Here is a 71,482-nt window from a genome sequence, read left to right on the forward strand (position 1 = left end):
TGGAAAAAAAAAACATGTCAGTATTGCACTTTTTGTTGCTGCTGTATATATTAGGCATTGTATAGGCATGTGTATTTGTATAGGCCCATATTGAGCGTGTACTTCTTGTGCTCCAAGCCATTGGCTCTATATAATGAAAGGTTACCCCCCGATTAGGGTGTGTGGTGTTTGCCCAACTCTCTACCTCTCTACATGGTATCACGAGATTAGGGATCCGATCCTATCTCCTGCTTCCGCGCCCCTCTCCCCTCTCTACGCGCTAGGGTTTTCTGCCCCTGCGCGCCGGCTGCTGCCTGCCCTAGGTGCCGCCAACCCTGCGCCGAGACTCCCCTCTGCGCATCCCCTTACCTCCGTGCCGCCGGTCCCCGGCTATGCGCCACCACACCTAGCAGATCAATCTGATCCTGCGCCCCCCCCCAATCGCCATGTCGTCTTCTGCTGCGACCAGCTCGACCACGTCGAGTTCCTCCAGGTCCTCTTCTGGATCTGGCGACATGGCGCCAGGGATCTTCATCCACCCGGCGGCTGCTGTGTGCGTGAAGTCGCATGTCCCCTTCAAGTTGGAGATGTCCTCCAACTACCTCAAGTGGGCGTCCTACTTCAAGGTTCTGTGCAGCAAATTCGGCCTCCGTCTGCACATCGATGCTCCCGGCACCGCCATCCCCAATGATCCTCACTGGGTCATCGCCGACTCTTGTGTCAAGAGTTGGCTCTTCGGCTCCGTCGGCGACTCCGTCCTCGACCTCGCCATGACCGGCGACGATCAGACTGCTCGTCAGCTCTGGTCGGCCATCGAGGAGCTCTTCACCGCCAACCAGGAGCCATGCGCCGTCCTCCTCCTCGAGCAGTTCCACACGCTCTCCCAAGGAGACTCCACCATCTCGGAGTACTGTCAGCGCATCAAGTTGAAGGCTGCAGAACTCCGCACCGTCGGCCATCCCATCGAGGGCTGCCAGCTCGTCCTCGCCATGCTTCGTGGGCTCCAACCTCGCTTCGCCAGCACCGTGGACGACATCACCAACTCCACCGTCCTCCTGTCGTTCTCCCGCGCCCACGACATGCTGGTCCTCAAGGAGATGCGGCTGTCCAGCGATGAGAAGACCATCGCCAGCACCGCTCTCATCGCCTCCGCGGGTTCAGGCTGCACTAGCCCGGGCGGGTGCCGCTCCACCTCCTCCGGCGCATCTTCCAGTGGCAATGATGGCGGCCAGTCCACCCCTCCCAAGCCTGCTGGGAATTATGGCAACAAGAGAAAGGGCGGCGGCGGCTACAGGAAGGGTGACGGTGGCAACAGCAACGGTGCCGGTAGCGGCCGTGCACCACAGCCCAGCAACAGCGCCACCGCCTCCAACCCCTACCGCCCCATGGGCCCTTGGATCTACTACAATCCCTGGGCGCCACAGGGGCTGTTCCCCACCGGCGGCGCGACACAGGGAGCTGCAGCCGGCGCCCCAGCATCCTCGGCGCCTCACCACAGGCCCACACCGCCTTTGCACCAGTGCAGGTGTCTCCTGCAGCACCTACTTGGGACCAGGCGGGCCTGGTTGCCGCCCTCAACCAGATGGCTCTACAGAACCAGACCTCCTGGGTCATGGACTCCGGTGCTTCATCTCATATGAGCACCACGGATGGTATTCTCCTCTCCCACCTCCCTTCTTCTCATTCTTTCATCACTGTTGGCAATGGTCACACTATTCCTATCACCTGTCGTGGCGAGTCCATCCTTCCTACAGCAGCCTCCAATTTTGTTCTTAGCAATGTTCTAGTTGTTCCATCCCTAGTTCGCAATCTTCTATCCATTCGCCAGTTTACTAGGGATAACAACTGTTCCATTGAATTTAACGCTTTGGGTTTTTCTGTGAAGGATATCCTGACCAATCGCGTGATGCTTCGCTGCAATAGTGCTGGCGACCTCTACACCCTTCCCGCCGCCCCACCAGCACAGCAAGCCCACCTCGCCATCTCCACCGACCTATGGCATCACCGTCTCGATCATCCCGGCTCCTCCGCCATCGACGTCCTTAGGAATAATAATTTTATTCATTGTAATAAGGCACCAAACACTATCTGTCATTCGTGCCAGCTTGGGAAACATGTGCGTCTCCCATTTTCAGATTCTTGTTCTTCTACCTCTAGGCCTTTTGAACTCATACATTGTGATGTTTGGACGTCCCCAGTTGCTAGTGTTGCTGGCACCCAGTATTACCTCGTTCTGCTTGATGATTTTACTCATTTTTGTTGGACTTTTCCTCTAGTCCGCAAGTCCGAGGTAGCTACCCACATCGCCTCCTTCTGCAACCTAGCACAGAACCAATTCAACCTTGCTGTTAAAACCTTCCAGGCTGATAACGGAAAAGAATTCGTAAATACTGCCCTCGCCACCCTTTTCACCTCTCACGGCATCCTTTTACGTCTTTCCTGCCCCTACACCTCCCGACAAAATGGCAATGCTGAGCGTGTTCTTCGGACGTTAAACAACATCATACGCACACTGCTTATCCATGCGCACATGCCTCCTCCTTATTGGGCTGAGGCCCTCAGTATGGCCACCTATCTCCTGAATAGGCACCCAAGCTCTGCCATCCAGAATGACATTCCCTTCTCACTGTTGTACGGCTCGCCACCAGACTACTCCCTCCTTCGTGTCTTTGGGTGCCTCTGTTACCCGAACATGACCGCCACAGCTCGCCACAAGTTGGCGCCTCGCTCTACCGCCTGCGTGCTCCTTGGATATCTCTCTTCCCATAAGGGTTATCGTTGTCTCGACCTCTCCACGCGTCGCATAATCATCTCTAGACATGTCGTCTTCGATGAGACTTGCTTCCCCTTCAGTTTATACTCACCCAAGTCGTCTCCAAGCGACTTGGATTTTCTTCTTGCAGGCTCTGCTGTGCTGGTGCGTTGCACTGCTGCCACGGCCTCCCTCGCGGCTGCTCCATCACTTGTTGACGTTGAGCGACCGCTCCCTCGCTGTGCTCACCTCGAGGAGCTCCCCGACAACCCCGCCATCCTGTGGCGAGGTCCCCTCGTCGTCCCGAGACCTCGGAGTCCTGCTGCGGCCGCCCCGGCACCTCCACCTGCTGCGGCCAGGGTTAACCTAACCGGTGGGAACCGGTCCGGTTTGACCGGTTACCGGTCAAACCGGTCCGGTCCGGTTCCGGTTCCGGCCGGTACCCAACCGGCCAAAATTCAAATTTTAAATTTGAATTCAAAAAATGAAAAATTCCCAAAAAATTCCTAAAAATACTTCAAGGTGTGATGAATCTAATGGTGTCAATTTTTCTCAAAAATTCATTCATTTAGTATAGTTTGTGGGAATTTAAAGTTAAATCAAAAAAGAAAAAGAAAAAAAATGGGCCGGCCCATGAAGGCCCACCGATCAAACCGGTCAAACCGGCCGGTAAACCGGTCAAACCGGTCGGTAAACCGGTAAAACCGGCCGGTAAACCGTTTGCACGGGAGCTTTTGAATTTCAAACCGGTCAAACCGACCGGTAAACCGGTAAAACCGGCCGGTAAACCGGTCAAACCGGCCGGTAAACCGGTCGGAACCGGTTGCACGGGAAAATTTGAATTTATTTGAATTTGAATTTGAATTTAACCGGTTTCCACCGGTTACCGGCCTAACCGGTCCGGTAAACCGGTACCGGAGGGCGGCGGTAACCGGTTTCCGGTTGGGAAATAACACCCTGGCTGCGGCTGCTCCTGCAGCACCTGCTGCGGCTTCCGTCCTGGCCACCAGCTGCCTTCAGCTGGGTCTACAACCGGCATGCACGGGACGACCTCCCTGGGCTAGCCACGCTGCCGGTCCAGCCTCCCCCGTCCTCTAGCTGGCCAATCACTCGGCAGCAGACAGGCTCGCTCAAGCCTGTCCGCCGGTTCGGCTTCCCTCCGCCTCCTCCGCCACCGGCGCCCACGGCACAGGTCGCCCTCGTCTCCATGGCTGTTTCTCCGATCCCGGGGAACTACAGGAGCGCACTCGCCGACCCTCAGTGGCGCGCTGCCATGGCGGACGAGTACCAGGCCCTCATTGACAATGACACCTGGCGTCTCGTCCCGCGACCACCTGGCGCGAACGTTGTGACTGGCAAGTGGATTTATAAGCATAAATTCCACTCCGATAGTTCCCTTGCCCGTCACAAGGCTCACTGGGTAGTTCGTGGCTTCACTCAGCGCCACGGCATCGACTACGATGAGACCTTCAGCCCTGTCGTCAAGCCGGCGACAATTCACGTCGTCCTCAGCATCGCCACCTCTTGTCGCTGGCCGATCCACCAGCTAGATGTGAAGAACGTCTTTCTTCACGGCCACCTGGAGGAGACCGTCTACTGTCAGCAGCCTCCGAGCTTTGTTGACCCCGCTCGCCCCGATCATGTGTGTATTCTGCAGCGATCCCTTACGGCCTCAAGCAGGCTCCTTGGGCGTGGTACCAGTGGTTCGCCACGTACCTTCGACAGCTCGGCTTTTCTGCCTCGGTGTCCGACACCTCCCTCTTTGTGCTCCAAGAGGGGGGGGCGCTACGGCGTACCTGCTTCTCTACGTCGACGACATCGTCCTGACGGCCTCGACTCCGACTCTTCTGCAGCGCATCACCGAGCGTCTGCACTCAGAGTTTGCCATGACGGACCTTGGTAATCTACACCACTTCTTGGGGATCTCCGTCACGCGCTCCTCTGACGGACTCTTCCTCTCTCAGCGCCAGTACGCGTTGGATCATCTCCAGCGTGCAGGCATGGCTGAGTGTCACTCTACTTCAACACCAGTTGACGCTCGAGCCAAGCTCTTTGCCACAGAGGGCTCTCCAGTCGCCGACCCCACCGAGTACCGGAGTCTTGCCGGTGCCCTTCAGTACTCACGCTGACTCGGCCTGATCTCGCATATGCAGTGCAGCAAGTCTGCCTGTTCATGCACGATCTGCGCGAGCCCCACCTTGCGCTTGTCAAGCGCATCCTCCGGTACGTGAAGGGCACTCTCTTTGCCGGTCTCCATATCGGCACTGGACCGGTCGACAGACTAGTCGCCTACTCTGACGCTAACTGGGCGGGCTGCCCAGACTCCTGTCGTTCTACATTAGGTTTCTGTGTCTTCTTGGGAAACAACCTGGTGTCCTGGTCGTCCAAACGGCAAGCCACGGTATCCCGGTCCAGTGCGGAGGCCGAGTACCGAGCGGTTGCTCACGTTGTCGCCGAGTGCTGCTGGTTGCGGCAACTTCTTTAGGAGCTCCACATTCCGCTGAAGGTTGCCACAGTTGTCTACTGCGACAATGTTAGCGCTGTCTACATGATAGCCAACCCGGTCCACCACCGTCGTACCAAGCACATCGAGATCGACATCCACTTCGTCCGCGAGAAGGTGGCTCTTGGTGAAGTTCGTGTTCTTCATGTGCCGTCACAGTATCAGTTCGCGGATATTATGATGAAGGGGTTACCTGTCCAGCTGTTTCAGGATTTCAGGTCCAGTCTTTGCGTCCGACTGCCTGACGCTTCGACTGCGGGCGGGTATTAGGCATTCTATAGGCCTGTGTATTTGTATAGGCCCATATTGGGCGTGTACTTCTTGTACTCCAAGCCATTGGCTCTATATAATGAAAGGTCACCCCCCCCCCCCCCCCCGATTAGGGTGTGTGGTGTTTGCCCACCTCTCTACAGTATAGTAAGAAATTAAGTGAAGGATGCACAACGATAAAATGGTGATAGAGTATCCCATCCTTTTACTACCTAAAAAGAGGTGTATGACTCATCTCCAACCTGAAAAAGGAGGCTTGTTATGGTGTATAAATAATACAGATACTGACCTTTGGTGGGTTCAGACTAGACCCACGAGGATCTGCCCAGATATGCTGGAGTATGAATGCATGATCTTGGGTATGCAATTTTGTACACTTGTTTCTATATTTCAGAATTGAAGTTGGTGATTTCCATGTAACCACCCGTTCTCCCACGTTCACCATAATATCCCGAAGGCAAGGATGAAGATGTTCATATCCAAATTCCAGATGTATTTCAAATCGTAGTGTATGATGCCATCATCCAAGAGTTCATACTACAGGGAACAAATCATTTACATAAAAGGCATATCTGGATATGAGACGGGAGAACAGTAGGATTCCTTATGGTGGAACCTATTCACCTAAGTTCAACAAAGTTCAAGTTCTTATCTCGACACGCACTATATCAGAAACCCTAATCGCAGACGCAGATAAAAGAGTATTGGAGATGAATTTTTTTTCTGTCTGCAAATTTTTGTCACTGATGTGTGGTCATTAGAGACGCGCTTTTACGCATCTCCAATAACAGCTATTGGAGACACGGGTTTACTTAGATGCGACTCCGATGACTTACATCTGAGACACTTTTCATTATACATGCGTCTCCTTTAGCTTAATATCACAGACGGGGGTTCTTGATCCGCGTCTCCTTCAACGTAAATATCACAGACGGGTACTTGAACCACGTCTCCTATCACTGGTGAAATCACAGGCGCTCACAGGTTAGCAGTAGCACAGGTACATCATCTTGCATAATAATACATGTATTAAGTTGTACATAGGAATAAGTGCTGGCAACTGTTAGTCTTGATATTCTTCCATGAACCTTTCATGAAAAGCCCTAAAGCGGGAGATGAACAGTGGTATCTTCTCTTCTTTTGGCAGTATTGTGCATCTGAAATGCCATGTACCGGGTACCTTGAGAATTTAACAGAGGGGCAAAAATATAAGAATATGAAAACAAAAGAGATGAAAATTCTATTTTATTCTTAAACAAAATAATTTTGTGCCTTTATTGCTTGATATATCACAACTGTTATGATATTTTTATAAAATAAGTACATAGACATGTATGCATTTTACTCACTTGTCCAAAAACAGAACCTGGCACAACAACAATCCCGGCGTTTTCAAGAAGACGAAGGGCATAGAATACATCTGGTTCTGTGTTCTGTTCCTCAGCAGCTGCAATTGCCTTTTCTGGCAGACGCACTGAAGGGAACACAAACATTGCTCCTTCAGCTTTGCAGCAAGTCACTCCTTCCAGGCGGTTCAATGCACACACCATGGCCTAAAATCCGTGCGAAACACAATAAGCAGAAGTTTTGCTCTTTAATTGATATTCTATGGTAAAGTCGGAGGTGAAGCTACTGAACTGAAAATATACTAAAACAACCTCAGCACACCGAGAAAAAGTTGATAGTATTCCATTTCTTTCTGCCTGATAAGAGGTGTATGACTCATCCTCAACCTGAAAAGGATGGTACATTATTGTATATAAATGTACAAACCAAATATGATACACGAAAAAATTTTATCCAGAACAATGCAAGGAGATGCATTCACGGACCGTTGGTGGGTTCATTACTAGGCTCATGAGGATCTGACCGGAGATATTAGAGCATGAACTAAGGGATGCAACTTTGTACACTTGTTTCTTTACTTCAGAATTAAAGCCGGTGACTTCCATATAACCTCCCCTGCTCCCACATTCACCGTAATATCCTGACAGCAAAGACATGTTAGATGTATATGTATATCTTGTATTTCCCATTGTATAAAGGGTTTTGTGCATATTTCCTAATACTTGTACATGTATGTATATGTGTGTGTGTGTATATATATATATATATATATATATATATATATATATATATATATATATATATATATATATATATATATATATATATATATATATTCGGGCCTAGAGCCCTCATGATGAATACAAGTGATATTCATAACATGGTATACAGAGCCAAAATTTAGGGTTAGGGTTCTTTTTTCTCTCTCCCGGCTTTCCTCTCCGCACGTCGCACTTGCGTGCAATTCTTCTGCTGCTCGTTGCGCAGCTTCCCCAAGGATCGATTGTTTCTACCATAGCTGGGATCCTCTGCCCGCTCGCTCGGCTGATTCGTCGATTCCCTGTTCACCCGCGCCTGGATTCGCCCACGTTCGGCGCCTCCTGCCGTCACCAGCCAGGACGCGCCGCCGCATCTGGCCGCGTTGCCTCGCCGCTGGACGCCGTCTCACCGTCGCGCCTGGATCCGCCGTCTCTGCGGGACACGTCCTCGTCAGGCTGCTGTCGCGCCGCCGCATTTGGCCGCGACCCCTCGCCGCTGGATGCCGAGATCTGCCCGCGCGACGCCCTCCGAGATCCGCCCTTTGAGCCGCCGCCCGCCGAGATCCCTTCGCACGGACGGCCGCCGGTTCCTCTGCCGCCGGTCCTCTATTTTCTGCTTGCGGCCGGCTCACTGTTGTGTTCGGTTGAGTTCAACTGAACCTAAGCGTCCTTCTCCTTCGTAAAAAAAAGAAAAAAAAAGAAAAAAAGAGAGGACTACTTTTATTCTGGAGGTTTCTTGCGGCTTTATTTGTCGCTTTATTCTGCCCCGGATTTATCAGTAGGGTACTAAAAAAATGTTGCTGCTGCCGCCGCTTATTTTGCGCTCTAGCCGTTGACCGCCGCTTTTCCTTTGCGCTCTTGCCGACGACCGTTGTTGTTTGGGATGGCGTCTCCTTCCGTTCCGTCATCCGGTGGTATGCAGATTACGCGATGTCCAGTGCTTTTCAATGGCACCAACTATCGCGATTGGGTTCCTCATTTCCGATGGCACATGTGTGGTCTTCATCTTTGGAAGTTCATTACTGGTGATATACCCTGCCCATCTCCTCCTGTTGTTGCTGTCAAGCCTACTATTCCTGATAAGGCTACTGATGACGTGAAGACAAAGATGCTTGATGATTATGATGCCAGTATGGAGTCCTATGTGTCTCAGTTTGCTACATACAGGGCATGGTTGGATGAGGTTGCTCGTGCTGGTGCTGTTCTTGCTGCTAGTATGGAGGAGCAGATTTCTGCAGATATAGTTGGTTTTGAGCATGCACATCAGATGTGGGTTTTTCTTCGTGAGCGTTATGAGCCTACTGGTCAGTCTACCTATATTGCTGCTTTACGTCAGGAGTAGCTATTGCGCCAGGGTGATTCTACAGTTGATGATTTCTATGCTCAGATGTCTACAGTGTGGCGTCAGTTTGATTCTATTGGTCCTCCACTATCACCCATCACTTGTGACTCGTGTAAGGCTCAGAAGGTTGCTCTGGAGACTAGGCACACTTATAACTTTTTGAGTCGTCTTCGTGACGAGTTTGAGCAGCTTCAAGCTCAGTTGGTCACTCATGTGCCTTGTGTTTCTCTGATGGAGGCTCTTGCTGCTGTTCGTAATGAGCTTCGTCTTCGTAGTGCTGGTCTATTGCAGTCTTCGTCTTCTTCAGTATTGGCTGCTCGGTCTTCTTCATCTACAGCTGTCACCCTCCACCTAAGGCGTCTCTTTCAGCAGCGTCTTCTTCTGAGGGAGGAGGGGGTGGTCGTCTTCACTGTGACTATTGTGGTAAGAAAACTCATGTGGAGGCATTTTGCTTCAAGAAGAAGAAAGATCAGTCTCGCCGAGGTGGTAGTGGTCGTGCTTCACAGGGTACAGGTAGTGCTGGTGGTTCTGATACTGGAGGCTCTCAACGGAGTTCTGCTGGTTCTGAGACACAGGAGATGCTCATGTTGCTTCGTCGCCTCGCTGCCTCTACGCCTCCGGGAGCTGCTGGTTCTGTTATTCAGTCATCTGCACAGTCAGATGCTGCTACTGCTTCTCAGTCTTCTTCAGGTACTTTTCCATGGATTTTAGATTCTGGTGCTTCTTTTCATATGACTCCTGATCACACCAGTCTTTCTTCCATTAGTACACCATCTATTCCTATCATTGTTCAAACTGCAGATGGATCGTCTCTCTCTGTTGAGGGGTAGGGAACTCTTTTGTCTCCCTCTTTTCATGTTCCTGTTGTTTCTTATATTCCCAAACTAACCATGCAGCTTATCTCGGCTGGCCAGCTCACTGATCATGGTTGTCGTGTGATCCTTGATTCTGACTCTTGTTGTATTCAGGACCCCACAGGTCTCCTAGTTGGTACTGGCCCTCGTCGGCGTGATTCTCAGCGTCTTTGGGAGCTTGACTGACTTCATCTTCCTTCGCTGCCTCTGCCAATCTTGTTGGGTCTGCTGCATCTACATCATCCACATCATCTTTTGCTTAGCGGCATAATCGCTTAGGACATCTCTGTGGCTCGCATCTGTCTACGCTCGTTCGTCGTGGTCTTTTAGGGTCAAGTCTCTAGTGATGTATCTCTAGAACAGTGTCAGGGTTGTCGTCTAGGAAAACCGCTCCAGCTTCCTTACTATTCTAGTGATTCGGTGTCGAAACATCCATTTGATCTTGTTCATTCTGATGTATGGGGTCCGGCTCCCTTCGTTTTGAAAGGAGGCCATAGATATTATATCATTTTTATAGATGATTTTTCTCGCCACACATGAGTTTACTTTATGAAAAATCGTAGTGAGGCTTTGTCTATCTATAAAAATTTTGCAACCATGATCCGTATTGAGTTTGATACTCCTATTAGGGTCTTTCGTGCTGATTCTGCTGGGGAGTATTTATCTGGAGCACTTCATCAGTTTCTTTTTGAGCAAGGCACTCTTGCTCAATTCTCTTGTCCTGGTGCTCATGCTCAGAATGGTGTCACTGAGCGTAAGCATCGTCATTTGCTTGAGACTGCTCGTGCTCTTATAATTGCTTCTTCTATTCCACCTCATTTTTGGGCTGAAGCTATTTCCACTGCCACTTAGCTGAAGCCCTCATCCTCTCTTCATGGTGGGATTCCGTATGAGCATCTTTGTGGCAAGCTTCCTGACTATTCTTGTCTTCGCCTTTTTGGATGTGTGTGCTATGTGCTTCTTGCACCTCGTGAGCGCACTAAGCTGACCGCTCAATCTGTTGAGTATGTTTTCTTGGGATATAGTGCTGAGCATAAGGGGTATCGTTGTTGCGATCCTGTTGGCCGTCGGATAAGGGTTTCACGGGATGTTACTTTTGACGAGTCTCGTCCTTTTTATCATCGTCCTTCTCCTGATGCTTCTCATGCATCTGTCATTGAGCCACTCTCTTTCCTACTGTTTCTTGATACTCCTATTGCCTCTCCACACCTAGTGCCTTCCTCTGAGGTTTCTGTTGAGTCTCCTGTAGTTCCTTCACCGGTGGAGCCTTCTTCTATGGTTCCTTCATCTGTGGTCCCTTCTTTTTCGGAGGATATTCCACCGGTTCATGTGGGCACTGCTTATGACAGTAAACCACCTGTCACACATGTTTACACACGTACTCGACGGGTTGCGAAACCATCTTCTGATGCGTCATCTCCTTCTGATGAGCCATCTACCTCTGTTGCACCTTATCCTCTTGATGATTCATCTTCTTCTGTTGTATCATCTCTTCCTGATGAGACATCTTCTGCTGTGGGTTCTACACGGTATGCTCTTCGTGATCGGCAGTAGATTCGGCCTCCAGATAGGCTTTGATTTGCTGGTACTATTCTTTCTGAGCCTACTTCTTATCGTGATGCCATTCATCATCAGGAATGGTAGCATGCTATGGCAGAGGAGATTGCTGCTCTTGAGCACACTGGCACATGGGATCTTGTTCCTATTCCCGCACATGTCCGTCCTATCACTTGTAAGTGGGTTTACAAGGCTAAGACCCGCTCTGATGGTTCTCTTGAGCGCTACAAAGCTCGTCTTGTAGCGCGTGGTTTTCAGCAAGAGCATGGTCGGGACTATGATGAGACTTTTGCACCTGTGGCTCATATGACCACGGTTCGCACTCTCCTTGCTGTGGCTTCTGTTCGTGAGTGGTCTATATCTCAGCTTGATGTGAAGAATGCCTTTCTTAATGGTGAACTCCGTGAGGAAGTGTATATGCAGCCACCACCTGGGTATTCTATTCCTGAGGGTATGGTCTGTCGTCTTCGCCGCTCGCTTTATGGCCTCAAGCAAGCACCTCGTGCTTGGTTCCAGCATTTTGCCTCTGTGGTCACTGCTGCTGGCTTTTCTGCCACTACTCATGATCCTACGCTATTCGTTCACACTTTCTCTCGTGGTCGGACTCTTCTCCTTCTTTATGTTGATGACATGATCATCATAGGAGATGATCCTCAGTTGCCTTTGTGAAGGTACGTCTCAGTGAGCAGTTTCTTATGTCTGATCTAGGTCCTCTTCGTTACTTTCTTGGGATCGAGGTTTCTTCCACACCTCAGGGTTTTTATCTGTCTCAAGAAAAGTACATTCATGATCTTTTTGATCGTGCTTCTCTCACTGACCATCGTATTGTAGAAACTCCCATGGAACTTAATGTTCATCTTCGTGCCACTGATGGGGAGCTTCTTGCAGATCCCACTCGTTATCGTCATATTGTTGGGAGTCTTTGTCTATCTTGGTGTTACTCGTCCTGATATCTCATATGCTGTACATATCCTGAGTCAGTTTGTGTCTGCTCCCACTCAGTTTCACTATAGTCATCTTCTTCGTGTTCTACGTTATCTTCGTGGGACCATATCTCGTCGCTTGTTTTTTCCACGCTCCAGCTCTTTACAGCTTCAGGCATATTTTGATGCTATTTGGGCTAGTGATTCCTCCGATCGTCGATCTCTTTCTGCTTACTGTATTTTTCTTGGTGGTTCTCTCATTGCTTGGAAGACTAAGAAGCAAGTAGCAGTTTCTCGTTCGAGTGCAGATGCTGAGTTGCGAGCTATGGCTCTTGTGACAGCAGAGGTTACTTGGCTGCGGTGGTTGCTTGAGGATTTTAGTGTTTCTGTTTCTGGGCCGACTCCTCTTTTGTCTGACAGTACAGGTGCCATCAGTATTGCTCGTGATCCGGTGAAGCATGAGCTTACGAAACACATTGGTGTTGATGCTTCTTATACACGAGCACAGGTACAGGATGATGTTATTACTCTTCAGTATGTGCCTTTAGAGGTTCAGTTGGCAGATTTCTTTACGAAGGCACAGACCAGAGTTTAGCACAGGTTCTATCTCTCCAAACTCAGTGTCGTTGATCCACCTTGAGTTTGAGGGGGGGTGTTAGATGTATATGTATATCTTGTATTTCCCCATTGTATAAGGGGTTTTGTGCATATTTCCTAATACCTGTATATGTATATATTCGGGCCTAGAGCCCTTATGATGAATACAAGTGCTATTCATAACAAGACAAAGATTTAAATGACACCACTAATTGTCATTAGGTTCATTTAACAGCGCAATTTTTTTGTTTGCTCAAACTTTCCATGTCAAAATTTTGCCAACATTTAAATGTTAAAAAAGTTGCTGATGAGGCCAAGTAAATATATAAGACATTTCATTTTATTTAAGCTTATTTTGTATTTATTTTGCTTCCATCTTCACAGATGATGGAAGAAAGTAGCATATAAGTAGAACAGGAATATGTATGAAAGGAATTAATTGAGCAACCAAGACATGTACCATTAGAAACAGAATGAAAGGATACTAAAGATATGTCTCCTTCGTCAACCTCCATGGACCGTGCTATCTTCTTGAAAGATTTAAATTTCCTACCAGCTATGTAAATGTTTTCTTGGTAAACCTAACAAACAAAGGTTCAGAAAGACATTGAGCTGTACTTGCAAATAAATGAGAAAATTTGTTTGACCTAAAATTAGGAAGATAAGTACAACAACCTTACCTCATCTGCTAGAAGAACAAGGCCTTCCTCCCTACAGAATTCCACAATTTCACGCTGATTTTCCTCCACAAGAACCTATGATAAACATAATTGCTTTAGGATTCTTAAGATATTTCAAATCAAGATGACCGTGACAAATATATTTAAAAATAACCAGTCAGTGAACAGTAACCTACATGTCCAGTAGGGTTGCCTGGATTTATCACCACAAGTCCCCTAACATTAACACCCTTTGATCGGGCACCATCCAGCTGCTTCTTCAGATCTGACATGCTCACTCCCCAACCTCTAGATTCCTCAAGGTAATATGGCACCTGAGAAAGCAGATATGTTTTGCTCGCAACAAATTGGTAAATCATAGTAAATTAGTAACTGCTATGTTTTTTTTTCTTCCTGGTAATGCAGTACATACAAGAGTCGCGCCTTGGAGAACCATAGAATTTGTGTACAAAGAATGTGATGGAATTGGGCAAAGGATACCATCTTTTTCATCCCGTATCAGTAGGTGCATCATCATCCGAATCTGTTGGAAAATGTGCAACACAAAATGATCTTCATTGTGAAGAAGACAAGTTGACGTCGAGACAAGAAAGATATCAAGCATCTGTGTCTTGAACATTTTTAGGCGGTTAGCCCTACATAAAGTCATTATATCCTGCACAATGGCCTCTATTGTGAATGATCTCACTCTTGATTAACTTGGTGTTTAATTTGAAAAACAAAACTATTTTTATCAGTATTGTTTTAGTGCCAAATACTAAGCTGTAAAATGGAAAAAAAATATTAACATAGGAAAAGGATAAGTTTAGATTCGTTTTTATGTTATTGAGCCAAATCATTCTTTTCCTTGTTGTCTGACAACCATATTTTGTTTTCTCAATAGAGTATATAGGCTTCAAGATTTTCGACACTACTTATTTTCCTCGCCAAAGTACCAAAGATTCTTGTGGCGTAACGGCTAGCGTTGAGCTCTTGGAGGTCGAGAAACCCTGTTGCCAGCCCAGGTTCGGATCTTGGCAACAACTTCTTTAAGACAAAATCAGAGACATTTCTCCCTTTGGTCAAGGGGATTTTCTTAATCAAAGCCACATGCATTGTGAATCATTACGTGCAAATATTATATCTGGATGTCCAAAAGCTAGTAGAGAAACAATGTTATCCAATTATTACTCAATGCTCTCTACACTCTGCATCATGAAATGAAAAGGTACCGGTGGAGCTGATCCATCTGTCAGGAAAATGTCTTCTGCATTGCAAGGGAAACCATCTCGAGATGTTATTCCAGCAGCTATTACATCACGCAGTCCTTCAGTACCCTGTTGAGCCAAAATAGCTTAGTTTAATAAAATGTCATTCTGTGTTCTGGAAAAGAAAAACAGGAGGTCATTTCTGCATTTGTCTGAAGACGTTTAATAACCATGATCTTGCCTGACAGTGGCTATACCCTCCTGTTGTTCTCCAAGGAAAGAGGTCTAGAATCTTCCGTGCCCTTGCTATTGCATCAGAGCTGCAAAATCAGGAATAAGATAGGAATCCCATACAACTCCTGGTGCATCATAACTCATAAGTATTATCATGATTAGCATATATACTTAGCTGTGTTCATATATTACCTGAATAAAGAATTAGTTTCACTCCGTTCTAGAAGATGGGGATAATCGCACAAGGCAAGAACCTGGAAAAGGAGAGGATCCGTTAGAGGGAGAGGAAATGAGGAATAACCAGTACAATTAATTCTTGGGAACAATCGGCCACCTCTCGGAAAAACGTGTTTGGCTGTTGCCCCATGGACTGTGGATTGCTGAGGTTGCAATACATTATCTACCAGAAGACACAGAAAGTTTAACCGTGGTTAAATGAAGAAGCATTAAACAGAATGTAGTAGTTAGGAAAAGTTTTGAAAGCCAGAGAACGCCTGGCAGATGAATGAGATTCCAATCAGCATACCTCGTCGAAAGGGTGCAACCCGCGTTTTGCTTCTATCTCATTGTGGATGCACTGGAAAATCGAGAATGAAGACAATATTTGTTAATTGCATTGTGGAGAAAGTCTTAGTTAATTATCTCTCTGGAGTTGCACTATATTTTTGTTTCTGTCCCTTGCCGTCTCTATAAAACAAAGATATGTGTGAACAGTCATGGTGAACAAAGAATTATCGAACTCTAGAACGAATGCACGATCGTGTTAAGAAAAGTATAATGAATGGATGTATGATCTTGGTCTGAGAAGATGTTTTTCATGTTGTGTTTAGTTGGTGAAATTTTTTTGCGAAGAGAATCTTACCATTTAGGAGTACTAAATGTAGACTAATTATAAAACTAAGTACATATCTTGCCTAGAAATCGGAGACGAATCTAATGAGGGTAATTAGAGAGGAACTAATCCATGATTAGCAAATGATTATTATAGTATCACTATTGCAAATCATAGATTAAGTAGCCTCATTAAATTTATCTCGCAATTTACAGCTCATCCGTGTAATAAGTTATTTTTTCCGTCTACATTTAATACTTCATGCATATAAGATTCTCTTTGATATGATGGGTGAAAAATTTTGGGTGGCGGAATCACGAGACCCAGATTTTAAGCCTTTTTATGGCGTGATGTTTCTATCATATATGCATATATGGCTGCAGGATCCAGGAGGAAGGACTTGCTCTGGAACCAATTAATGAAACCTGACATGCTGATGTTGACACTGAAAGGGATATACAGTGGCATGCGAAGGCTACATCTCATCTAGATGAAATGATCCGAACCCTAAAGCACGAGCCGTGGAACCATGGTGTCCGGCCGGCTTACCTGGGCACGGCGGGCAATGGCGGCGTTGCCGAGGTGATCCGCGAGCGCCAGCACCTGCGGGGAAGGAGGGCGTGCCGATCAGCAAAGCGCGGCGCGCTCCCGAAGAACCGAAACTGACAGACGGGAGCGGCATTTGCGGCCATAAACAAGAGATGGCACCAGCTGCAACCAACCTTTGGGTTGAGGGAGTCGACGGTGAGGGCGCAAGGAGCCATCTTGCCGGCTCCCTCGGCCGCCGGACGAATGGAACCGGAAGTGGTGGTGGTGGATTGGAAACAAGAAGACAAGGAAAAGCACGGCACGGACGGCGCAGCCAATTCAGTTCAGTTCGACTGAGCTCAGTGCGGTAGGTGAGAAACGTACAAATAATAATCCTTTTTTCTTGTCGATTCTCCTGGCCAGGCCTAGCCGCAGTGGGGGACAGGACAAGATTCTCCCGTAGTAGGGATCTTTTCTTTTTTATCTCCCGCGTCCAAGGGAACGGTGCTCGTTCAAAGCGTAGGAATTGTACTCTATACAGACCGTGCCACAATTCCTCTCGCGTCACAAACAGTTTCCAAACTTTGCTTCAAAAAAACAACAAACAGTTTCCAAACTTTGCTTCAAAAAAACAACAAACAGTTTCCAAACCACATCTTCAAATTCTGCCAGTCTCAGGAGACTGCAAAATAGACAATTCAGCAGTACTTCAGCATCACAAGGGGGCATCGGTTCTCTTGTCTGCTTCAACAACACGCAGACCTCGGTCATACTCAGGCACAGGGCGATAAAAGATTTTGAAATTTAATTTAGATAATCTAAGAGTCAGATCCTAAAAAAATTGAATTTTAATTTTATATAATTTTAATCGAAAAATATATAAGAACCAAGTTGGATGTAAAAAGACCACTAGAGTCATGATCCATTACCATTCCTAGACACATGCTATAAAAAGCTTCGCATTTCAGTCCACACCAGAAATTTAATCAAAACTTCACTCGATTGCCATCGAAGGCGCTAGCAGACTAATCTGTTCCTCCATCCAGAGATCAGCTTACATAGAAAGTATGTGCGGTCTGCTTTTATTTTGTTCGGTATACATGATGGCGGCATGGCACTACTAGGGGGTGAAAAAGAAGGCGCCTCTATATGGACCCATCTTTTTTTTTGAAAAGTTTGCAGGAGCACTGCGCTTTCATATAAGGGAAGAAGCAGGAGAGTTCGAGTTCAAATTACAGACTGATATTACAAAAAAATAAATTACATGACCCCATGTTCATTCACATGGTGTAACAGCTTAGTCGCGGTACTCGGCCATGAACGCCTCATGGAACGCCTTGAAGCGGGTGATCACGGCGGGGATCTTGTCTTCCTGCGGCAGGATCGTGCACCTGATATGCCATGTTCCGGGAACCTGTACAGTACAACATAGGAACAGATCATCAGTAGGACGATTAACATGAAACCAAAAAGTTGATAGCTATGATTTATACGAAAAAATGTAGGAGGTACATTACTGGTTTGTTCAAATACATTACAACAGAATATATTATTATACACCATGTGAACACAATTGCTTTAGTATGTCTTGTTCTGAAGTTCACCCTACTCTAAAATTAATAAAAAATATAAAACACAATTTCAATTAGTTGCATTGTGAAATCAATAACATAGGGAACCAGTACTGGACCAAATAGTCAACAATCTGATCAGATGTCCCAGGAAAACCTATCAACAGATAATCCAGTAAAATAACATTGGACGAAAATCCTAGTGCTGTTACTGCTAATTTCCATATGTTTCAACAACCAGATTAGCAACTATAGGCACAAAAGTATATTACAGTATGTAAAAATTGAGTTGACTCACTTGGCCAAACCCGGATCCAGGGACCACAACAATTCCAGTTGCTTCAAGGAGACGAAGCGCATAGAATGCATCAGGTGCTTTCTTAGCTGCTTTAGCAGCCTCAATTGCCTTCTGTGGCAGATGAATCTGAGGGAAAAGGTACATTGCTCCTTCAGCCTTGTTACACGAAATTCCCTCAAGATTGTTGAATGCATCCTCCAATGCCTGGAAGACAAATGAACGATTTCCTTGAATATTTTTAAGAGGTTACTCAAAAGTATAGTAGAAATGCAAAGCAAACCTTTGCACGACGAGCTAGAGATTGAAGGATTCCATCTTTCTCTGCCTTGTAGGCAGCATATGATTCATCCCCTTCCTGCAGAATAAAGCACTAATTTTTAACTGGACAGTTTGGCATTTCCTATCAGGGCATAATTTAAAGAATGCCATGTAATTGACCTTTGGTGGATTCATGATAAGGCTGGCAAGGATTTGACCAGTGATATTGGAGCATAAGTTCACCGAAGCTATCTTGTAGACCTGCTCTCTTACGGAAGCACTGAAGCCAGTAATCTCCATGTAGCCTCCTCTTTTACCACACTCACCATAATATCCTGGTTGTAGCAGAAAAAATATTTTGGATAAGCCAGTTACTTGATCAAATGAAAGATAAAGCAGCTGATTATTTATCTACCTTTAGAAACAGACTGAAATGATACTAGAGGGAGATCATCCTCGCCATATCCAATGGATCTTGCTATCTTCTTGAAAGAGTTAAATTTCTTGTCATCAACATAGATGTTCTCTTGATATACCTATCAATGTAAATGGTAGTGGTGTTACACAAGAAGCAAAGAAATATAATTAAGCAGCTCAAAATTTTCTTTAGTGTTCTGACAGTGGCCACAGCTCACCTCATCAGCTAGAAGAACAAGGCCCTCATTTTTGCAGAATCTCACTATGTCACATTGGTTGTCCTCAGCAAGAACCTACAAATAAATAAACCACTTGAACACAAGTTGTGTTTTTGTCCCAAGCATCAATAACAAAAAACATTTGTTCAAATTGCAGAGCAACTAAACTCATTCTTTTTCGCAAAGCAAAGGTTTTGAATAGACTAAATATAAAAGAAATACACTATCATATAATTATGTAATCATCGGAATATGGTGTTGACAGAAAATAGAAATTCAAGCAAGCAGCTATGTTATTTAAATTTTAGCAGCTGTACAAACCTGCCCAGTTGGATTTCCAGGATTGATAACCACCAAGGCCCTAACGTCAATGCCTTTTGACCGAGCATCTTCGAGTTGCTTCTTAAGTTCAGAGATCTCCAAACCCCACCCGGTTTTTTCATCAAGGTAATAGGGGATCTGAAAGAAAATGCCCTCGATTTAGGTGTTGCTGATACAAAATATGGTGCTATATTGAGATTCTACAGCCCAGCAAATCAAACTACATACAAGAGTTCCACCATGAAGAGCTATGGAGGCTGAGTACAGAGGGTACTGAGGAATTGGGCACAGAATGCCATCTTTCTCATCCCTTAACAGTAATTGCATCATCATGTGCACCTTAAGAAGGAAGAAGAACATCATGATCAGACTTTGTTTATTCAAAAAATGTCCAGGACAATCAAAATAGAAGTTAAGTGTGCACCCCAGGACTTGCGCCGTCAGTTACGAAAATGTCATCTGCATTTGCAGGGAATCCATCACGTAACGCAATCCCAGCAGCAATTGCATCACGAAGTCCTTTGATACCCTTGGAAAAATAAACAAATCAAATGAAGCCAAGATTCCTTTCTCATTGTGTTCAGGAAATGTGTCATGGTGAGATGCTTACCTGGCTGTGACTGTATGCACCTGTTGCTCTTCCTGGAATAGTAGAAAGAATCCGCTTTGCTCGAGAAATAGCATCAGCACTGCGGTGACATGAGCCATCATGTAGACATAAGAATTTCAAGTTTTAATGAGACACTGAAGTACTTTTGGAAGCTTCTGACTAAGAAAAATATTAAGCAGTAGAATCATGGTAAACAAGACAAAACAAATAAATAGAAAAGCTCATCCTTTCAAGAGGTATCTTAGAAAGAATTTAAATTGGGAGGATATGCACAATTCTAATGGAGATGAATATAAAGATGACAATATTCACCTGAACAATGACTTAGTCTCCTCTTTTTCCAACAAGGATGGATGATCACAAAGAGCAAGAACCTGTAAGGTATCATGTAAGTACTGGCGAAACAAAGGTGAAATCTGCAGGTAAATAAACACATACCTCCCTGAAGAATGTCACTGGTTGCTGACCAAGAGATTGAGGATTCCCAATGTTGCAGTAGAGGATCTGCAAGGGTAAAAATAGAAACGGTGACCTACATAATTGTCGGGGGAAAAAGGATAAAGCTACTTATTTGGTGAACTTCAAATCAACAGTAAGGTACCTCATCAAAAGGAAGAGACCCTGGTTGAGTTTGTAGCTGTTGCTGCAAGCGCTGTCAACAGAAAAAGGGCGAGTATATTAAGTCAATTTCCAAGCAGGTTTATTGTTAGAATGCCAGTCTACATGGAGTGGGGACAAGATTCTTAAAGACATTCACAGGGATTCATTAAATATGGTGAAATAGATTTATCTTCAAGAATAAGGATAAAGTTTATCGAAGAACTACAGCAAATTAAATTACCAGAGTAATATGGTGATTAAAACAAAAGGTTGTTACCCGTCAAATAGACTTATATGCTTAATTCCTTATCTGAACCCAATGTAGAATTCAAATGTATCAAGTAAGGTCTAAAGCACAAACACACACTTCTGAATCCAGGTATTCTAATGTGTTGTTCTTTGTCAATTCATTTGAAACAGTGAGCAGTGTCAATGCTTTGTGAGGTGATGAAACTGATTACGTGGGAACAAGAACAGAGGGATACAATACTAAAGAGAATCCAAGCATTGCTGAACATTAGTAATCACCCAAGATACCTGAGCATGAATGACAATCTCCCCACGTACTGCATATTCACATTTTAAGACCTGCAGTAGTTATCAGTGTATTAGCTAGGCATTAAAAGCCACATTCTCTGTACCCATACAAGCAAAGCGCCAAAACTGATGGCTACAAAAAGGTGGAAATCATTATCACAGGACATCAAGAGAAGACTTGCAGCTATTCATACCCCATTATCTAGCACCTAAAACAGAACATTCAGCAGGTTGACAAACTTCAATAAGTTCAGTAACAATGCACAAATTGTTAGCTAAGGAGCACCTCTGATCTCACAAAACAATGATACGATCCTACAGCATCAACATGTCGTCATTTTGCACAAGCAGTCCAAGCAAATTAGCATTAAAATATAAGATGACATTAAAATATGCAGTGGCCCCAAAAGAAAAGGCACGCCAGCAGGTCAAATCGCGCTGAGATCTACCTTTGGGTTGAGAGGTACTAGCAACTAGAGATCTGGTTAAAAGGAACAACACTTACTGTTAACACCTAAACGGTTAAACTTTGCGCCCGTACAGTTGCTACGAATATTCCAAAAAATCATTTCTAAAGTTTGAATCGAAATCAAATCATTTGAACACGAAAGACTAAGCACGCAGGTACCACTCCACCAAATCAAGGATGAAATTTTCACCCAAAATTCACAACCGAACGAGAATTCACCCCGCGGGGGCGCCGAATCAGGAACTCGCAAGAACTCAATCCGTACAGCACATCCACATCACCACCTCCAAATCATCAGGAACTCGCAAGACCGTACAGCACATCCACAGAACTTCCTCCAAATCGTCAAAATCCGACCTTTCCTCAGAAGAATCCCTCAAAATGGGACCTTCAAGGGACAGAACCGGCAGACATGGGGAGGGAACGCGCGGCGTTTCTCACCTTGGGGTTGAGGTTCTCCACGGCGACGCTGGGGGCCATGGCGGCAGTGGGCTGGATCGCGTCTCAGCGGGGACAACAGGACCCTGCGGTTTCGTGGCGACTCGGGGCGGCAAGGCCACACGGTTGGTGCTTATAAAGAAGAGCGGCAGGCGGAACTGCGGACGGAAGCAAAAGCAAAAGAGGCGCAGGCCAGTCGCCCGCCGGAAAGCGAGTCGAACTGCGGGAGGAGAACGGACGGCCGCCGCCCACAGCTGCGGTTTTGCGTTAATAAAGTCGCTCTTTTCCCAGTCCTTTAAAAAAAAGTCTCAGATCAAACCTGTGGTCTTGCTTGCCTGGATTACATTATGCTATGTGCTTTATTACTGCAGCAGGAGGATTGCGATTTGGGCACTTTTTGCGTTCTTGTTGGTCAAATGGATCTTCAACCTTCAAGATATAATAAAATTCTATAAATAAGCTGGTTTTCCTTCGCGCACGATTCAACTCATATGGAAATGGCCCTCCATTTCTTATTTGTGACACAAGATGATTTTCTTACAATGTCATTTTTAATAAAAAATATCCCTCAATTGTCTATTTTAAAAAAATTATCTTAAATTGTACCCCCAACAATAGTCGTCTAGGCATAGGGGTGAAATGGTACGGGAAATTCCTGTCCCGACCCATACGTTTTTCGTATTATGTTACCATTTCCGACCGTTTTCGTTTTTAAACAAATATAAAAGTTATCACTTATAGTTAATTTTATAGTTATTTTCCACTGTATTTGATTTTGTTAATTTTATAAATACGGAAAAAATCCCGACCCGACCACCACTGTTTTCCGTATTGTAATACCGATTCCGACCGTTTTCATCTCTAGCTAGGCATCCTCCTGCTAGTGACACGGCTCCATTGTACATCCGTCAATATGACCGAGAGATATGACAATGTATTAATTTTTGTGTAATGCATGAAAGCATTTAGAATTAGTCCAAAACATGTGGTTGGTGATAACTTGAACATATTCATAAAGGAAAACTATTCCACCTCCTTTTGTTTTCTTGCATTCTCTATCTTCTACTTTCAAGTTTCATCTTCTTCGGTAAAAAGCCAAAATTGATGACGGATGAGAGCTTTGATCAACACATAGACAGTCTAGGAATCTGCTGCTACCAGCACCACGTACTCCTATGGCCTCTCAAATGCCAATGCCCCTCCCATCCCATATGTTACATTTAGGCATCACAGCCCATGTTCCATGTCACCCCTACCCTATATATTGTCCTCTCCCACTACTTCACAGGGAGGAAGCCCTTACCAAGCCTCATTGATGCCTTGGTAGAGAGGAGCGAGGGTGGATCTTTGTCGTTGAGGAGTGAACGTCCCTAGATTTGCATCTCCACCACAGCTTTTTCGTGGCCGATGGCAATTTCAATGCTAGAGCCCCATATCCACCCCGTACCAGCCTATCTTTTGTGTCCATTCGATGTCGTCGTCGCCGCTACCATCACCACACCTTCAATGAGGGGCGCTCCTGGCTCGAGATCAATTTTGTTCGAGCTTCTTCATGCCATCCTATCTTCATTGGATGGTCTCGTGACTCATCTAGACGCTTAGACATCACAACCAAACGAAATAGTTTGCTTGGCCCGGGCGTAATGGTACATGAAAGGCGGGCGTGTCTTCTACGGGGGGCCATGGCAATGATGGAAGAGCATGTGTAGCTGCCCACTACACAAGTAATTCTAAAAGCATGCTTGTTTGAGCTTGAGGATAGCTTTTCAGCATAAAAAGCTAGAAACTCAAACAAAGAGTGAACTTCTCGTGTAGCTTCCAACAAACCAAAAACTCAAAGCTGAGTTTATACAGAGAGCTGAAAAGTTCAATATTTTTTAGCTTTTTGAGCCCAGAAAGTTAAAAACACATTGTCTAAAAGCTATTATGACTTTTTAGAAGCAAAACCCACCAGCAGCTTCTCAAAAAGCTTCAAAGCTCCAGATCCAACAAACATACTCTAAAAATGCAAACCCACTCTGAAAACTCGGCCGGGTGGGGAAAGACCCCCCCACCGGTATTAAGTTAAGAAGAAGCATCGGCTTCCCCGACCGAGAAAATCCCCGAACCCCAGCCCCGCCCTGACACTGGGAACCGTAACCCCTGGGAATTGCCTGGGCCATACACGGTCCTCAGGCCGACCTGGGCCGGCTCTTAACCAGTGCTTTGGCACACGGGACCGGCGAGAGAATTTTTTTAACCACAACCTGAAATTCGCTCCCACGGGGATTCGAACTCAGGACCTGTGGAGTACCGCTCGAGTGTCTTAACCGCTAGGCTAAGCACCGTTTGGCAATGCAAACCCACTCTGGTTACATGTCATCGTCCATGGCCAGGGGCGTATATGATCTAGCATTGGGTCAGTCAGAGCTCGAGTCCCTCCTACACGTGCTAGAAGCATGTAGTCTCTCTTAAGCTTCCCTATAAATTTGTAGCCATTGAAACTTAAAAAGTGTAACTATCTATGTGTTTTAGACCCACCACTGTACATGGCCACTAGATCTCCCAACAGCTACCACTACTACAAAAAATGATTTACCACAACCTTTTTAAAACACCTCTGAGGTGGGCAAGAGCTTTAACCGTCTTAGTTAATGGTATCGATTAACCGAGACGGTCATTCTTTATTAATTGAGGCGGATTAACCACCTCTCAAAATGGATTAATCGAGGCGGGCACCCTTAAGGCCATAAATCATCTCGGTTAATATAGATTAACCGAGATGGTTGTTCTAACCCAAACACCTCGGTTAATTGATTAACCGAGGCAGCCACCTTATAGGGTCCCCCTCGGAAAATATCGAGGTCCTAAGAAGCCCAGAAGACCCTTTACTAGGGTTCCATATATAAATCCTAGTTAGGGTTTGGAACTCATCTCCTCTCCCTCCCTCACTCTGACAGCCACCGCTGCACGGGACTCCTCCCTCCCCAACCTCCTGCAAGGGGCTCCTCCCTCCCCAACCTGGCTCCCGGCGGCGGACCCTTCCCCAACCTCTCTCCCGGCGGCCCCTCCGTACAGGACTCCCCATGCGCATCCGCCCTCCATAGATCTGTTGCTCCCCATGCGGCGCGAGCGAGACGCGACGAGCGATGGGGTGGGACGGCGGCGCCTTCTCATCCCTCCGGGCACTACCTGGAGGCGGCGGACGACGCCCTCTCCTCCCTTCCGATGGCGCTCTCTCCTCAACCTCCCTCTCGGAGACGCTTGGAGGCGGCGGGCGGCGCTTGGCGGCAACGGGTAGGCAGAGGGCAGCACCGTCCGACACGGCCTCCATGAGCTATGTCGCCGCGCCCGTCGCGAGCTCCGCGGCGCCCACGGCCGCGCTCAACCGATGAGCGGCGCGAGGCGGCGACAGCGGCGGGGCCGGATCCGGCGGTGGCGGTGCCGGATCTGGCGGCAGCGCGGGTGGCGAGGCAGGATCCGTGGCGTTGGGACGCGGCAGCAGAGGCGGCGCCCGATGGGCTTAGCGGATTTTTTAGAAAAATTTTTTATTTGATTTACCGAGACGAGTATCAAATTGTCTCGAAAAATAGGTCATTTACTGTGACTTTAGATTCGAGACAGTTAAGGTTGCCCACCTTGGGAAATCTTTTCTTACCACCTCGGTTCAATTTGTTGTAGTAGTGTACTACTATACCACATCATGTCACGATTCCTCTTCACCCAATCCTTTGCCTAATTAAACCCTTGGTACGGACAGGTATTAGCGTTTTCTTTTGTGTCTATATATGTCGCACAACGTCAGCAAATAGACATTAGCTTTTCCTTTTGTAAATCACTCTGTTCGGTTGGCTGTGGCTGGTGGTTGGTTACTAATTTGTGAGAGACAATTACTGATGTGTGGCTGGTGGCTGATACTAATTTGGTATGAGAGAAAAATACTACTGGATGATCGGCCGACAAACCAGCTGAACAAGTGTTATGCTATTTAATAATTATAACGGCGTGGAGATGCTCTCCGAGGATCACCCGGCCCCATGGACGCTCGACTGGTGAATGTAGCATTTTTCTAGTTGCTAGCTACTATGTCATCATGTGACTCTGCACGCACGCATGGCTTTGGCCACATAGATGCTGAAAAGGACCACGATATTATTTCTATTCGACCATGCATTCTTGCGATCGAAACAAGTCTTTTTGATAAGATTCTTGCGAAACTAGTTGAACGGCAAATCCAAGCCTCAAGATGTAGATTGCTCAAGATGGACCAAGGGGCCACGGCCGCCGCGAAGGTCAACATCGTTAGGATATACGCCAGGAACGGGAACCAAATTTGGTCCAAACAATTCATCAGCCAATAAAGAAAAGGATAAAGTTCTTTACTTCCTTTTTCTATGAAAGTTTTTGCGCCATTATTTTCTCTTCAGACGAAAACTTTTGGCCACTTGATACAAGATACCAGTATTGTTGTTTGGCACTTTATATATTACCAGACTTGTGATTCTAGCGAACATGTCGTTATATATATTAGTGGTGGATCGGAGCTTCTCTTAATCCAATTAGAAAGATTAGCCAGCCTTCTTAAAACCGTGTGTGGGAAAATTTGACTGTTACATGGAGGAGGATTTCCATTTTGGCACTTGATGTCTCCTTTTATTACCGGTTCAACTCCTCACCTGAGGGTTTTTCTTTCTATTGCCTGTGTCACTCGATCAATGTTTGAATGGTGCCGAGGGACTATGGCTCCGTTTGGATCCAAGTGCTAATAGGTGAAAGTGCTAAACTTAAACACTTGTGTATCTAAATAGGAGTGCTAATATTAGGTGAGCTACATTTTAGCAAGGATTCAAAAACTTTAGCAAAGGTATATAAATGGAGATCTGCTGTGTGTGCACCCAACAATATTCACTAGACGCGACAAATATGTATTCAAGTCTCTTGGTATGTGATGTGAAACAGTGAAAGCGCGTGACGAGAAAAGCAAGGAGTTTTGATTTCTTCCATTTATTCTTCTCCATTTGCTGAGGTTGGAAAAGGTTGCCGCCAATTGCAATTGCTTTGGTCACATGACATGGTGTCGGATGAAAAAATGTCCAATTTATTGCTGGCTTTCATGCTTGGAGCGTCAAGTTGGAACGGCAACGGAACCAGCTGATGATGACGAGACTAGATGATCTTCACTGTTAAAATGAAATTTAACTGTAACTTCAAATGTGTATTACTGAATAGATGAATTTTAGCATTTTTTTATAGCACAGGTTTGAGACTTTGTTTAATTTGGACGACATTAGTGACGTATACAACAACAAGTGATAGCTATGGGTTGTTTATAGTGAGTGGTGAATCTAGGATTTCTAGTTAGGGTGATCCAAGAGAAGAGTTTTTAATATATTAGTGAATAATAAGTTAATTTAATTTTATAAAAAGTATAGTTTCTCACCTTTTATATTCACAACTTAATTATCAATTGTTGTAAAAAAAGAAATTAGAAGCTATTCTTTATGGATAATAAATAAGGACTGATAAGAGAAAATCAAAAGATAAGAGTGCTTGGGCCAAACTTAGGGTGGGCCGGGGCCCACCCAGCCCACCCCTAGATCCAGCCATGTTTATAGTACATTCTTCTTGAAAAAATATCTCAACCTCAGTTAACATGCACTGGTGAACTGTTATGCATCTAACATTTTTTTGTTTTGCTCAAAAATGTTTGGCAGGGCTCATTTCGGCTTCAGCTTCAAATGTTTCACGCAATCAAGACACAGTAGCGTGATACTACTTTATAAATTATGCTAAAATAAACTAGAAGTTACGTGCCCCGGATAAAACTAGTTTTTTGGCTTCACCGGCTCTAGCTTCACTATTGAAGCCGTTTTGCGTGAAACTGTACGAAGCAGCCTCTTTATAAAAAGTCTCTCTTCTAGTGGACACTCGACATGTGAGGCTAGCATTTTCCAGTCTGCTAACTTGTGACTTTTGCATTGCTGTACGCCTGTGCGACTAGAAAAAGAAAACCAAGAGCGCTACCCCTACACGTCACAGGCTTGGCCAATTTCGATGCTGATAACGACAGTCATCTGTGCCATGCCTTCTTCGGAAACAAGTTGAACGGCAAAACCAAGCTGTGGATTTCCGCAGCCAGTTGGCTCTAATCACAAATGTCACCATCATTAGGATAGGCACTAGGAGTGTATATGGACGATCTGGGCCTTGAGGTTGGATCAAGAAGCGATAAGGTCACCCTCTTGTTTACAAGGTCTCAAGGGGTCTTGTGGTGGGACCCATGTTTTCTAATTAAAAAGAAAGAAAAATACCATGCCAACCGCTGGTTCCTCTTTTGCCTCTTGCCGCCGTTCGCTCCAGCAGGGCCACGGCCCACGGCCGCCCGCCAAGCAGAGCTACAGCACCGTCCCTGTCCCATGCCCACCTTCACAGGCGCCTTCTGCTTCCCTCTTCGATCTTTTTCAATCGCTAAGGCTGGGTCTCAAGCTTGGGATCTGATTCTAAGCTTTTTGCTTTAGGATCCATTAAGACCTGGTGTCATGTATGAGATCGGCTCCAACATCTCAAGACTCCCTCTATTTCTGCCTTGCTCGATCCGAGTTGGAAGTGCCAATATTCCAAACTAAATTTGTGCTACCATCGTTTCTCTCTGTGCTATTCAAATTCCCAATAATCTTTCTGTAAGGAACATGGTCCCATTAGACCAAAGTTTTGTGATTTTGGTGATTGAGTAACAACGCAATCAATGAGACTAATGAGTTTGTTAAGTGAATATTTATAGATCCCAGGGATGAAGCAAAAAGGCCAAGCAAAGCAAAACACAAAGAAAGAACTCAAAGAAAGATTGAAATGGACGAGTTCTGCCGAAACCAGTGACACTGGATGATCTGATGCAGAGGCACCGGTCTATCCGATTGGCACCGGATAAACCGACGCATAGGCGTCGGTGCAATTTGCTGCACTGGTAGGAGGCCACGTGGGGAAGACCCAGTGGCACCGGATGATCTGACGGTGCCAAGATAGAGCGTCGGAGCAATCACCGAAGAATGTACCAAAGAGCATGTCAAGCGCACCGAAGCAAAGTCTTCAGCACTGGATGATCCGACGGGCACCGGTGTAAAGCGTCGGAGTAATGACGTCAGGCCACAATTGAAGATTCCTTCAACACCGGATAATCCAATACCCACCAGATAAACCGACGGGCCAGAATCGATTTATCCGGTGACACCTACGTCAGCTGTCAGAAGACTCAACGGCTATCTCAGGGCGCAGAATGACCGGATGAACCGGTGCCCTACTGTCGGTCTATCCGACGCCACGCAGAAAATTGGGTAACGGCTCTCAACGGCTCTCTCTCCACTTGGAGGCCTATATATGGACTTCCCTGTTCATTTGAAGCTTGCTGAAGTTGCTACAAGACTCATACACACCCAGGAAACCCTCCAAGCCTACCCAAATGCATATTGATCAAATCCTTAGGTTTAGCACTAGCTTTGAGAGTGTAAGTGCTAGATTAGCTCTTGAGTGAGTGAGCAAGCAAGGTGATGTGCCTTGTGGCTGGTTTTTGAGTGAACCAACAAGAAGATCTTGGTCGCCCAAGAATGAGATCGGTTCTGAGGTCGCCCTCTACATCCATTACCACAAAATTGGCAAGGAGGAAGGAGTCGCGTACTCGCACCAGGATGTTCTCGACTATCCCCTCAGGATATCGAGACGAATCTGCAAACTTCACGAGCATAGATGTTGGGGAGAGAGATTAGGGTACTGAAGTTCTTCAAGGATTACCTTGGGCATTATGTTTACGCTTGACCCCACATTGCAAAGGCAACGCTCATAGTGTTTATCGTAGATTGAGTTGCTGATCATGGGGACCCCTGGATCCTCTTGCACTGCTACCACCAGGCCATCCCAAGAGTCGTTCTTTGGGAGATTGTACCTACCTACAAGGTTAGTGCGTGATGACCGTCGGGACGGGTTACCCCATCTAGTGGACATCATGCTGACATTTTCTACGGGAGACTCGGGTTGCCCTGGGATCTTCCCGCTTTCAGCAGCAGGTAAAAAAGCAGCAATTTGAGCAAATTGAGTTTCTATCATTTTATTGAAACTTAACTGATTTTTAAGAGTTGAGGACAAAGTTTCAATTTTCACATTTAAATTTTCCAGGGTTTTATCATTGGCCAAAAGCTTTTTATTTATATTTTTATTAATTTTAGCTTGGCCAAGAACAAGTTCTCTTAACGGAGGTTCGTTTGAATTGAAATCCGAATTAAAAGAGGAATTGTAGTTATTACCTCCCTGAAATGGTGGTCGCGGCTGGTTCCACACCTGGCCTCCTTGTTGTGGACGATACCCACTATTGTTGTTGATGTAGGCGGCGTCTTCACGGGTCTTGGGGCAGTCCTTCCCTGAGTGTCCATCATTGCCACAAACTTCACACTTGAAGTGCGAACCCATGGCGTAAACGGGAGCTTGGATCTTTTGTTGGCTCCCTTCTCCCAACTTCTTTATGAGGAGGTCCAGTTTCGCGGCAATCATATCCATCTCCTTGACGATATGCATGCCCTTTGTTCAGGGATGGAGTCGTTCTTTGCTCCACCCCTGGTTGGAGACCATTTTCTCGACCAATGCTTTGGCTTTATTGATCATCATGTCGAGAAAGGCTCCTCCAGCAGCAACATCAATATGGGCTCTGGATGTCGTTGTTAGCCCATTGTAGAAGCTTTGGAGGACGAGCCATTCATCCATCCCATGATGGGCATAGGTTGTGATGTACTCTTGCAGCCTTTCCTAAGCTTCCGGGATGGATTCCATCCCTGTCTGCTGGAAACTCGATATCTTTCCGCGTAAGGCACTCATTTTGCCCAGCGGGAAGAACTTTACGAGGAATGCCTTGGAGCATTTATCCCAGGTGTCGATGTTCTTTTCCATGTAGGAAGAAGGGAAACAACCTGAGCTTAATGGCATCGGCGGCGACACCCCGTATCACAACGGTGTCGCAAAGCTCCATAAAATTCTGTAGATGAGCATTGGCGTCCTCATTCGGCTTGCCACAGAATGGGCTAGCCTACACCATGTTGATGAGGCTGAACTTGAATTCAAAGTTCACATCCCCAACATTGACGTTGGGTCCGGTAGCCACATTGGCGGTGGAGGGGACGGAGAACTCGCAAAGAGTCTTCTCAGCCATAGCCTCAGTAACAGTAGGTGCTTCCGAACTGGGTTTCTTTATCAGAAGAGTAGCAGGAGGAGGGACGACACGAGGTCGTGACCTTTTCACAAGCTTCTCTAGATTTTTTGTGTAGTTTTTCGGCAGGGAGAAACCGGTCATACACTACCATTGTCTTCTTTCAAATCAAAAATAAAAGAAGACATAAAGTGACATTAGCCTGAAAAAACAATGACTATCTTGAGTACAAAACCTAGATTAATATTAGCATAATAACTTTGTTCATATGTCATCCCCGGCAACGACGCCAGAAATGCTTGTTGACATTTCTTAACGTCACCACCAAGATTTGTTATTTCCCGGCAACGGCGCCAGAAATGCTTATTGACTTTTCTTAGCGTAATCACTAGGAACGGGTGTGTTAAGCCCATTCCTAGCAATTGCTCCAAGAAACGCCACTCTTGTGGTATAGTCTATATGATTACAGATGGGATCCGCAAGCGCACGGATATACCGTTGTAGCATTTCACCCGGAGAGTAAGGGTATTGTGATTTATATTTTCTCAAAGGATGGCAGTGCAAAGGTATTGTACTTAACACCTCCTTGACCACAACATATATATTGAGTATATATTATTATTTCGACGGCAAAACAATGGAGTCAAGAGCAAAATTCAATAAAACATAAGCTTGGGAAGCATCAAAGAGTTCGCAGCAGAAAAATCCAAAGAAGTGGCGGCCTACATGCAGTAGACCGGCCGGCCCAACACCCCTAGGCCGGCTGGCCTAGGGCCTTTTTCTCCTCTGTTGGCTTCAATCTTTTACGAGGAGATGCCTCATTGAATTTCGATCAACTCCTAGAAAACGTAAATGTGCAATAAAATGTTTACAACATATACAAATAGTTGGATGAATATAAGGTGTAAAATAATGGGATTATGCACCGGGGCTTGCCTTCTTGGGCACTGTTCAAAAGTAGCCTTGGGATCTTCCGAACATTGGTTCGGGTCTTGATTCAAGTCAGTATAATTAAGAGAGACACTCTCCGGAGTGGTAGTATTCACGGGCACCAACTCGTAATCACCGTCGAGTAGATTTACCGTTTCTATATGCATTCAGAAATGATATTGTTACAACATGATATAAACATATTTCTTTCCTTCACTATAAAGTTGTAGTCCGATATAGCATGTGTTTGTTGTGGTGGTCTTAGTTAACTTTATTTTCTGGGCAATCGTTTATAGAGTAGTTCTTAAATTCACTTTACTTCATAAAAGAGCTGTGTGGTTTGGTTTTCATTTTTATCATTAAAACATAGCATGCTTTCACTATTTCATAGCAACCAATTTACTCATGAGCTAGTGATGAAAAACTAAAGTAACACGGATCAGATACTCTAGCATCTATGGTATAGCTTTCAGCATCTACTCATAAAGCAATTAACCATAACAATCATGTAAGTAGATTACTCTAGTTGCTTCACCTTTTTGCACAGAAGGTTTGACATGGGTTTTGGTGCTACAAATTTTACAGGAGCATTTACAAAGCATCTACTCAGTACTGTAATTTTTCTAGATTTTATTCACTTATACAGCAGAGGTGACAAAATGAACAAAATTAGCAAGCCATTAACTAAGATTAATTCTACAGAGAGTTATACTAGGGATATGCTTCTCAAAATTTGACCAGAGTCTAAACATGAACTAAACATGTTTCAGTAAAATTTTAAGGCATTATTTCTAGAAGATGAATTACTCATGCATTAAACTAGATATGAACATGCATATTCATTTGGACTTTAATATGACCCGTAATGCATGTGAAACTTTTACAATATCTAGTTCTCATTCTAAATAGTAACATATCCAAATATGAAGACTATATATGACATATTTCTTCCAGAACAAAAATAGCAAAACTAAGCATGATATCTCAAGCATGGATCATAACTGTAAGAATATTCAGTAAATGGTGCTCAAACTTTTCAGGCATGTTTATATGACTAAAAAAAGTTTCAGAAATAAATATAGATTTTTCTAAGTACAGGAACTATATATCACAAATAAAGCCTACTTATCAAGCATTAACTCAAATATATAGTTAATTAGTTCAATAATTTCTCAAACTTGCGCAACAGTAAGGATTTAGTAACATGTATACACAGAAAAATTTTCATACATAGATCACTAACAGTTCTACCAAAATTAATATAGGAACAAAGCTAGTAGATCTAGGAATCTTGATCATTTGAGCAAGCAAACAATTTCAAACATAGCTCATATTTTTACCAGGTTCTTCTAACAGTACTAAGTTCAACATACCCAAAAATAAAGCATAGTTACTGAACCAAACTCCTAGAACATTTATGTGCCATTTAAACTAGTCTTTTTTTTAGATTAAAATAAAAGCAAAATATGAACATGTGACTGTAACAAAAGTTGTAGTTCTTGTTCTAAGGATTCCAGAACAGTTGAGTTTATATTTTTCTGATTTTTCTACGATTTTATATGGAATTTACAAGTTTGCAGCTTTTGATTCTAGTGTTCATGTACGTTTTTCACTTAGGCCCTTGGATTTTTGTTTTTCTCAGGGGAAGTCCCTGGCGGAACTCACAGAACAGAGCAGATTTGGCGCGGCGGTTCCCGGCGATGGGGTTGGCCGGTGGCGAGGGGAAAGTGGGGGAAAAGTGAGAGGGGCTAAAGCCGCACCTAATGGTGGTCTTGGCTCGCCGGGAGGTGGACGGAGGAGGCGGTTCCACGGCGGAGCACGGACGGCGGAGGTGCAGCTCGCCGGCGGCGGTGATCCGGCGGGTTCCAGCGGCGTTCGACCGGGTGTACAGCACCAGTGAGAGGCGAGGAAGGTTTTGGTGGTGTCCAAACAAGCAATGCGGTTCGGGGATGGCCTGGCCACGGCGAGCTCGAGCTTGCCGTTGGCAATGGCGGGCGGCGGATGGGGAAATGGGGTCTGGGCGCGCGAGGGGGCTAGGGGCTCGTTTTATAGGCGGCAAGGAGAGGGAGGGCGAACTGGGGAGGGAGCAGCCGGGGCAGGGCGCGAAGCTAGGGGAGGATGCGGACTCGGCACGTCGCTCGGCCATGGCGATGGCGTGGCGAGCAGGGGCGCGTGTCGCGGCCGTGCAGTGCCAGGAGAGCTGGTTTGGGGCGAGTCTAGGGACGGCCAGTGTGGTTTGGGCCTGGGGCTCGGCACCTGTCCGCCCAGGTGGCCGGCGCCGGCGTACGGCGTCGCCGGTGGACGAGGTGCAGGGAGAACGGAGGTGGAAGAAGCTGGCAGTGGCAGTTCTGTAATTTTCTCGAAGTTCAAAATCTAGTTATGTAAACTCTAATTTTCTCCTCCATCTTGGCCTCAAATGAAAAAATGTTGAATACCACTTTTGCTCAGTTTTTCGAGATCTACAACTTTCGTGTTATGCAATTTTTCATTCGAGCAATGGTTTGAGAGTTATTTAATTATTTCAAAAACTGTCATTTAAAGTACTTATCATTTCATGTGAATTTTGGCACTTGTACTCCTAGGCTTCAACTAGGTTTTTGTTTAACATGACATGGTGAATATGTCTATTTATTTTCATAGGCTTCTTTGTAGTGGTTTGAAGTTACTTTAACTTCCTTAACAGTAGAAATAGAACTCTTGTTTATTTGAGTGTTTAAATTTTGAATTAGCAAAAAGTCTTTTTAAATTAAACTATGTGCTCCAAAAATATGGGTGTGTCTTTATTCTACATTTTTGTGACCAGTTGAGCATGAAAGTTCAAGAATATTAAAGGAACAAGTTTTATATCCACACATACTCATATACAAGGATGCATTATTGTTTTGTATAAATATTTGACATTATGTGCTAAAGGAATATTTAATCCTTTGTTCGAATTTTTATTTTGTTTAAACTAGTAGCTCTTCTTAAATCAAATAATGGTTCCATTGATCTTTGCATTTGAGGGCTTTCCAGTTTGGATTTGATTTGCATAGACAGTTTATAGATCATTATGAAAGGTGTACTTTAGTGTGTTATTACCACTCATGTCAAGTCAAGTTTAAAAGGGTACCAATTATTGTTTTTCAAACACATTGCACTCAAACACATGCACACATACATTTACACACAAATTTGCAAAAACTAGACATAGGGTTCTTATTTAAGTTTTCTTAGCTCATTTGTGTGTGAAGTTATGTTAATTTCCTGGCTTTGGTTAAACTGACACCAGAGGTGCCACAAAGAACTAACTAGGTGCCACAGAGAACTAACTTGAGTTCACTAGTCTGGGCGAGATAACCCGTAGGATAAGATCGTGATAAACAAAAAGGGTAACTTAATTGAACTAAAGGACTTACTTCCACCAAGTACTCGTATACTTGGTAAGATAAATAAAAGCGGAAAGTAAAGCTGACTTGGAAAAGTAAAGAAGATAACTTATATTGATAAAGTCAAAGGAAAAGATGTAAGGGTTTATACCGAACTTTAATGATGACTTCAGAATCCCGAGACAAGCTCGACTCGACTCTAACTCCCAAATTACTAACCTACTCTAAGAATGAAGAGAATGAAGAGCTACTTTGGTGTGTGTTTACATGTGAGAATGGGGGGCCTATTTATACTGGTTCAAGGTCAGTAAATGGCTGGTGCGTTGGTTGTAAGCCGTTAATACCGTTGGCGTTGCTTCCACGTGAAGGAGGTGGTCGGGAGGCCGACTTATGGGGCCAGCCGGCCTCCCATAGGATGGCCGGCCTAGGGATTGTACCGTGTGGCACCGCCCTTCTTGTGGATGGCTTGGATTAGCTCTTGGAGTCGGTGGGAAGTTGTGTGGTCCGAGCATCGACATTTGCTAGGACCGTACTGACTTGTGGGTCCTTTGATCCTAGGTGAAGCCTTTCGGTCCATTTGATCAAACTGACCTTCAATCCACAGATTAGAGGCATTATGAACGTGTCACTTTGCTCCTGTACCAAAGAAGTGGCACATCATTTGGAGATGCCAGACTGGCCGGCCAAAGGGAGGCCAACAGGCCTGGGTTTTTGCCCAAATTTGCCCATTTTTGGTATGTTTATTCCTGAAATCAAAACTCATCCAAAAGTTGTGGAACTTGTTAGAAATAAGTAAAAATATGCATGGAACATGGTGCGAAACTCATTTTATTTCCGAGAAGTTAACGGTCAAAGTGTGAAATAAAGGTCGTCAACAGCGTTGAGGTAATGGTTAGACCCAGATGACTACCCGAGAAAGTTTTGGTGTCATCATATGAATCTAAGTAGTTGTTGAAGATGTGGGCCTCCCGACAGGCGCTGGCGCCCTCCTCTCCGATCTTGAGCAGGCGATCCAAGTCCTCCTCCCAGACGAAGAGGGACTCAGACTAGGCAGCCTTCTGGCAGATAAAAGCCGTGTTGCTGTTGATGGTTGTTAAGCCCAAAATATATGCCGTCAACTCCTGCATAAAAATATAAAGAATGAACATCAAAAAATAGTGGTAGGAGTTGTTAATAACGAATTCCATGCGTGTTGGTGAATTGTTGATTGCAAGGACGCAAGTCGGGAATAACATGAAAACACACAGAGAACGCAGAAGAAATACACAGAAGATCCTGTCCTACGTCTCACTTACAAGAAGGGCCCACAAACCAGACAAAACGGGCGCGCCAAGCAAGATGCACCCAAGGGATAAGATCAGGGCCCACCTATCAGCGTCACAAAAGAAGATAAGGACGAGGGGCTGCCGTGTGGGGTCGGCCGAACCTGGACGGCCTCCCGTCCAGGTGCACTTCGATGTGGCGTGCCCCCTACCCTACCTGATCACCTTCCATATGTGCGCATGGAGGGAACCGACCTCCAACACTATAAAAGTGGGCCCCCTCTCAAACACACCACCAAGTCATCCAACACCACTTGAAGATGTAGTGCTCCAACGCTTAGTCGAGGCCCTACTTAGGCTAGTGCTTAGAGTAAAAGGGGGCTGATGAGTAGTTCGGGGAAGCGCTGGGCCTGTCGGTGGTCTTCTCCAGGCTTGTACCTCTATGAATGCTGGTTTCCTCTGGTATGAGTAAGTTAGTATTTATGATTCTTGTATTGCATAGTACTTTTACTTGAGTGAGATCAGTTCTCTTACTCGCGGGTTCGTCGCTCCGTATTTATATGGAGTGTTGTAGTTTGCTACGGAAATTCAGACGTAGTTAGACTGCACTAGTAACCAGTAGCGTAGACATGGTGTTTGGGCTAATGGTTATCTTCGTTTGCCTTATATCCCACGGTCTGTGAGGTAGGCCGGAGGTGGTGACAGCCCTGTCGGTCCTTCATAATCCTCCACCTTCGGGTATAGCGTAGAGCCGTTGGCCGGAGTCTCCTGACCATTTCAGGGGTAAGCCGGCGCCCAAAGCAAGTATTCTTACCTAAGAGATCGACCTTTAACTCATCTTTAGTGCTACCGCAGGAATCCTCTCCAGCCTTGCCACTTAACCTTGGTGTGTCCTTGGACCGACTAAGTTTGGAGTTAGTGCACACACGTTCCCTGTGGAAATGATACCCTTGAATACTCACGGGTGAAAATTACGATGATATTCGTACACTTGTGGATTTATTCGCATCATTAAAATACCCAATAGTTGCACAGTTCGAAAGAGAACCGGGTGCGGGGTTCCTCAGATTGGATCAAATCTGATCCGAGGAGGGTTGGTGTAGCAGAGTCGAAGTCGCATTGAAAATGGATTCCTCCTCGATCTCCTTGGTGAGGTCAGGGAGCAGCATCTCGTCGAGATTGTCGACAAACGTCGAGATCGCTGTTCTGCTTCGCCTCCAATTCCTCCGGCTCCCTGGTGTCAACCAAGTGGCTGTTGAAACCACCTGAACCATTGGCGCCGCTGACCCAGGAGCCGAAGATGAACGTTGTATCCTTGTTGGGCATGACGTAGTTGACATAGTCGAAATTGAACGATGCCATCGAATTCTCCAATGGATCTTCGATGAACACTCCTATCTAGCACACTCCTATCTGGCACACCAGATGTCTGTTATAATATTTTAATATTTTAGGGCCCATATTCTATTTGGCACCGGGCCCCCAAATTCCTGGAGATGGAGTAATCAGGATTTTGAGTTCTTTTCAAAGTTTTGACCTTTTTTATCCCTTCCTTTGCCTTCTTTTTGGTTAAAAAAATCTGTACTGTTGATCTTAATTACAAATGCTGGTGCTATAAATGAGTCGCGATTGAAGAAAATGTCACGGTTTTATTTCTTAAGAATGTAACACTGCTAGACTTGAGTTACACATGCACAACAAGTATTGATAATAAACGTCACAATACCCACACACAAAAAACATACCACGCAGAATACAGAAACGGCCTGGATTTGACCCAGATATCCACCTATATACTAATCATATTAGGTTTCTCTATATAGGAACAAAATCATAAATGGAAGTGATGCACGCTGGTCGCTTTGGGTGCATTTGGGCCTCAACGTGCTTTGATCTGACACCGTCATTTCATCTCACGGCCCTTGGTCTCCACAGGGAAGAGAATGCAGGCAACTCCAGCGAGACCTAGCACCAGCTCAAAGACCACAACGGCTTCCATTTGGTGGCAACTCCGCAGCATGCCGACAGCGATGATGGGGCACACGATGCCACCAATTTTACCAATGGCGGTGGCAATTCCAACACCCGTTGAGCGTGCTGATGTTGGGTACACCTGAAAAAAAAGGAGAGGAAATTTTGTAGGACTCTTAGCTCAAAGCAGTGCTCAGCATCGAAAGACCTTAATAGGCAAAGATCACCGAAACGGTTAGGCAATATTTCTGATGTGCAAACTATGCAAGCCTTTCAAGTATTGTGCGACAACCCGTTCAAAAAAAAAAGTATTGTGCGACAATTCAAACCATTATCTTTAGCATGCATAATAAAAGAGAGGTGTAGTTGTGCATAGATGTATCCTCGTCTCCTCCTAGCTAGAACCCTGTTCATTTTAAACCTTACGGATTTATTGTAGATAACTTTAACATATGGACGTTAAAGTAAACTACAAGTTAAGCGGGTTGGCTATTTGGTTTCGTGGATGTTTACAAATAAAATACTTAATAGATGGTACTTCTGTCAGATTAATTAAGCATACTACGTACAACAACATAATCAACATGATAGCAAGCCTCTATATATGCCATAAGAAATCGTACAAACCTCTGGTGCGTATAAACATAAAACTGTAGAGCTACCCATGCCACATGCGCGAGCACCGAATAGAAGGGCTGTTGTCAATGATTCTTTCTGATGAACAGCGAGTGGTCCAAGGAAAGCACAGCATCCAAACAACAGGATCCACATTGTAGCTTTCCGGCCAAACCAATCAACAATAATGGCAGAAATCACTAAGCCTGGAAACTCTGGTAAAACGAGAGTGATACCATGAGTTCTTAATCAGAACATCACATAGCCAGCCCTAATGGGACAAAATAAAAGGAAATGGGGTCTACTGTATGATACCTGCTAAACTAGTTATAAAGACATCTTTGTAAAGGTTGTCATTTTTTTGTTGCACTTCAGACTTCTGGCCAGAAGCGCATCTTCTGTTAGCATCACCCAGCTGCGATGACAGCAGTACTAGCCCATAATATGCGAACGAGTTTGCGAACCATACAAACCATATAAGAAGAGTTGATCTGAGCAATTTACGTGAAAATAGTTTGCGCAATGCAGCAATACCACCAGATTTGGAGCTCATAGCATTGTCAGCTGCACAATCATTATCTCTGACTGGAAGACGCCCATTCTGAGCGGTAAGAGGATTGTGGTCAACTAATTGTGTCTCTTTATGGTATGTGAGAACTCCAGGAGGAAGAGCTACTTTGTTTGTCTTGGCCATTCTCTCTAGAACAAGCGTTGCATCAGATATTCTGTTTTGTACGCAAAGATAGCGTGGTGACTCGGGTGCAATGACAAAAAGGAGAAGCAGCAGGAAGCATGGAAGAGCAGTGAATGCCAGCAACCACCGCCAACTCAATCTTGACAAGACGACCTGCAGTAAATGAACAAATGGTTAACAGAAATTGAGCATACAACTAATTTTGCATTATAAACGTAATTAAATGACATACATACTTACTTTTTTGGTTATACAGAGTTCAAACATGCAGAAGTTATGGGTGCTTTGTGGGCATTATTTAGTTGAAAATGCTGTGGCTGCTGAAAGCCTTACAATCGGGGTCATTTAATGGTTTTATAGACTTTTTTTTCTTGAAAAATAAGAGTCGCAGTAAAGGAAGACCTGTTATCATACCCATGCAAGTGAAGCTTCCAGGATTGTTCCAATAGTCCAGAAAACAGAAAAAACAATCATCCAGGTGCCACGGTTTTTTGCAGGAACAAATTCCAAAAACCAAGATGAAAATACATGTGTGCCACCAACCCCTATACCGACAAGAAACCGAAAAACTATCAAGGATATATAGTTGGGAGATAAAGCACTTAGAAACCCTGCTCCAGTAGTGAGAACAATTGAGAACAACAAAGCTGTCCTGCAATAAGAAAATACAAAGAATAATTGAGAGCAATAAAGCACTGCAATAATAATAAAATACAAGATTTAGCTGACATATGCTTGACAAGCAGAAACTGAAACCAGAGCAGATAATAACATTGAATATATGAATAGTCTAATATTTACACTTTCAGTCTTCCAAGAAAACAGGCCATGACCTATCCCCTCAACTTTGAAAATCAGTACAAGTTACTCCTTGTGGTAGTTACTAAGCTGGATTTCAAGAGAAGTACACACAATTGCTAGTTGTAGTATGTATGCACATGTTTCGTTTAAGGAAACCCATCATGAGTTCATCATCCTATGAACTTTGTGGGACGATAACCCCATCCATCATGCTTATACTAATTATTAACATGTGAGGGATGAGTTGGTGATGGATCAATCCATTCCATTCCACGAACCAAACACAAAAGTGAGAAGTGATAAATTGATGGATTACTACCCAACTCCTCAAACCAAACACCACAAAATATTGCACCAAAGTTGCCCACAATTTACTAGTGGCGTTCGTGCATACAATGGGGAAAAAAGATGTTGGGGGCGGCTGTGTTTTTTTGGGGGTCATGCTACAAACTGTTTGTTGCATGCACCCCCTGCGTGTCTAAAACAAGTCCATGAGGGTGGCAAAGTAAGGCATGAAGACGGAACATCCTTACCTTCTTCCATACTTGTCGGAAATATAGCCCCAGGAACAGGCTCCTATCAACATGCCAGTGAAGACAACACTGGAGAGCAGGCTCTCGTGCTGGGCCGAGACATTCCACTGCTGCCGGACCAGTGGTCCAACGAAGGACAGCAACATGAGCTCCATGGAGTCCGCGAGCCAGCCCGTGCCGGCGTATACAAGAACAAGCGCCTGGAACTTCCCAAACCCCATGGCTGTAAGCGCGTCATCCGTGGTGTACGTTTCCATGGCGATTTGCTAGCAGCAGCAGCACCTAATCGATCAGCAAAGTGATGGAACAAGGCATACGCAATCAGATCACTTGCTGGCTCCAAAAATTACGAACAGATGAACAGAGAATCATGACGATCAGAAGCAGAGCAGGAGGAACTGGGAGCAAGAGAGGGCGGAAGCCAACCGAGCCGGCCGCGTCGCCGGGGGAGAACCGCCGCCGATCGAGTACTGCAGGGTACAGGAGAACACCACGGCGAGCGGCGGGGGAGCGGAGTGTGCGAGTGCGGTGGTATTCTGTTGCTCTTGTGTGGGGATGGATGGATGGAGACGGAGTTGACTAAACAAAGAAAAGTTGGTGGACTGGATGGAATTTCGATGGATGGACGGGGAGAAAGAGTGACGTGAGCAGTGATCTCGGGCGGATCCCGATGGCCTGGTCCTGGTCTCTCTTTCCTTTCGATCAATGCACATAAATATAGTTAATGATCGCTATTAAATCCTATGGGTTTCCAAAGAAAAGAATGACTTCTGTTTTTACCATAGTCAAACTATCAACACTTATGACCCCAAATAGATATATCTGAAAACAACATATTTTAGAACAAAAGTAATGATACAGTATTTAGTATTATAAATACTAGTATTGTTTATAAATATGATCAAACTTAGATGGTTTGCAAACTAGAATGATATTTTTGTTAAGACTGATGGAGTAGAAGTTTAGTACGAAGAGAATATTTTTTAGGGTGGAACATATCAAAATGCAGAAATAATAGAATAGCCGTAGGATCAATTATTAGAGTGCCCTGTCCTAACTTTTTACGAACTGAGCGCGTGGCTAGGCTGGTAAGATTTCTTGTGGTAGAACCTGTCCACTCAGATTCGAGATGATGTGTCCGTTGATAGTGAAGCGTTAGTGGTGATTTCATCAATTTCGAGGTTCTCATCTCTCGAAGGTGATCATATAGTTAGAGTTATATGTTTATATTCATAGAGGTGAGTGTACGTACTTGTATATGTGGGCGGACCTAGGGCCCGACCACTCTGGGCACGGTCCTGGGCCCAGGGTGGAGACCACCTGAATGCACAGTTTCAGCTTAGGAAAGAAAATGCCGTGACATAATGCTATGTGTGCATAGGTTCAACTAATTTTCTATATTGTGCCTAGGCTCAGTTAATTTTTCAGATCCGCCAGTATAGGTGAGCGTTTGCATCTGCACCGTGTTTCGCAAGAAAATACCCTACCTTTTTAGAATATATTGAGAGTTTTTCAAAGGGAGAGAGAAAAAGGGGAGGGAAAGAGTGAAGATGCGTTGAAACACTAAACACTATAAGCGTAAACATAACAATAGATCTCATATTAATATTACTCTAAATTATTGAGGAAAACTACCGACCGTGCGAAACTCCTTTGCATCAATCCTGCAGTCAAAAGGGCACTTGTAGGATTCTAAATTCGTTTCTGGTTAGATTCCTTGATCCATTATTAAGAAAAGGTTCTAGTTGGATGCCCAACCTCAAGCAAATATTTTTCTACGTCGTAGCCTCTCCTGTAATACATTCTCTCTCAAGATCTCTCTCTCCCCCTCTACCAAAGGTTCTGACCCACCTATCTCTGGCATTACTTTACAGCCATCTTACGAAAATTATATGTGATGCTTTAGCAATTACAAATCCAATATATGACGCGGTAATACTCAAGATACATACAAATAATAACATGGTGACAAATCAATATATATCAATACTCATAATTAATGAAACTACAAGAAAATAAATATAAAGCCAAATTACATACTATGGCCCTAGTGTGGCGCCTGTGTCTCGGAACCACAAAGGATGTATACCTTCGAGGTAGTGGCTGCGGGGTGCGTGTGCTGGATACGAGCCACGAACTGTGACTGTGAGATCAATCCAAGGGGCGGAGCTAGAGAAATATGGAGGGGGTGCGGCCATAAGCGCCTTGCTAATGCACTTAGACTCCGATCACATGCGTATTTTTCCTCATGGTGTGTTCATTACTAGAAAACAAAAGGCTAATAGTACCATTGGAAACCGGTTTTAATCCCGTTTCTCAAACCTGTACTACGAGATCGAGACTAAGAATCTCGGTCTTCAACACCGGGTGCACAATCCGGAACTAAAAGGATCCTTAAGTACCAGATGATGTTTCCACCCGATACTAATATGTTTCATGTTCAAAACTGGGATTTTCCTTTAATCTAAAAAAATAAAGAATTCCATAGACTTCGGTCCGGCCAAAAATACTAGTATGAACTAGACCTGATACTAATGCTTACTTTGATCCAGCCCAAAATACTGGTATGACCTAGACCCGATACTAATGCTGCTGGTATTTTTGGGCTAGACCAATAGCCCTTTTTCTACTAGTGGTTGCCGCAATCGACTGCACACATTTTCTCTAACGATGCACTATGTCCTCCATGGCTTCCATAGGCATTATTGCCACCATGGTGTCCATGGTCTCCACCGCTCCACGCACAGCCATATCCATGGCCTCCACGCACACAACCACCAAGGTTGCCACGACCTTGACGGCACGTGCGCCTCCACGCACACAGCCACCAAGGTTGCCACGACCTTGACGGCACCTGCCATCGCCTCCACGCCACTGGGTGATCTCGAGCGTATATGCATCAAAACTCCGAGAGATCTCTCCTCTCTCCCCACACTTATTCTTGTACCTAACATTATTTATAGCATGATGGAAACAAAATAATGACTGCCAGTTTTAAGAACTAGGGAGTCCTAAACTTTATTGCAACTCGAAATATTTTTGCTTTTTTCCATTTTATTCTTACCATGATATATAATTCAAACAAGGCTGGATCAAAATTGCATCAGCATGAGCAAAATATGTTATACTTACGATGGACCCTTTAAGGGTGATATGTACCTCCTTTGTATGTTGGGCATCATGAATCCAATGCCTTGGCTTACCTTCCATTTGAATTTAGCTCAACAACTCACCAGATTTTCCTACAGAGGTTAGTCCGCATATATAACTAAGATCTATACTCAAACCTGACACTATGTCTAGTTTAACTAAAGAAGACATTATAACCTAAGCACCATGCTTAATTTAAAAGATCTATGAATATATTGTGCACCACACATTCAAACCAGAACATACAAAAATAGATAGAGGAAGCATGAATACATGTTCAAGCTATATTCAAACAGAGATAAACATAAGCGTGAAACTGGTGATCCTCTGGATACTTCTCAGAAGAGCTTTGTTTAAAGTCAAAAACAGGGCACACCTGAGAGTACTTACCGTGACGTTTTGTTAATGGAGAATTCTGAATTGCCGGTCGTGGTAACATCCACTTTTTTTAATGAAGCAAGATGCAAGAATCAACACCATCTCCAAACCAAGATAAGAATTGGTACGAGAGAAACTTACATGGGGTACTCACATACATCCCCCACACTTGGAGTTGCTGGGCAACACAACTCAAGTGTTTGGAGTTCAAACTTCCTTTTGTAATCGTTCCCTTAGCAAGACATACTAAGGTGTTGAAGTCAGTGTAGCTCCCATGCATGTTTGTAGGTGTCGCCTACCCATCGTTCTTTTTTATCTCCACCTGAAATGTTTAGCGACCAAAAATACTATTGACACCAAATTTTGGTAATTCCGATGTATTCTGAATTATGAAGCAATCGGCTATTTATGTCAATATGAAAGCTGATAGTCAATAGCAGTTGCCGATGAAGCTGGAAGCCTGCTAGTTGGGAGTTTACACGTGAAGGCAATTGAAGTTGAATGCTAATAGGAACTTGCATGCAGATATGTGAAGTCACGTGTGAAGGAAGCAATATGATTAGCATGGCGGCTGAATTGGTTAAGAGGTATTTACGAGCTGGCCGAGAGGTATTCTTTGATATATTTGGAGATGCATGGTGTTCATATATGCTTCGCGTGAATATGAGAAGAAGCAAGGGAAGCTAGGAGATCAAAGGAAGATACGTGTGTATATATTGGCAAGCACAAGATTAATTTACGGGAGATATATGCACGTACAAATGAGAGGCAAAGCTCCTGTCTGGTTCCATGATTTAATATGTGATGAAGATAGCCATCTGACAAGTGCGCCAGATAACATTTGATTAGAATAAAGAAAGGGAAGGCTACGGCTTGAGTGCTGATCCACGCCACGCGTGAGGGGTCTGGTTGGTCATACACATGGAAATTATCTTTTCTCGTGGACAGATCGGCAGGTGACTTAATTAGCATGGATTCTATACAAAGGGAATTAGAGTCCATATATCTTAGTATTTCCTTAGATATTTCTTTCTTGGCAAGTTCAGTACGTCGTAGCCATCAGGGTATAAATATGCACCCCCAGGCTATTGTAAAGGTTTTGTCACACGACCAATCAACAAACCCTACTTTTTCCTTGCAATTTATTTTTCTGTCTGCGGCTTAACGATTTTCTTTTTCTGCGAGTTCTTTCGAGTTGATCAAGGACGCTTCACATTCGAGCGACTTTATCTACTTGTAAGTTTTCGTTTACCGAGTAAATCTGAGTTTTAGCTTTCGGGCGCATCGCTGTTGCTTCGTTCAGATCTATTCAAAAGTTATCGAATTCATCTAGGCTTTGATCTCTGGCGCATCGCTGTTTTCTCGTCTAGATTTATTCACAATTCACCCTGCTCATAATCAGTTTAATCGGCTGTTAGTTCTTTTGCTTTTACCTTAAAAATCTTGCAGAGCCGATTAGATCTATTGTGAGCTTAGATTTGCTCAAACCCACACATTCGTGGTTTTGTGCATAGTTTCTTGGCACGTGTCGCTTTAGATATAGTTGTCTGTTGCTACCTATATCGGCAGCTTCTTGCCGATTTCCCGCAGATCTCTTTTAATACTTGTTTATCCCATTCAATCTGTCATTTTCTGTATTGGCAGCTACTTGCCGATACGCTGCGTGAGGGTTATTCGGAAATCCAGCCGATACACCCTCGAATTTAACGTTTACCCTGTTTCCTTGTCAATCAATAGGTTAGATTGACTGGCACGCTTGGTTTGTATTCTGAAGCTTAGCGAACAGTGCCTTCAGATTCCAGTGTGTTGATTTTTGTGTCAACAAATACCCAAAGAAAAACCTTATTCTAGAACATGATCTTACTTTTGTTTAAGGAGAAAAAACAAATGATAATTCGGGCTATCTCCTGGTAGTACTTTGTTTATGGTACAAGCTCGACCATGGGAACATCCTGTCAGACCCAAGGCCATAGGATATCTCATGTGGCACAGCTCTGTGCGAGATATAGGGTAGGTGATATTGTGTACAACATGTAACCACCCGTAACGTATCTTGTACCAGTCGGATTAGATGGAAACTACTCGGGATAAGCCCTAGGAGATAAACTGACTTATAGTTTCCATGTAACCCTGCTCCCCCGGCCTATATAAGAGTGGGTAGGGACCCCTCTCATTCATCCCGAATACCCCATAGCGCATAGACACTTCCTCTCTACACGTACCCAAGGCAATACAAACCACACATGACGTACGGTATTACGCAACATCTGCGGCCCGAACCTGTCTAAACCCTTGTGTTGCTTGCACCATTGTGTTCTTGATCTCGACAATCCCCCACGATCATCTCTCTAACTAAGGGTATCCCTAGGTAGACGTGATGGCAAAACACCGACAGCTGGCGCCCACCGTGGGGCAGGTCTCCGACGAACTCGATGGCCTCCCCTAACCACGATGATGCTCTCGAGAAGGGCACGACCTTCACTTTTGTGTCATGGACCTACATCGCCGATGGATCGGGTGGTTTCACCAACCACCTCGACGATCGTCAAGCCATAGAATCCGTTTCCACCAACCAACATTGCTCCAACAACTCAGCAGCTCCAACAGCCGGCGCAGAAAACCCTCATGAGGAGCCCTAGGAGGAAGAACATTCTGATCTAATCAACAGATACTGGAATAACCCCGATGTGCCGCTTTCCTCCTATGATTACAATCCAGATCCAGCGCAACGGGAGATCAGCTCTCATACATGATCGCTAAATGCATCAATTTGGCCCAAGCAACATTAGAACGTAGTGGCACTCCTTACGTCATGACCCCTACCGTGCAACACCAACCATAGCATGTCATAGGCTATCTGGACCAAGTGGGCGACTCCCTCCTAGAATGCACGGCATTGCCGAAAGCACTCTAGGAAAAGATTGTGCCTCAAGCATAGCAAAACCCCGGATAACGAGGTCGCACTACCCGTCGTCCGATGATCTCCTCGCACAAGTCAACCGAGTAGATGAAACTCTGGTAGAATACATCAATCTAGCGGGGAACACTCTGAATGCCAAGGAACAAGATACTCCTGAGGCAAAATTCAACAAGGATTTTGACGACTTCATGGGTGGACTTGAGCTGATCGACTCTGAACCCATTCAGATAAACCCTGAGTTCCTCGATCCCAATGACAATCGAGGATTCATCAATTACTTAAACAATCTAGAAACACCAAATGAGTTTGATAACCTAGAAGAATGGTCAGATGACATCGACTTGTTTATGGAAAGTTTGCTTAACCCGACAAGAACGAGGAACTCTGGCACATCTCAAAGGCCAAAAAACTGTGGGATGATTCCCAATCCCACCAGCAACATCAGCAGCAGTGTCCCTCAACTTACTGCTCACCGCAACGATCGCATAGCCATCCAAATTACACACGTGTCAAATGACATAGCACCCCGGGTGATGATGGGACTCCGCCCTCCGGAACCCACCTATTGTACCCCAAACATTCCTTTTGGGATAAAAAATACGGCCACTGCTTATCGGTAGGCTACCATATCTAAGATACCAACTAATTCAGAAAAGGATATAGATTCCTCAAGCCTGATTGAGCAAGCGCAGGTCTCTGGAAATCCCGCTGCTCTCATAACTGATCAAAAGAAAACCAAGTTGGAGGAAGGCAATCGCACTAGCCCTCCTCGACTATGAACCGACCCTAGGAGGCCAAACTCCATCCATTGACCCGACAACCACGAAGAATTACCATACCAAGAGGGACCAGCGCTACCCCCTCCACGAGAAGAAAAAAGCCCCAAGGACCCATCCAGAGCGAGTCAACCTCAGCGACTACAACTCTGACGACTACAAGGAGTACCTCTCCGATGAAGATATGCTAAACGACCCAGCCACCGCTCAGACGAAGACCCCCGACTACAGAAATCCTCCCCCTCCTCCTCCTCCGGTAGTCATGGTTACCATGAAACTGGAAGATGATGACAGGGAAGTCGAGATGGCGCGCCGCAGGATCCGCAACGAGAAGCGCACCGAATGACTACTCGATCAACTACAAGAAGATGTTGGACAGTCTCACGACTACTCCAACAATCATCTCCGCAACGTCATCAACATTGGGTGAGACACGTGCATCGTCATCATCTCCAAGGGCCAAGAACGCGAGGAGGCTGAGGCCTACTGCCCCTCCTCCAACAACCGCATCATCGATGACCACCAAAAGCAGACGCGCAAGAGGCCTAACATTAGGGCCCATGATTCGGAAGCTGGCCCTTCAAGGCCAGCCCTACTTCCCCAGCAAGGCAAGAAAGTTGCCCGCACTTAGGAATGCTTCGAGCGATCCCTCCACAAGTGCTGCCCTTGGCATCCAAGTGGCAAGCACTCGGCTTACGAATGCCGCAACTTGCGCCACGCATTGGGTGCACCTCAGTTGCCGCCCAACCCTCCACACAAGCCAGATGGTACTCCCCAAGGCTAAAGAAGCAAGATTGTTTGCAAGAACACTATCATATCTATTACTACAATTTTAGGTAGGCGCTCTTGTGCAAAAGGAGGCTAGGTAAATAGTTTTGGCAATAGAAGTCTCGTATAAGCCATCGAATTCAATAAATACAGTCGTCATCATATATATTTACTCTCTGAACTCTTACTTACTCTCCGGAGCATCGCTTCTCACTTGGTAACGTCTCCGTGATTTTGCCTTAACAAGCGCACAAGCAGTTTCTGTTGTCCTCGAGCCCTTGAACTCGACGGGAAGCATCTCTGACTACTCCCTTCAGGACCAGTACTTGGGCAGTTTTGATCTCCCTGGGACGGTGTTCCCACCTGGTAGCATCTCTGTGATCCTATTCCGACAGATGCATGAGCAATTTCTACTATCCTCGATCCCTTGAACTCGGCGGGAATCATCTCCGACTACTCCCTTTTTGGCCAGTACTCGTTTTGACTGCTCCCTATCAGGCTAGCACTTGATCCGATTACTCACTATCAGTCTAGTCCTTGGGAAGTTTTGCTCTCCCTGGGATGGTGTTCTCACTCGGTGGCATCTCCGTGATCTTGTTCCGATAGGTGCACGGGCAGTTTTTGCTATCCTCGAGCCCTTAAACTCGGCGGGAAGCATCTCCGACTACTCCCTTTTAGGCCAGTACTCATTTTGACTGCTCCCTATTAGGCTATCACTCAATCCAACTACTCCCTATCGGGCTAGTACTTGGGCAGTTTTGCTCTCCCTGGGACGGTGTTCCCACCCGGTAGCATCTCCGTGATCCTGTTCCGACAAGTGCATGAGCAGTTTATGCTATCCTTTGAGCCCTAGAACTCGGCGGGAAGCATCTCCGACTAATCCCTTTTAGGCCAGTACTCATTTTGACTGCTCCCTATCTGGCTAGGACTCGATCGACTACTCCCTATCAGACTTGTACTCGTGTAGTTTTGCTCTCTCTGGGGTGGTGTTCCTACCCGGTAGCATCTCCGTGATCCTGTTCCGACAGGTGCACGGGCAGTTTCTGCTACCCTCGAGCCTTTGAAGTCGGCAGTAAGCATCTCCAACTACCCCCTTCAGGACCAGTGCTCGGGCAGTTTTACTTACCCTAGGGTGGTGTCCCTACCCGGCGAGAATTTGTCCGAAGCCCTTCACACCAGAACAACACTCGCATGGCCCCTCAGTCAGAAGACCATTTCACTTCTATAAGGAACACAAGATCCTCGACTACTACCTCTACGAATCAAGTACATGGGCTACTAAAACCCTCTTGGGGGCGCTGCTCCCTCCGAAGGAAAAGACCGAGTTAGCCACGAGCAACTGCCAAGTCCACGGGACGTCCTCACGGAGAGTAAGACAACAAGTAAAAAGGTGGAAAGCAACCCACCTCAAAACAAAGGGCGACAAGTAAACATCAAAAAAACATTGCAAAAGGCATTATACATGTCTAAAAGTGGCAAAAGTTCATATACAGAAGGCCCTACAATGTGCCACCGGCCTACCTCCTACTCGACTTCATTTTCTAGAAATCCCTCAACCACCTGGCCTGAGTCGCTTCATGATGGACAGAGAATCAAGTTCACCTAGACGAAGCGGCTGCACCATGTCAACCACAGCGCTGCCCGCCTCCTCCAGGTTAAAGATTTCTTCGTCTCTCCGATCCTTGTCCTGGTTGAGCTTCTGGATGGTCTAGAGCTGCTCAGCGATTTTCCTGTCAGCTTGCTCCAGCTGCTGCTCTACAGTCTTCTTATACCCCTCAAGATCGGCATTAAACCCACGAAGTTGTGCACAATCTTGAAGGGCTTGATCTCTATCCCTATGGAGTACGATTGTAAGGTATAAGGCCAAAAACCTATGCAAGGCTTATGCAAAATACGAAGGAAAGGGTACTCACTCTTGAGCTGAGCAAGCTCCTCATCACGACGGCTGGAGGAACCCATCGCGCTCTCATGGGCTGTAGACAGCTGCTCCGCGAGCGCAGCAATAAGATCGTCCTTCTCCTTGAGCTCCCGCTTCAGAGCAGGAACATGTTGGAGCCGCTCTGACTTGACAGCTAGAGCGGATGACTTGATCCGCGACCTCTGAGCCATTTTCTACGCAAGCCACAACATAAGCAAGCCGTCACGAAAACTTGCATTCAGATAAATTAAGGGTAATACCTATCTCAAGGAAACATTACCTTACGATGAATATAAACTCACTTTAGCGAGTCCTGCATCTTCTTCAAGAGGCAGGCCTCCAGAATATCATCATTTATGAGCTCATCAGGGATCCCATCCGGCATCTCTGGAGGAACCGCCCCAGGACCTTCAACTCCGACAGGCTCCACAACCGGTTCTGCTACGCTCGGATGAGCAGGCATCTCCGGAGGAAGCATGTCGGGGACTTCGGCATCAACAGGCTCCACCCGTGACTACAACGCATCATGGAAAGCAGAAGGCGGAGAGCAGGCCAAGATGAGGGCTTCTTCCTCACCAGGGCCCAATCCGGGCGCCCCCATGCCTGGACCGGTGAATGCCTCCACCCCAATGCTGGCACCTCACCCCTGGACTCATTGATCCGACTTCATCGCATCAACCGGAGCCGGGGAAGGAGCGCCAGCTGGAGTAGTCATTCCAACCACCAACATAGACGACACGGGAGCATCATCTACTCGACCTCCCGTAGAAGCAGTCGACGAGGAAACACTCTGCCGCTGCGGCGGCAAATCCAGGTCAGCAGCTCCTCTGTATTCAAGGAAAGGATTCAAAAAAGCAAGGGAAAAAGGAACAACAAAACAAGTAAGATACTTACATCCTCGCCCTCCTAACGACTAGCTTTTTCGGAACCTTCAACCCCCTCCACGATAGCCCGGTGCTGGTGGTTGGGGTGACTGGATTCGAAGCAGCAGTATCCGCCGATACTGGGACTAAAGTGTGGGCAGAAGTACTCGGACTATCCACACCACCCCTAGTCTCTTGGTCGATAGTTGCTCCAGAGTCATCAGAAGCAGTGGAAGACTTGCTACATACAAAAATGAATAAGAAACAATTGTGATTAGAAAATCACAGATGAGATCATGACAGAAGGCTCACCCCTGGTCATCACCCTTGTCCCTCTGGCGCTTTTCTCCCCTAGAGGAATCGCCGGACGACATCAAGGGATCCTCCTCGACAACGGTAACCTCGGGCCCGAAGCCATGTGGAGGTTCATGAAAATTGTTCCACCCAAAGAGCCAGGAAGCGGGGGATCACTCTTAAGCACCCCTACATCAGCCTGTTTGGAAAAAAAAGATCAAAATGAAGAACCCCTCAACTGAGCATTCACCTTTATCAAAAAGCAGTGGAAGGAAAAACAATCTTACCTCAGGAGGAGGATTGAATGCCCGGAACACCGTGGGCACATACGGGACGCTGAGCTGATCCGAAAATATGCTCTAGATCATCCTCAGCCCAACACCACGGTCGACCGGCTCTGCAGACAACCGGTCAACATCTTCAGTGCCCTAGTACTGGAAACCAAAACGTCTACGCTTCTTCAGCGGCAAGATCCAGCGTTGAGTAAAGTTCAGAACTATAGAAACAACAATCACTCCCATCTTGCAGTTATGGACAGTGCGCTCCAGCAGTTCTGAAACTTGCAACGAATATCTAGCATCGGATCCCACAAACCAGCCTCGTAACCACTCGGGAGGCTCAGCAATAAACTTGGGCAGACCAAGTGAAGGATTTCCAATATAAACTAGTCGTTCAGCCAATGGGGATTCATCGAAATCTGGGGCCATTCCAAATATTTTCTGACTACTTTCTGGCACATTTCCAAATGCGCACACCCTACCCTATCCATCCTCTCAGAAAAGGGAATGGTATGAGCTTGTATAGGCTATGGAAGAGCTCAAACTGTGGCTCAATACCACGAAAAGTCTCACAAAAATGCACGGACATGGATACGTGCAGGACTGACTGTGGAGTGAGATGATGGAGTTGAATCTTATAGAAATAAAGAAGCCCCTCCAGAAATCTACTCACAGGCATCAAAAGGCCATACTCAAGAAAAGAGGCGAACAAAACGACATCAGAATCCTTAGGGGCGGGAAATCCTCCCCCTTGCCACCCCGCCAAGGACACTCCCCCTCTGATTGCAAAAAGAATCTTCGCTCCATGACCTCCAAATCTTCGGAAGAGCACATACTCCGTGGCCATGGTGCATCTTCTGCAGACCCCCCCTCCCCTCGTACTCCCATCTTTCCCCTCGCCCGGATTTCAGGGCAATTGGAGGATTTTTGGCACATGAAATGATAAGTTAAAGATATGTTTAAGGGCTAAACAAAGATTCAAGGGCCTTCTTGTAAATATTTTTGAGATGGAAAGGGCTTGATTAGGTTTTCTGGAAAACATCATGGCTATTCGAAAAGGGGCAGGGGTCTATTTGAAAATATTTTATATAGTGGGAGGGTTAGTTTCCGAGAAGGAAGAAAGGGAGGGGTTTCTTTGGAAAAGGACTTGGAGAGGGGGTTCTTTAAAGAAAATGAAGATAAGGGAGCGGGCTGAGGGCGAAACCGCCCCTTTCCTCTTCCTCCTGTTGACAAGAACAGAGGGGGGGAGGGGGCTGGGCGGCGGCGCCCAATGCCGGCGGCCTAGGGCACGACAGTGGCCATGGAGGGGGGCAAAAGCACGAGGGAGGCGAGGGGATTCGATTCCCCTACTCACTAACGACCATTTCTAGGCGTCAACTTGATTAGAAAATCATAAGATTTTGCATTTCTTACACGCATCCTTATCCAACAAAGTTCCTAAATCACACTTTACCTTTTAGAATATGCAAGTTGTGTTTTCAAGCTAATATGCAGGTTACAAGCACACTTTGGCCCGACACAAAATCACAGAAAATATCAGAGTACCGATTCAGGCTCAAATGGACCAAGTGAAGCCCAAGAACTGAAGCAAACCCAGCTGGGGCAGGTCGTGCCTCAACTTTAGGACAAGGGGAGACCAAGACAAGCCCACTCTAGGAAGTTGGGGGCGGTTGGCGGCCCGGGCAGGCCGACCGACCTACCTGGTCGTCCGGCCAGGCCCGTGGGCCCCACCGCCTCAACCAAGGCACGTGGCGCTTCCCTGTTGGCTCACAACGTCGGTTTGGGGTGCTGCCGCTGGTGGCTCCCTGCTATAAATAGAAGGGGGGTAGAGAATAGGACACACACACACACCACACACCTCTTCCTCTCTTGCATTCCTTGCATAGTCTTTAGGCTTAGTGGAGTTTAGGAGAAGTCTAGGAGTCATCGAGTCGCCGGAGTTGCTCGAGAGTCTGGTATGGGTTCATCTCTAGCTCTCTCTCTTATAATATTCGGTCGTTTGTAATAGAATTAGACTATGGTTACCGATATCTGCTTGAAGTATATTCTGAGTTATCGAGTATATGCTTCTTGTCATGGTTGCGTTATTATTCAATGCTTGCATTGCATGATCTCCATGTGCTGGAGATGGTTAGTCTTTTGTTCTTAGAACTCTATTAACTGCTCCAGTATTCATATGATTGCTCTAGTGTGATGTCTGTCCATCCGGAGGGTGGGGGCTCCGCGCAGGACACTAGAGTATCTCTTACTAATGTAGACATGGTGTCTAGATTAGCTAAGAGTTGCTGGATGTCAACTATACCCACGGTTTGTAGAGGTAGCCGGCAGGTGGTGACAGCCCTGTCCGTGCCTTTTAGTAATCCTCCACATTAGGTATGGGGGTAGGAGGTACATAAAGTCGCCGGGGTGTACGGGCTCCTCCCGTTACTTCGATAGCGATCTCCCTGTTGTATAGTTTAATCTCTGATGAGCTAACTAATGAGAAAGTGTAGATATAGCTAGCCTAGCACAGCTGACTCGAGCTCTGACTTTTACCTTGCTCCTGGCCTAAAGTAACCTTTATTCTTTTATCCAAGAGAGTAGTTTGTGTGTGTGTCATACTACCTCCTACCATGCTATTATCTTACCCCTGTTTTATGCATGAGAATATCCAATCTAGATAGAGCTCACCAACTAATCTATATATTCTCTCACTCATCGCCTTCCCTGTGGAAATATAAATGACACCCCGGTATACTCCCGGATAAAATACTACAGCGGTATTTCGTGCGCTTGCGGATCTATTCATGGTTCATGAAATACTGCCATCCCAAATTGGCTTCTGCGGGCGTCATCACTAGGTGACGTTGGTAGGCGCCAACAATAGGCGTAGAACTAGCTGCATTACAAAGGAAACTACCCGATTGTGTTGTAGTAGGACTCCAACTATACTCGGCTAGGACTTTCCATGTAACCCTGTCCCCCCCGGATATATAAGGGCGGGCAGGGACTCCCTCGAAAGATCATCAACACCTAAGGTAATACAAACCACCACACAGGACGTAGGGTATTATACAACTCGCGGCCCGAACCTGTCTAAATCTTTGTGTTCCTTGCACCATCGAGTTCCAGAGCTGTCGATCCCTACCTACGAACCCTACTGCTAAGGGTATCCCTGAGCAGGCTTGGCGGTAAACACCGACAGCTGGCGCGCCAGGTAGGGGATTAGGCGAGTTCATCGGTGAATTCGATGGCCGGATCAAGCGATGCCAACAACATGCCTAAAGGCACAACTCTCATTTTCGATTCCCGGGCATGCATGGCTGACAGATCGGGCGGCTTCTCCAGCCACCTTGTCACGCCTGACTCGCCTAAACCAAAAACCACCCCTCAACTCGGCGACATCCGCGAGTCCGCAGATCTCGACGAAAAAAGAGTTCTACCCAAACTCGATTCAGACAACCTAGAAAACGTGCCAACTCCAACCCGAACTCTTGGTTCAGTCGAGTTCGACACAAACTCTGATTCTGGAAAACCTCACTTTTCCAAAACCCTTGGGAAATACTTGACTCATCTCAAGACGTTCAAATGCCCCAAGATCAAAAACTCAGAACTACTCGATGGCGTAAACCGAGTTTCACGATCAATAGAGGGCCGCATCAAACTTGCAGAAACTGCTCTTGGCTCATCACAGCAGAACCCAGAAGTGTTGAACCCGCCATAGAAAAGGTCGGGTGATATACTCTCAGGGATCGATCGAGTGAATTCCGAACTCGCCGATTGCATTAAGATAGCTGAAGGCACCCTGCAAAACAAGGAGCAGAAATCGGGAGGAGGAATCTGCGGAGGATCTGGTGAGACAAACCCCCTGCTTGTTCGGATGGGACCGTCTATCTCCAGGATACCTCAGAGCCCTTCACCAAAACCTGCTCACATTCAGACCCGTGAACCAGTCGAGTCCTCTTTCCATCAGGATTTTGATCACTTCATGGACGGTCTCGACAACTTTGAACCATTTGATGATCTCGAAGACTGGTCAGACAACGTCGACCTGTTCATGGACGCTATGGCCAATCCACCCGAACACGCTGATGCTCTTTGGGAACTGGCCAAGCTTAAGAAGGGAAAAGCCAAAGCTCCACAACAATCCAGCAAGTCAATTTTCGACAAACCCTGGATTAAGGAGCCTGAAGGGCTGACTCCCACCCAATCATGGCTACATTGGATGAACGAGAACGCCCTCCGTGTAGAGATGGGCATCCCGCTTCTCGCTTACCCAAAGCACACATACTCTAAAATCGGTGGACTAACCGATTCCGAATCCGAATACTCTTCCAACTCGGAGGGTGAGCTGGATGACCTAATCCAGTACAACAAGCAAGTCGAGTCTAACTCGGCTAAAAACTCCAAGTCCGATCAGGACTCCCTCCCTAACTTGGTCATATATGCAACGCCGCAAGGACGGACAGTGCACCTAAGGAAGACTCAAGATCCCAATACTTCTGGATCACAGCCAACGGATCCGCCCTTCCAGCAGAGCACCCCTTTAGACCCGTCCTCAAGCAAACAAGACCAAAAGATTCAAGATCTTTGCCATGAAATCCTCATGGTTCGCATCTCCAAAGTTCAGGAACCTGAGGGCGATTCCGCAGAGCGTCTCAACCTCGACGACTACAACTCCGATGATTTCGACGAGTACCTTTTTGACAACATGGAAACTACTCCCCCCGCAATCACAGAAACCCAAGCTACTATCAAGCAAGATCCGCCTGCACTTCCTCCAGCGGTGACAGTCACTGTGCTACTGGAAGAGCAGCATCCAGCAGAAGATCTCTATGAGCGTCGCCGCCTGCTTAACCGAAAAAGGGCGTTTAGGCGCCAGCGCCTTGCCAACAGCCAGCAGGAACAGCAAGGTGACAACTACGACTACTCCAACTGCGACATTCGCAACGTGATCAACGTTGGTTGCGACGCGCGCAACGTCATCATCTCAACAAGAAAGGAGCGTGAGGAAGTCGAGGCTTATAGCCCTTCTTCCAACTACCGCATCCCACCAAAGGCTTCTGCATCCTTCAAGAAGCACAAGCCGGCAACCACCAGTACCCGTCCTCAGGGTAAACCGCGCACCCTGCACCAAGGAGAATCGTCTCAGGGCGAAAATAGGATCAATAAAGCACTACTACGCAAGTGCTTCATCCACCCAAAGAGCCCCCACATGATCTTTCAGTGTGACTCACTCCGCAAGGCCCTTGGGGCACCACTCCTGAAGGAGACCTTACCAAAAATCTAGTCGACCCCTGTATCGACTAGTTTTACCATCAAATAGTTTTATTCATTCATGTAAACCATTGCCCATGTCTAAACGTGCAAGGGGTAGGTCTTAAGAGTTAGAGTCTGTCACTTTACAAATATTGTAATTTCAATAAATCCAAATAAAAGTTGATTTCTTCCATAAATTGACTACTTGGCTTTCGCTCATATGACCAATACTCCAGCTAGAAAGTTATGCTCAGTACTAGAGCAGCTATCGAATAGTTTTTTATGGTTTACCCTTGAGTGCTCTTCCGACATTTTCGTCTTGGGCAACCCGACGGGGTTCGTACCTAACAGACTTGTCCGAAGATGTACTCCAGTCATTGGGTAGGACACCTTACTCACCTCGCTTGAGTAAGATTTGGATATCCTTTCGACATTTACGTCTTGGGCAACCCGACGGGGTTCATACGTAACAGTTCTATCTTAAGGATTACTCCAGTCCCGGTGGAGGACACCCTACTCGCTGGCTCGAGTAGGTTTTGGATATCTTTTCGACATTTACGTCTTGGGCAACCCGATGGGGTTCGTACCTAACAGTTCTGTTTTAAGGATTACTCCAGTCCCGATGGAGGACACCCTACTCACTGGCTCAAGTAGGTTTTGGATATCTTTTTGACATTTACGTCTTGGGCAACCCGACGGGGTTCGTACCTAACAGTTCTGTCTTAAGGATTACTCCAGTCCTGGTGGAGGACACCCTACTCGTTGGCTCGAGTAGGTTTTGGATATCTTTTCGACATTTACATTTTGGGCAACCCGACGGGGTTCGTACCTAACAGTTATGTCCTAAGGATTACTCCAGTCCCAGTAGAGGACACCCTACTCGCTGGCTCGAGTAGGTTTTGGATACCTTTTCGACATTTACGTCTTGGGCAACCCGACGGGGTTCGTACCTAATAGTTCTGTCTTAAGGACTACTCCAGTCCTTGGTTAAAGGACACCCTACTCGCTGGCTCGAGTAGGTTTTGGATACTCCTTCGGCATTTTCGTCTTGGCCAACCCGACGGGGTTCGTACCTAATAGACTTGCCCTAAGAGTTACTCCAGTCCTAGGGCAGGACACCTTACTCGCCCTACTCGAGTAAGTTTGGATATTTCTGGAATATTTACATCTTGGTTAACTCGACAGAGTTCAATCCTAACAGGTCCTATTTTATAAATCAATCCAGTCCATATATAGGACATACTACTCGACAAGATCGAGTAGCCCTAGATATTTCCACAATAGTTGCATACTATCTGGGTGATCAAGCAAGGTCTATCCTAACTGGTCAACTACGAAAATCCCTCAAGGAGTATGAATAAGATCTTGATACTCTAAAATAGGTTGACAAGAACCTACTGCTTACCTATCTATCAAGGAACATCTTTCGCTCTAAATTTTCGATAAGCGTTTTCCTCCGGTGGACAACTAAGTCCATGTGAGCTTTGCTTAAACAAAGCATTTCCTTGGAAAAGGAAACCTACACTAAGCTATGGCTTTTTACACTATTTTAGTGCTTTTCCCACATGGTTAATCCTGCGGAATTCAATCCTAATCGGTCAGCACTAGAGTTCTGATTCAGAACCATGCAAACTCGATCCCATTCGAGAATACTTCGCCTTCTAAGGCACCTACGGATACAATCACTCGTATCTATTATTATAACTAAGTAGGTGCGATGCTGCCAACACTCAGGACTTTCGAGTACAACTACTCGACACATCAATGGATTTCACAATCTTACCATAGAATAAGTACTTAAACATTACACAAATATTCAACATTTGTTCAAAAGTACTTGTGGCCCTCACGCCAATACAAATATTACATCCAAAAGTTCAAGGAGACTTAGGCTTGCTCAGGGACTCCACAATCTGGTTGGCCACCATGGTAGTTTCTTCCAAATACTGACCAAACTGTTCTTCAGTACAATCAGCTTTGGTGCCCATCCCAAGTGCATCCAGACGAATGGTTGGCCAATAAGACTTTACCAATCCGAGTACATGACCCACGTACTGACAGGTGGTTGTGGAGACATACCTTTCAAAAGCCTCGGGTACTTTACGAAGTTTCTCTGCCAGCGAGAGCGGTTCGTCTTCGTTCCCTTCCGGGATATCCATAACCTCGGCTATTTCTTGAGCAGCATCCCTGACTTCCCGCAGTGCGACAAGCTCTCGCTGCGTCGAGTCTCGAGACTCGGATAGCTCCTTCAGCTGCTTCAAGGCTCCTACCATCTCCTGGTCTGAATCCGCCTTGATCTTCTTGAGCTTTTCAATTTCATCTGCGTTGCGGAACATAAAAACCTTTAGATCAAGTACCAAGCTTTCCTGAATCTCTAAGGATTTTGTACAAGCTGTGTACTCGATTTAAAGAGAAGACCTTATAAACACCACCAAGCAGATTAACTAGTCGAACGCATAGTATATGCTAAAGACTAACCTTTCTTGGATTGGGATAGCTTCTTAAGCTTCCCCTCGAGAACAGCCTTCTCGGATGAGAGTATCTTCACTCTCTCTCTCAGAGCATTCAGCTCTGTATTGTCCTGGGCTTGGACACCCTCTCGCCCCAGCGCTTCCTGCAAAAATAAAAAGATCAGTATACTACTTGATCCATACTAAAGTATTCAAAGTATTCGACTACTTACTTCCAGCAGCTTGAAAGTAAGCTCCACCTTCTCTCGTGGTAAGTCACTTCCCAATGAGACCTGGGAAGTACTCGCCCGCACTTCAGATACAACCCTCTTGGACACATCTTCAATCTTCCCTACAGTATTCCTCGTATTTTGGGAATCTAGAGGAACAATATGTTACTTAATCAAATTAAGAGCAGAGAAAAGGCAGTTTTTTACTACAAGGTGGCACAAGTTTACCTGCAGGGGTCTCCTTGGGTAGTTTATCGTTGCCTCCCTCGGAAAGCTTCTTGCCTTCATCTTCCTCCTCTGGAAGCTTGCCGCCTCCATCATCTTCTGGGAGCTTCTCATCGCTCCTCTCGGTGTCCGGCAACGGAGAATCCCAAAGCATGGAATTCACCATATCTTCGGTCTCGCGAGCACTCATATCAAGAGTACCCGGAGGCTTCTCCATTGCCGATTTGGGGGCTGAGTCGTCCTCAACATCTTTCCCCAAAACTGTGTCGTTGAAAAGACAAAATAGTTCTAAACTACTCGATATAAAGGGAAACCCTACAATTACAAGTTTCAAGGAACTTACGTAGGAGCTCTCTTCAGAGCAAAGGCCTTGACGCCAAATTTGCGGGCAGGCTTCACAATCATGGCCTGTTTTCCCACATCAACAGCTTTATTTACATCGGAACTACTCACCAAAAGAGTAGTCCCGATCCCCTTTGACGAGTCCACCGTGGTGGAAGGGACGGACTGTCCCACCATAGTATCATCCCTAGATGCTGACATCCGTGGCATTTTAGCCGCCGGACTTGAAAAAGCAAAAACAAATTAAAACTTGCAATTCAACAATGAGAAGTACTCAATTGCAAAATAACTAGCCAGTTACCTGTTGCTAGCAGTTTGGGAGGAGCTGCGACGCTTCCTCGCCACCAACCGAGTACCCCTGGGATGCCCAGTTTGGGTATTAGTACTTGGAGTGGGGCTGAGCTCCCTGTCACTCCTTTTTCCAGCCGCTTCCTCATCTGCATAACCAAGCCTAGACATTAAATCTCATATAAGCATACTAAGACTTGGTTAATAAGATCGAAAAGTATGGAAGAATAAAAGGGTGAATAAATGCCTGGCGGTGAAGGACTACTCTTAAAGCGTTCCACGTCCTCCTACAGAAAGCACATCCTATCAGTGTTACACTAAGGTAAAGTACTTGATCACTACGTATCGACTGCTTTTATCAAGTACCTGCTTTGGAGGATTCGCAGCAGAAAATGTATCAGGAACAACTGGGATTTTCTTTACATTCCTAAGCAGTCGCTGTACTCGACTGAACGCTTCATCATCCGAGATCTCTTCCTTCTAGTATCTTGATGGGTCAGCTGTCCCTTGATACTAGAAACCAAGTGTTTCCCGAGCCTGTAATGGCTGGATCCTTCTCTTCATCCAGTCAAATACGAATGCTTCTCTAGTCAACATGTTTTGCCTCAATACGACAATTCGCTCGAGCAGCTCAGGGATCTGACTCTCATCGACTGGTTTTTTATTCCACTCAGGCCATTGGATGGGTGGGCCTGGAGTTATCACTGGAAAGCTTTCCCACTGGTTCTCGACATAGAACCACTTGGGCTTCCATTCGATTACTTTATTGTTAAGACTATAAGAATTATACTCTCTATCCTTTCTCTACCTAAGTTGGAGACCCGCACCACTGACTACATCTAAAACAAAGGAGTCTGGTTGCGGTTTCAAGTGGAAAAGGAATCGAAAGAGTTCGAAATGGGGCTTGATGCCCAGAAAAGCTTCGCACAAATGCACAAAGATCAAAATTTGAACAAAGGAATTTGGGGTTAAATGGTGGAGCTGGATCCTGTAGTAGCGCAAGAGCCCAGAGAAGAAAGACGAACAAGAAAACCCCAATCCCCGTTCCAAATAAGGTGTGAAAGCAATAATTTCCCTTGTATTTTCATACGGATGATCCTTACCCAAGGCAGGATGCCATTGGATAAGAGATCTGGAAACCAAAAGACCATTCGAAACTAAGGTTTCAAGGTCAGATTAGGAGCACTTACTCATGTTCCAGCCTTCTTCCCGGGTTGGCTCGGCAGCCGCACCCTTCCCCTTGTTCGCTTTCTTGGGAGCCATCCGAAAATCAACGGATCGCTTCACGCACATACACTGGCGGAAACCCTAGGGCGAAAATGGGGAGCAAAGGGAAGCAAGAAATTTAGATCTGGGGGCTTGAGGGCGAGAATAGATCTAAAGTAGTAAAAGTGAATGGCGGCCGGTGGGGTTAAACCTAATTACCGTTTTATTTTATAATGGCGGTGGCAGCATGGTAAAAACACCCAACAGGCCAACAGTCCGTTGCAAATCGCAGAAAAACGGGATTTCCTGATATATTCCTTTTTTCTAAGATTACATTCTGGAAAAAGAAAACACTCACATCTCTAGTCAACTACTCGACTCTTTATTCTTGGACTGAGATTACATTTCAAAACAAGGAAAAATACTCGACACAGTACAACTACTCGATATTACAACTCTAGTATTTTTCCTATCTAACTTTACAACGACTCGGGTCTGCTCGCACACTTCTTGGCTTCCTGGGAAACCTGCTGCAGCTAGATCGGCCCGAGGCCATGACAAAGTACAAACTTGTTATTCCCATTAAGGGAATAATGATACTCGTACTCTGGGAGAAAAATTTCAAGAGTATGGAGGTAGATTACAGTAATCGCCTCGCAAGTCCTCTTGTAGCATCTTGCAGAGAAATTTCTCCTTCTCCCAGAATACGTTGTGACAAGATTAAGCCTTCCTGCCAGAGATGCCAGTTCTTGGGCACCCAGAAACAGGCAACCCCAAAAGAACGACATACATACCTGCAACCAGTCCACAGAGAACTTGCCTCATTGGAAGATGCAAGGACATGATGTCCAGAATGGATCCGATGAGAGCATTGGGGTTGCAGGATGAGGTAGCAAGGACTTTTCTTGCCACTCGCAAGTTCTCTTCTAGCACCTTTTGCTGGAAAGGACTACACAAACTTCAGGAGGGCGAGAGCAAGAACACCAAGGATAAGCCATGGCTGCTACACGTTGGTGCTTCTGGCAAAGGCCTCTCCCTCACCTTTTATAGCCATAAGGGGGCTTACTGAAGGACAACCCGTGACTCTATAGTGAAAAAGCATTCATGGCAGTATTCACGGAGGCATTCACGGATGCGGTCAAAGACGCAATATTCCAGATTCTCCAAACAGTAATGTCCCACGTGAGCACAAAATAAAGAGCCGTACATCCCAAATTTTATTCCTGAAGTTATTTCGGGTGCAATTAGTATGGTGTATCCAATTGTATCATTTTTTTGAGATTTTACCTGAAAAAGAGGTCTTTTCGGATACCAGATCTGATGAATCCTGAAAATAATCTGAAGGATAAAATCTGATGCCATGTTTTAAATCCTGGATTCCAAACCAATGCTCGGGGGCTACTCACAGCAAAATGGATTTTGATTTAAGGCTCGGGGGCTGTGGGATATGTGCATCAGAGATTTATTTTTTAAATTTTTTGAAAAATAAAGAAGAAAAAAGACTGAGTGACCCTCAACCTGATTCTACGATTCAACCTAAGTCTTGGGGGCTACTCCATATGGAGCGCGAGTACTTCGCGCACCATATATGATCAAGATTTCGGGGCTTGAGCACCTCACAGCCTCGAAGCAGCCAGAAGTACTTGGAGGACTACTCGACGTACCCGAAGGAAGGACGAGAAGCAACCTGAAGGATGTGCCGACTACTTAAAGTACTCGAAGATGCCCAGCCAAGTACTCGACGCCTGCCGGACTCGGCTACGAAGAGCTCGGGGGCTTGTCAGACCCGGGGCAGCGGGACTGCTTATAGGCATAGAATGTTCTAGAGTGATGGATAGCTTATGGATGTACCTTACCTCTCTTGTAACTACCCGAATAGGTGTAGAACTAGCTGCAGTACAAAGGAAACTACCCGATTGTGTTGTAGTAGGACTCCAACTGTACTCAGTTAGGACTTTCCATGTAACCCTGTCCCCCTGGATATATAAGGGCGGGCAGGGACTCCCTCTAAAGATCATCAACACCTAAGGCAATACAAACCACCACACAGGACATAGGTTATTACGCAACTCGCGGCCTGAACCTGTCTAAATCTTTGTGTTCCTTGCACCATCGAGTTCCAGAGCCGTCGATCCCTACCTACAAACCCTACTACTAAGGGTATCCCTGAGCAGGCTTGGCGGTAAACACCTGCAGGGGGCTGGCGCAGCGTCGTGGAGCAGCGTGGTGTCGCGGAGGTGACAGCGAGGGGATGGGCGTGCAGGGGTGGTCGCGCAAGTGGGAGGGGACGGGGGCCAGGCGTGCACCGTGCTCTGCTTTGTGTGTGCTGCGCGTGGGGAAGGAGAGAGGGAGAAGGAGAAGGAAGAAGGAAGAAGAAGAGAGAAAAGAAAACGAGGAAAAAGGAAAAGGAGGGAGAAACAGAGAGAGAGAGAAAGAAAGGGGGCGTCGGCGGGATTCACGACAATGGTCACGAGCGCGCGCGAAAGCTTTGGCCGGTCGGCGATGTGCACGCGGAACGAGGAAGAGGGGAAATAAAGAGGGGACGGGAATTGATTTCAGGTGTCTGGACGGCGAAATAGCCTGGAAGGATAGGAGCTCGGTGCTCGATGGTGAAAAGATTTCAAAATTTATTTTTAGCGAGTGATTTATCTTGGTGAATTTTACGAATGTTACCGAATGTTTAGAATATGGTATTTATATTGCTAAAATACGGTAGAATACTGTAAAAATACGGCAACTCTTGAAAATGATCAGAAGACGCTCAAACTATTCCCAGTTTCAATTCCATATTTGTTTTACTATTTTCTTTTTTATTTTATAATAATTGTTTTTATTTTCATTTAGCTTTAAAACCCACCGATGGTTCAGTACAACAGCAGTATGGAGGCTCCCAAGCGTCAACCTTGGCTCCTCGGCCGATGGAGTCACGTCAACAAGATCCAGCGGCCGTCTCTGAGTTTGTCAAGTTCTTGGCATAGATGATGGGTCAGTTAAGGATGGAAACGGATCGGATTCGAATGGAATCAGATTCGATAGCATTTTTTACCACATTTTAAATCGAATACGAATGCGCATTCGGATATTCTTGGATACGAATGCAAAACGGATGTCTCGGATTTGGATTCGAATTCGGATATTGACTTGATCTATGAGCTAACATTTAGCTATTTTCTTTATTAGTAGTTTTAGATTATAAAATCATTATACATGTACAAACTAATGTATAATAATACAATAAAGATATCTAGTTAAAAATAATTTATTTATCACTAATAACTAAATACATAAAAAATTAGAACTAAAAATATATTGCAATAAACATATAAATATTTTATTATATATTAATAAAAAATATAGAAGTAATTTTGAGATAAAATAAAAATATTTAAAAGTAAATTTAATCTTTTATATTATAACTTTATTATAAAAATTAATAATATGGGTGGTAAGAAATAAATATAATTTCTTAAATAGGTTTTAAATGAAAACAGATAAGGATAGTGTCGGATATTGTCGAATACGAATCTGGAATCGGATAGACAAAATCAATGAAAATCGGATTCGGATGTATCCACTTTACTACCACATTAAATTCGAATATGTATACGAATATCCATATTGATGTTTAAACGGATACGGATATCGGATAATTCGGATATCTGCTATCTGTTTCCCATCCTTAGGTAGCGGCCATTCGACCCTTTCAGGAGCATCCGCCCGTGCAGCAGGAAACACCAGTCCAGCCTCCGGTGCAGCAACAAGTGGCAGTTTAGCATCAACAACAAAGCAGCTATCATTGGATTTTGCTCGCAATTTGCATGAAGAGCGCTAATCTTGTTGTGTACGACTCTATGAGGTACCCAAAGGACACAATCCAACACTTCATAGACCCATTGAACAAGTAAGTTCAATTTGCACAATCAAATTTTTTTCACTTTTAGATCAATTATTCAACATCAAACTTAATTTGAAGCACAGGGTATGGAAAAAGTTTGTGAAAATAGAACAAAGGAGCCGGTCAATGGATGGAGGAATTAAACGTTAGAATGAATTTTTTAATATGTGGGGTCGCAAAGATTTTCTAATTAATCTTAATTGCTCTGTATAGGCATACACAAATATTCCCTCCATACCTGAATTAGTTGTCGTTTAGGACAGAATTGTGCTTACCAAGAAGTGATTAAATAGGGTAGAGTTTTCCGTGTCTGCCCCTATTAAATAGGGTTGCGGGTGTACTCCATACCAGAAAATTCCATCGTTCAAATGGCTAGTCTATGTGTGAGCCCTGCGACGCTGAGTTCGATACTTGGCGGAAGCATTCTTTTTGCTGCTGGTGGCTAGATTTTGCCATGGCACTGTTTGGGCCCTGTGTGGCGAGCGCTAGGGATGAAAACAGTCCGACCGACCGACACCGTTTACCGCATAAACTGATCGTCAACCATTTCCGCAAAATAAACAGGAAAACGAAACTAAACGGGAAAACAAGCAGGAATAGAAAAAGAATTAGTTAGAGTATTTTTCCGACCGTATTCACAGTTCCCGCTTTGAGCCAACAAAATTCCCGCAGGAATTCCCGTTTTCACAGACCACAATGTTTATTTACAACCTCAAAATAAGCCCATAGGAACTTACAGCCGCAGGCCCACCAAGTATTCCCACAAGCCCCGCATCCATGCACTCCCAGGTGGCCTTGGCTTGCATTTATAGCATTTCTGTACATGTTCTTTGTTGTGTGCTTACGAGGTGGGATTAAAACTTGTAGTTGCTCCTGGGTGTGCTGTACGGTGGTTGTGCTACGGTGCCGTGCTCAGTTGCTGTGTGGGCCGCCAAGGCCTTTGAGGCTAGGGCCGCTAGGAAGACCGCGTGAAAGTGAGGAATGAGAGTATTCTATCCTGCTTGTGATGAGTGAATTGTCAACCGTGCGGTGTGATCGTGCGTTTGGTCTTTGGATTGCAGGTACACGGACGTCGAGTGTCGACGGAGAGTTGCCGTGGAGGAGCTCAGGCCGGGCGGCAGCTGTCGCGTCCACTCCTGGATCGAGGGTGCAAGCGACGACGGAAGGTGGGTTTTTTTGGTTTGCGCCACAAAACCAAGAAGGCGGACGGCTGTTGAAGACGCCAAGTCATGGAGGCACGGGCATCGGTCTCGGGACTGACGGAGGCGACGGGCGTCGACAGTGTCTAGGGCCTCGCTGCGGGCGAGGAGGTGACGGGCGTCGGGCGGCGTCTAGGGCCGTCAGAAGGCCGAGGCGGGAATGGCATCTAGGGCCACGGCGTGGAGGCGGGAATCTTCCCGTGCGAGGAGTTTTGGCGGTTTTCTCAAAACCGGCCATCTACCCGGGTTTCATGGACCTTCCAAAATCGTGGACCAGATCTTCATCAAGATGGCGGCATCGTGGAGAAGACTTCGTTCCGAAGAAAGAACCTCAGCCGTCAGATGAGATCGTGTAAAGGGGGATGTTGCAGACCAACCGGTCTGACTGGTCCCTGGCACCGGTCTGACCGGTCTAACCAACCGGTCTGACCGGTCTCCGCGGGTATAAATACCCCTTCACTTGTATTAGGTTGGGTGTGGCTTTTGTATTCCGTCCGTGGATTGTTCTGCTCCTCCCAGGCCGCCGCCCCTGTGTCTCTCTCCCCGTTCTTCTCTTTAGAGTAGGATTTGATTATGGATTTCTGAGACTTTGTATTGGATTTGATTGGGAAAGAAGGCCCTATCCTCCTTGTGCCCTCTGGGCTTTTGAATCAATCCAATCCCGTCCCTCTTGTGCTCTTTTGTGATGGATTTTTGTTTCGTTTTTGATCCACATGATCGCGACGGTTCGTAGAGCTCTTTGTAGTGATTCCCGTGCCCCTAGCCTCGTGCCAAACCCTCTGGAATCACAAGTTCCTACGAATTGAAGTTTTTGAGTTCTTGAGAAAACCCCAATCCTTCTTGATCTTCCCTCAAATTCTCAAGTTTCATTGATCTTTTGGGAAATATCTCTTGGGGATATGTTCGCAGGTTAGTTGCGGAGGTGTCCTCCAAGTTTCGCTGGATTTGGACTTCGTTTGCTCGAGATTCTTCTTTTGAAGTCTTGTTCACGAGTTTTTCTGGGTGGCACCGGTCAGACCGGACGGCAAGACCGGTCAGACAGGTCAAGACCTATTCAGGCCACGACCGGTCAGACCGGTCCGTTGCACCGGTCAGACCGGTCCAGGCAGACAGTTCTACGATTTGTCTCGTTTTGCTTCCACGAAGTTTTCTAGGGTGTGCTGCTGTGAGATAGCTAGTCCATAGCTATTCTCACATACCTTAGGTTGAGGGCTTGCGGTGATTTTTGGGATTTAGGCCAACGGATCGATTTCGGAAGAAATTTTGATCGGCTCCCATTCACCCCCCTCTGGTCGCTGGCTTCGGTCCCTCAGAAAGCAGCTGATTTACTAAAAAAACGTGAATGCAGCTGACGGGTTTGTCCTTTTATTTTTTTCTAGTATTCCATCACAATTAAAAAGTAAAATCCCTATTATTGTGTACGTGTATGTCACGGAATATGGTGTACTTGTGTTAGATTTATGGTGCTATATACTTATCTATCATCTATTATTTGTGTATATGCTATGTATGGTTCATATCTGTCATATTGAGTTGGATGCATTAAGTGGTTACATGCATATGTTTCCCGATTTTAATTACCGATTTCGGACCGTTACCGACATGCTCCCGATCGAATTATACCGTTTCCGATATTCCGGGTAACCGATTTCATTTTCCTGACCGAACTTTCCCGTTTCTGTTTCCGTTAGTCTTTTCCCGACCTTCCCATCCCTAGCGAGCGCCCCTTTGGCTTATCTTGGCGCTCGACCAGGCGCCATTATTTTGTTGCATGGTGTCGTTTTGCATGCCAAACGTTTTGGACATCTCCGAGTCCGGGCACCATCTTCGACTCCTCTATGGCGCGAGTGAGCTTCATGTTCATGGTGACAACGTCCTCCGATTCCGGCATGACGTCCTCCGCGGCGACCTCCGAGTCGGGCGCGACATCCTCTGCGGCGACCACCGAGTCCGGCACGACGTCCTCCGCGGTGACCTCCTTCGAGTCCGGCACCACCACTGAATCCAGCGACTCCTCCATGCCGCGAGCGAGCTTCAAGCCTTCAGTCTTCATGGCGTCGTTGTTGGCATGGGAGCTGCAGGAAAAGACTGGTGGCCTGCTGCGTGCGTGGGAGTTGCAGGAGAGGAACTGCGTGCGCAACGAACGAGGCGAGCATGCTGCGGGAGAAGAAAGGAGACGAGCTGGGCGCAACGAACGAGGCAAGCAATTACTGCTGGAGAGGAACGACGCGCCGTGATTAATGCCGAGTGAAGCGGGAACAGATGGCGATCATCAGGGGCAAACACGTCCAAACGCGACCCTGCATGCCTACAACGACATGCTTTGTGAAAACAGATCAAGAGTCCAGAACGACATGCTTTATGGTTACGGAAGGAGTATTGAATAACTAATTTATTTGGCAGCGTATCCTATAGAAACCAAAAGTGTTGTGCAAACTATGCAAACTCCAATGGAAGCCACGGGATCCCCATCCAAGAGCCCTCGACAGAGATGGGAGAATTTTGCATTTTCACGCCCGCCCAATCCCCTCCGTTGCCTGCCTGGAACATTTGCACATCGCCCCCCAGCCTCCGTTCCGTCGGCCTCTGTTCCGAACTTCGGTCTCCCGTCCAGGCGTCCTTCACCTCCGTCACGTAGCCCCCTGCCGCAGCACAGTCGTGCCCTTGGGCTTGCGCCGCCGAACTCCACGGCACCGACGGCCTCCATCAAGTCCAGCGCCGCCGCCCTCTCCAGTCCCGCCGCGCTCCATCCCGTCCAGCGCCGCAGCCCTCCATCCAGTCCAGCGCCGCCGCCTCCATTCTGTGCCCTAGGGCAAACACCGCCGAACTCCAGCGCCTGTAGCGTTGCGAGGCCGCCATCATCGCACGGGTCACTGCCGCCCTCGTCGCACAGCCCGTGGTCTTGCCGTCCGCCATGGAGCCGGCGGCCGGACGCGATGAACCATATTTGTATTTCAGTCTGTGGATGAGATGTTCAGGCTTAACATGTTCAGGCTGGCTTTGTGGATTTGTTAAGGAGACATATGTGTCTTTTTTTTCTGTCATTTTGTGAACTGAATGCGCATCACTTTTGCCGAATCAGCTTTCCTGCATCCTCATCACAAATCCTTACTGAACTGTGCAACTGTTTTGTCTCATATTTGCATGAAGAAATAATTACACCCACATGACGGCTGGATTACAAGTTCCAGTGGAAAATTAAATTCCCATTCTATTGCATATATCAAAATGTCAAGTACATGGTCACTCTGTCAGTACAAAATATCAAGCCTTTCAGTGTACAAAAAATGAAAAAAAGCAGCATACAAGTAGCTAGTGCCAACTACATTTTGGTCTTGTTTATCTCCTTCCATCACAGATTGGGTCGCACCACCAATATGGAGAAATTCAAGTGCTCTTGCAATGTCTATTGCTATCTGATATCTCCTATCCGAGATAAGGTAATCTTTGTCATCATTTGCATCTGAAGAGCACCTGTGTGTTAGCAAGCAAGAATGGTAACTCAGTAGTTTCTTCAGATCTGTGGCCTCTCAAGAACCAAAACATAATAAACAGCTTTTCATCTAGAAATTCCTTTATTTTTGATTCTGTGAATTAATCATCATCTTCACAGCTACCCTCGCAAGGGAAAGTAAATTCATTTT

The 71,482-nt window shown here is 45.8% G+C and overlaps 3 protein-coding genes across 4 annotated transcripts; all 3 read right to left on the reverse strand.

Moving 5' to 3' along the window:
• Positions 1-6,076: 6,076 nt before the first annotated feature.
• Positions 6,077-16,713, reverse strand: LOC120687320 (alanine aminotransferase 2-like). The gene is made up of 15 exons (XM_039969297.1): positions 16,538-16,713; positions 16,365-16,418; positions 15,510-15,560; positions 15,318-15,383; positions 15,176-15,237; positions 14,991-15,069; positions 14,774-14,878; positions 13,975-14,085; positions 13,739-13,876; positions 13,563-13,637; positions 13,343-13,463; positions 7,337-7,491; positions 7,163-7,237; positions 6,854-7,057; positions 6,077-6,684 (listed from the first exon to the last, which is right to left on the reverse strand). The coding sequence occupies exons 1-15, from the start codon at positions 16,577-16,579 to the stop codon at positions 6,568-6,570; spliced, it is 1,455 nt and encodes a 484-aa protein (XP_039825231.1). The 5' UTR covers positions 16,580-16,713; the 3' UTR covers positions 6,077-6,567.
• Positions 16,714-17,324: 611 nt separating this feature from the next.
• Positions 17,325-22,408, reverse strand: LOC120687321 (alanine aminotransferase 2-like). Its single transcript, XM_039969298.1, has 15 exons — positions 22,084-22,408; positions 21,174-21,224; positions 20,638-20,688; positions 20,475-20,540; positions 20,349-20,410; positions 20,037-20,115; positions 19,851-19,955; positions 19,655-19,765; positions 19,427-19,564; positions 19,106-19,180; positions 18,886-19,006; positions 18,651-18,805; positions 18,493-18,567; positions 18,213-18,416; positions 17,325-17,757 (listed from the first exon to the last, which is right to left on the reverse strand). The coding sequence occupies exons 1-15, from the start codon at positions 22,120-22,122 to the stop codon at positions 17,641-17,643; spliced, it is 1,449 nt and encodes a 482-aa protein (XP_039825232.1). The 5' UTR covers positions 22,123-22,408; the 3' UTR covers positions 17,325-17,640.
• Positions 22,409-38,435: 16,027 nt separating this feature from the next.
• Positions 38,436-42,102, reverse strand: LOC120691549 (organic cation/carnitine transporter 7-like). 2 transcript variants are annotated; one of them, XM_039974643.1, is made up of 6 exons: positions 41,847-42,102; positions 41,421-41,702; positions 40,501-40,738; positions 39,708-40,239; positions 39,405-39,607; positions 38,436-38,919 (listed from the first exon to the last, which is right to left on the reverse strand). In XM_039974643.1, exons 2-6 carry the CDS (start codon positions 41,675-41,677, stop codon positions 38,710-38,712), a joined length of 1,440 nt encoding a protein of 479 aa, XP_039830577.1. In that variant the 5' UTR covers positions 41,678-41,702; positions 41,847-42,102; the 3' UTR covers positions 38,436-38,709. The 2 variants fall into 2 exon arrangements, 1 of the variants encoding a protein (XP_039830577.1); XR_005682290.1 differs by lacking the exon at positions 38,436-38,919 and having other exon boundaries at positions 39,592-39,607; positions 39,708-39,807; positions 39,897-40,239; positions 41,847-42,005.
• Positions 42,103-71,482: the final 29,380 nt, after the last annotated feature.

Source organism: Panicum virgatum, chromosome 9N, assembly GCF_016808335.1.
Source record: "Panicum virgatum strain AP13 chromosome 9N, P.virgatum_v5, whole genome shotgun sequence".
In the NCBI taxonomy this organism is placed as follows: Eukaryota; Viridiplantae; Streptophyta; class Magnoliopsida; order Poales; family Poaceae; genus Panicum; species Panicum virgatum.

Coding starts and splice junctions, on each gene's coding strand:
- LOC120687320 (XM_039969297.1), bottom strand. CDS start 16,579: ATGGCTCCTTGCGCCCTCACCGTCGACTCCCTCAACCCAAAG. Junction 15,561..16,364: donor CCATTGCCCGCCGTGCCCAG/GTAAGCCGGCCG, acceptor TCGATTTTCCAG/TGCATCCACAATGAGATAGA. Junction 14,086..14,773: donor CAGATGGATCAGCTCCACCG/GTACCTTTTCAT, acceptor ATTTTCCAACAG/ATTCGGATGATGATGCACCT.
- LOC120687321 (XM_039969298.1), bottom strand. CDS start 22,122: ATGGCCCCCAGCGTCGCCGTGGAGAACCTCAACCCCAAG. Junction 21,225..22,083: donor TGGAGAACCTCAACCCCAAG/GTGAGAAACGCC, acceptor TAACTACTGCAG/GTCTTAAAATGTGAATATGC. Junction 20,411..20,474: donor CAGTGACATTCTTCAGGGAG/GTATGTGTTTAT, acceptor GATACCTTACAG/GTTCTTGCTCTTTGTGATCA.
- LOC120691549 (XM_039974643.1), bottom strand. CDS start 41,677: ATGGAAACGTACACCACGGATGACGCGCTTACAGCCATGGGGTTTGGG. Junction 40,739..41,420: donor TCCGACAAGTATGGAAGAAG/GTAAGGATGTTC, acceptor TTCTTATTGCAG/GACAGCTTTGTTGTTCTCAA. Junction 38,920..39,404: donor TATGTTTATACGCACCAGAG/GTTTGTACGATT, acceptor CTTTTTTTTCAG/GTGTACCCAACATCAGCACG.